The sequence below is a fragment of the Empidonax traillii genome, unplaced genomic scaffold (assembly GCF_003031625.1).
Source record: "Empidonax traillii isolate 1590-97213 ecotype Southwest subspecies unplaced genomic scaffold, ASM303162v1 scaffold292:size1342341, whole genome shotgun sequence".
Lineage (NCBI taxonomy): Eukaryota > Metazoa > Chordata > Aves > Passeriformes > Tyrannidae > Empidonax > Empidonax traillii.
In genome coordinates this window covers 554126-624513 of record NW_020955485.1, presented here as the reverse complement: position 1 = coordinate 624513, position 70388 = coordinate 554126, and the positions used below count along the sequence as shown (strand labels likewise).

General features: G+C 46.1%; 3 protein-coding genes across 10 annotated transcripts in view; 2 read left to right on the top strand and 1 right to left on the bottom strand.

Annotated features, from left to right (window-relative positions):
• ABCC5 (ATP binding cassette subfamily C member 5) overlaps window positions 1–25195 on the bottom strand; it is a 72716-nt gene extending 47521 nt beyond the window's left edge. For 3 of the 7 annotated variants that reach the window (XR_003571958.1, XM_027890567.1, XM_027890573.1), the window contains exons 1-10: window positions 25086–25195; window positions 23745–23919; window positions 11119–11279; window positions 10721–10876; window positions 9826–9973; window positions 4904–5137; window positions 4618–4791; window positions 3179–3326; window positions 2529–2677; window positions 1799–1906 (exon numbers count right to left, since the gene is read on the bottom strand). Coding sequence is in view for 6 of the 7 variants with exons in the window: in XM_027890567.1 (XP_027746368.1) it covers window positions 1799–1906; window positions 2529–2677; window positions 3179–3326; window positions 4618–4791; window positions 4904–5137; window positions 9826–9973; window positions 10721–10876; window positions 11119–11279; window positions 23745–23873 (1407 nt within the window). In the remaining variant the exon portion in view is untranslated. Of the gene's footprint in view, window positions 1–1798; window positions 1907–2528; window positions 2678–3178; window positions 3327–4617; window positions 4792–4903; window positions 5138–5601; window positions 9727–9825; window positions 9974–10720; window positions 10877–11118; window positions 11280–11455; window positions 11460–23744; window positions 23920–25085 lie in introns of those variants that run through there. The other 4 variants (XM_027890568.1, XM_027890569.1, XM_027890570.1 and 1 more) reach the window with 4 other exon arrangements.
• A 17109-nt stretch (window positions 25196–42304) lies between these two features.
• EIF2B5 (eukaryotic translation initiation factor 2B subunit epsilon) lies at window positions 42305–60982 on the top strand. Its single transcript, XM_027890632.1, has 16 exons — window positions 42305–42457; window positions 43585–43709; window positions 44100–44285; window positions 44370–44547; window positions 45779–45859; window positions 46600–46677; window positions 46758–47070; window positions 47702–47847; window positions 48150–48288; window positions 48899–49000; window positions 49630–49737; window positions 50651–50741; window positions 51498–51621; window positions 56372–56497; window positions 58022–58132; window positions 59200–60982. Exons 1-16 carry the CDS (start codon window positions 42305–42307, stop codon window positions 59263–59265), a joined length of 2127 nt encoding a protein of 708 aa, XP_027746433.1. The 3' UTR covers window positions 59266–60982.
• Window positions 60983–64462: 3480 nt separating this feature from the next.
• DVL3 (dishevelled segment polarity protein 3) overlaps window positions 64463–70388 on the top strand; it is a 34206-nt gene continuing 28280 nt past the window's right edge. For both annotated transcript variants that reach the window (XM_027890630.1, XM_027890629.1), the window contains exon 1: window positions 64463–64675. In XM_027890630.1, the coding sequence (XP_027746431.1) occupies window positions 64509–64675 (167 nt within the window). In that variant the 5' untranslated portion in view covers window positions 64463–64508. The remainder of the gene's footprint in view (window positions 64676–70388) is intronic.

Genomic DNA, 70388 nt, shown 5'->3' with positions numbered 1-70388 from the left:
AGAGGTGTAAAGATGAGACACCTGATCAAGACTGGGAGACAAGCCTACGGCACACTCACGCAGCAAAACACATCAGGCTATATAGTAGGAGGAAGCTGAAGAGCAAAAGGTAGCTCATTAGTGTAAACTAACTCCAGGTCTGCTAAGTGGCTGGGGCATTCCTGGATGTGGTGGAAGCACTCAGATACACTCAGACTTTTACAGAACTGCAATACTCTGGGGGTTTGACACGACAGGGGCTTATTCTTTTAACACTGTTTGCAACTGCAGCTCTGTAAGCTTCAGATTAAAAACACATGAGTAAAACACATGGGTTGGAGAGGAGAGGTCACTTTGAGGCAAAGTGACCAACTTGTCCTGCACACCAACTCATTAGGGAAGGAGAGGGAATGGCTTTTAACTTCAGCCTTTTCCCTTCAACTTTTCTGCTGGCAAAAAGTCATCTTGCACAAATGTAGCTGACCTACTTTGGGCTGCCCAACACTAAGAAGTAGTTTGTTAAGTCCACTGTATCATGTTTTCCACCACATCCATCAGTATTTACAATCAACAGAGGTTAGGAAGACATTTTTCACACAGTTTAATTACAAGATAAAATGTTTGCCACTTACATACTTTGTTTTGAAGTAAGAAGCCTTCTGTGACTAAAAACTTTTCAATTCCCCGCCTTATTTACTCTTGCAATTGCTATGCCCGCATCACACATTCATAAGAAAGCTTGTACTCATTTACAGAGCCAAAAAGTCACTTATATTTATACTATAATGTGAGAGTATTCCCACCTTGTGTTACATTTCCTACACAGATTAAACAGGTTACAGTCAAACTGGGAGATAATACAATTTCCCCTCTCCTTCTCTTCCCTCCCAAAAAACTCCCTCTGGTGCCTTTGGATTCAAGGAAGGCTGATTTAGGGTGACTCAGAAGATGAAACAAAATTGCTCAAAAGCAATAGGATCTCAAAATCACTCTACAGATCCTGTTCCTCTCACACAAAGGTTTGTTTTATGAATGCATTACACAGAATTCATATATCTGTCAATGCCTGGGAAAATCTCTAATTTCAAAATTGCTATTTTCTATTTTCAAAATTTCCACAATGTGCAATACAGCGTTATCTTCAAAAGAGAAGACACAATAAAGGCCTATCCTCTGAGTTCATGAAGTACACACAGAGTATTCGTCCTTCAATCCTCATGACATAAGACTGTTCATCCATTATAAACATTTTAAATTTTCTGCCACAGTTTCCGTTCTATCAGATCACAACTGCGTTTTATCCATATAGTGGAGTTTCAGTCACTTCACCTGGTCTGGAAATAAAAATCCTCAGTTTTTCATGACCACAAATAAAACCCCAGCAGTCTGGGCAAAGCTGCCTACAGAACTCACAACATTTCCAAAAAAAGAGTTTTACTAGCAAAACATGAAATATCACTGCAGACACGTTGCTCTGTCTTTTCAAGCAGATGGTCTTAAAGGGAGTTAAGAATGATTATACTCTGAGCGACCAAGTCCTGCACTCTCTCTCTCACTGTGGCCAACGTCAAAATCCTAAAATCATTACATTAGAATATTTTGCTTCTTACACTGGTATTATTCCTAAACTTCTAATATCCCTTCATTAGATTTGTATCTCTTTTGAAGAATCCAATAATCTGGAGTGGTAAGTGTAAAGAAAAAGAACTCCTCAATCATTAAAAGTCACATTAGCTCCCAAGCGTTCCCTTTGCATCTACTATACACATACAACACTCCACATTTACAGTGAAAACTTCAAGGCCGAATGATTGCTTACCTTAAATCTGTCAACAGAAACAGAGGCCTCAGAGAGAGACTTCACTGAGAACGGAGTCACTTTGAGAGCAAAAGTCATGGAGTTAAAGACAGTGACCACTGTGAATGCCTAAAAATGAGACAAGAAACAGAATCACATTTGGATGCCATAACAGTTCCAGCCTTCTAAAAGCTGAAATGTCACAGCAGCAATTCAAAGTCGTAGAAAAGGCCCAATCCAAAACTAACTGTTTAAGTATTCAACATATTCTCAAACAGCAGAAAACAACAGATCTACTCAACTCTTTCTCCAGTGCTTTGTAAAAGACCAAGACAGACATCTTTGGCATCTGTAGGTCTAACAAAAGCAGCAGCTAGCAAATTCTGCATTAACCTACTACTTGTAAAGACACAAGTTCAAATCTTGTTTTTAGAATTCGTGCTGTTTGCATCCAAGCACACTGCAAAACAAATACATCCAGGAATCCCAGTGCCCTGTCTGAACAGCAAACACAAAGGTTCGTTTACATTCACGTCAAAACCTGTTCTGAGGAAGGTCAGGACAGAAGAACACTGGGAGCTTTTTGTGAAAGATATAGAACTAGACCTGCTGGTGTCACACCCAATCAGATGTTCACTTCTGGGAGCAAGGCTACAGCCTGACCATAGGGGGACAGACAAATGGGAAACAGCTTAGCAGGAAACCTACAGAAGCAAGAATAAAGAATATTTTCAACAGTGCAGTAAATTACCTGAGCTGCTGTAAGGTCATAGCCAAGGATCATATGGACAGAAAAGGTCACCACGCTGGCAATGACTACAACTATGGGAGCCACTCCCACAGTGATGCTCTGGAAGTAGCCCGCACGCTCCAAGATTTTACGTTCCTCCTCACGAATTTCTAGAAATACAAATAGGGGCACCACACTTAAGTATGATTTGGGGGGTACATACACATACAACAGATGCTACCACAACATTATAAACAGTGAGTTAAAAGGCCTAACTCTAAATTTAGTGTTTATGACATTATAACCCTTTCAAAGACAGCACTTATAAAGAGAAAGCTATAATGGTCCGTAAATCTCCAAGAGAATACAGGCAGTTTTTTACTTTATTTAAAATGGAGCAGCCAGCACATTTATTAAGTGACAAAAGAAAAAAAAAATTTTGAAACTTAAGACGAGTGCCAAGCCACAAATATCATTATGCTAGAAGGTGAAATTTTAGAAGCAAGTCTGTTTGTCCAGCCCATTGTGCATAACCACAGGAAGCCCCAAGAAACAGCGCTGTTAATACTGCACGTCCATCAGCATCTATGGTACAAAGTCAGGATACAAGAGGATACCAAGCAATGGGGCATCTGCCCAAAAGGAAACAGTTACAGACTGTGTGAACTCACTTTGAACATTCTGAGAAAACGGTTTGACCCAGGCATACATTTTAATGAATTTAATGTAATTAAGAACTTCGTTCATCTTTTGCACACGCTCGTCTGTTGTTGCTACGCATTTTCTTCTGAAATAAGCTGTGAGGCGTGATACAAACATCTGAAACAAAAGGCAACACCACGCAACATTAATGGTGAATCAGAAAAAGCAAGTACATCTAACTTCTAATTACCAGAGAAAATTAATTTTGAATCTGAAAAAGGGATTCAGGGATAGGGCAAGGTAACTGCTGTTCTAACATAAAATGCAGGCTGGAAATATCTTCCCACCCCACCTGCACTGAGCACAAGACTCATGGCAGTAAATTTCAACAACAATATGTGAAAATAAAGGTGTGTGCTTTTACCAACACTCAAACTTTGTTGAAGTTTCTCAAGCACAAAGATTACAAATACATTAACGTAAAGACACACTAAGTTGACCCTCATTGCAAATGCACTTTAGCCAACCTTTCAACCCAGTTCTTAAGGCAAAAGAGCAAAAAGGGCTTTGCACAGCCAGATCAATTTCTACTCTCTGCCAGTGCTATGAAGGTAGTAAAACAGTTCTAACATTTTTACTACACCAATCTAAACATAAATAGTTGTTTATGTGTTTTTAAGTATCAGCTACTCTTCCATTCATCACATTCCTAGTCTGACATTAAAACCCAACGCACTACTTCAGGAAGCTTTCAGCTCCTTGCCCTTCTTCATACTCTTGCAAACCCTTCTGAAGTTCCCCCATAGAGAAGACTGTTGCAAAGAACTGAAAAACATGATCAAACTCCACTTCCTATTGCCCTCCACAATATAATTCCCATTGAGAAATCCTTACTTTAGGCCAGATATATTGGACCACAGTGAACCTCACAGTATTCAGCCTCCATGCTTTATAAAGCATGTATTATGAATAGAATGACTAATCTGCAGCAGTCTTATAGGCATTTTAAAGGCAAGAAGATTTCGGCTTGAACTAGCCTGTTCACAGCTTGGCAGAGGCAGGAGTAACTCGTCAAGAACACCCTGAGCCAGATGTGGTGCTTTTCAACGCCTTTTTGAAATCAAGAACAACATTGCTCATGCAACACTGAGCTCCTGTACATAAGCTGGAGGCCTCGTGTCTTTCCAACCTCAACCACAAGCACCTGAGCATTCTGCAGTTTAATTTAGCTATGCATAATAACCTCAGCCAAATCTACCAGCTTTCCTATCTCCATTTTCTAATTTTATCATTTCGAGCTTTCCTGTTTCCAAATCTCTGCTTCATGCACCATCTTTAGAAACACCTTCCATAACGTAGTGCCATGAACGGGCTAAATCTAGCACATTTCAGCACCTTTTGTTCAGAACTACACATATGTCTGACCCAAGAAAAAAAATGAAGCAAGTCTTAACTCTTTCCAACTCACCATTGCAGGGTAGAAAAGGATGAAGACAGCAGAGCCCAAGAAGCCTGTTGGACCCAGAATAATCACATTATAAACCATTCCCAAAATGGCCACAATAGGGCCTCCAGCCAACAAACTGCCAACTGCTGCAGCTTCAAACATCCTCTGACCGTCATTGGAACACACGTTTATGAGCTGAAAAACAGACGTAACAGATCCTTCAGATTTAAGGCACAGCTCATTCCCAAGGGAACACATTGCACATCCCTCTTCACACTGCAACTTCAAAAACCATGCTGTAGCTTACCTCTCCAAGAGACTTCTCCTTGATGTTCTTCAGCTTAAGAATTTTCTTAAATGCCATTGTCAGGACAGCTCCACGCAGTCTAACCCCCGTGCGGTAATTCAAAGCCCAGGTTAGCGCCAGGGACCAAGATCGCACAACTTCCGTCATAAAGATGCCAAAAACTAAAAACAAGCTGTACTGCAGGTTGGACTCACTCTGTTGGGTATACTCCAAAAGGTGTTTCACAACGAATGCCTACAGGAAGAAATGCAAGTTCGCATGAGCACCCCATCATCTCAGAAGACCATGCAACAACTTTATGTTAAGTTAGAAATAAGTAGGCTACTCTGCTTTCAAAAGAGCCGTTTGAAATAGAAAGCATCTTCTTTCCAGAAGTAAAAGGTGTCAATACAAGAAGTACTGTAACACAAAGCCCTGCTGAGAGCCAAGCACTGAGTCAAATTTAGTAAGTGGAGAGAGTTTAATTTGGAACCATATGCCTCGCAGCACGCTTCTAATCCTCCGTGTCTTCTAACTTAACATAAATGTGTCTGTTAGCTGAAAGCAATGCATTATCATATAGAAGAGTTTTAAAATATAGTCACTACTTATACATCTGCACACATTAAGAAACATTCCTTTACGTGACATTAAGACCTTTTTTACTTTATCTTTGGTTTGCTTCAAACGTGCTTATTTGATAAAAAGGAACAATGTACCTACAGTTGTAGAGGGGAAGAGTGAGAAGGACATTTGCAAAACATTCCTGGAAATAAACATCAGCAGTTTAATAGTATAGAAAAAAACAAGCACAAGGTACGCAATACCACAAATCATTGGGGACGGGAAGAAAAAAAAAAAAAAAAGACAAAAAATTAACCATTCAATCCCTCCCCATACCCTCTCCCCCCGCCAAAACATGAACACTTTACCTCAGGAATCACATTTCAAACATCACCTGCAAAAAGAAGATAGCCCCCAGAACCACCAATTCCCACCTTCAGCTCTTTTGTGGTCCAATGGCACAATATAACACCATACAACTCACAACCACCAGCATTAAATACTATTGACTGCAAAACAATAAGCTTTTATTTGAAATAAAGTGTCATTTTAAATGGCAACATCTCCAAAACACTGTACAACAGGTAGAGCATTGTGTAAACATACAATCTGCACATACAGAATAATAATAAAGGGCTAATATCTAACAGTCAGTCTTAGCTTTTAACATAAACTAGATTTGAAGCTACACACAGAATTAAAAAGATACAAAAATAGAACGGTATTTGTTCACTAAGTCCAAAAGAAGTCAAACTTGCAGGTACCAACAGAGGAGGCTTCTGAGGCTGCACAAATTCTGAAATCTGGTTTCAAAAGAACCCTACAGAAAGGCTTCACAGACAGCAAAAGATTTCCTAGAAAGTTTTTCAACAGACGATGTTTTAAGATATTGGTGCTTTTGATATACTAGTACAGAGCAGAGAATTACCTTTGCCCACAACAAAAAAGTAACAAAAAAATCTGAAACCAAAGAAAATATTTGAGAAGCCTTTCATATCATAGTCCGTTGAAGTCCTCTTGGCTAAACCATGTCTTGCAAGTAAGAGTTCTGTATAGTTTGAAGAGAGAGGAAAAAACCAAAACCCCACTACTGCAGCAAAGGTTTTGATAGTTACAGCCCAGCACCAAATAACAGAAAAAAATGGAGATCAAATTCATCTGTTCTGAGGAAAATAATTCTGTACATCAGAACCAAGGAAACATGCTGTAAATAATTTTGCTCTTTCTTTTTCACAGGTGCGAATTAAAGCCAGATGTCCATCAAGTTCTAGAATGGCCACTGAGAAAATTTACACACCGATCACTGAACAAATGTGAGGAGCTCACATTCACAGATCTATTGCGTTCCAGCTTTCTCCTGATTGGATTTAATTTTACATCAACTGTTTGGATCACAACTGCATACAGTTGGTTTGCAGTTACTATGGAGATTACTGAGTTCTTTTTCCAGTACTCAATCCAACATATGCAACCGAGTCACTGAGCAATTGGGGTGAAAATCCCCCTTTTTCCTCACGAGCTGTAACTCAGCATGGTCGCAGACTGTAAGCATTTTCTCACACACCACAGCATTGCTGAAAGTCTCCAAGAGAGGATGTATAAAGATAGCAGATGTTTCCTGGGGTCTCATTCCTCCCAAAACTTTAGTGCAATTTTGCAGCACTATTTTACAGACTCAGCATCTCTTGTGATGAAATTGAGACCAGCTCACATTATACCCCAATTTTTTTTTTTTTTTGTCCGGAAGAAAGAAAAGAGGAAACAGCAGATTAAAGAATTTTGAAAAGGGAGGGGAAAAACGTCACAGAAAATTAACATTTACATCTGAACAAATACCATTTGAATTTATTTTAGTTTAATGACAAGAATCCATCCAGTATAAAGTCATTCACAAAACAAAAAAGTTACAGTGTAAAACCTAAGCTAAGGTGGGGAAAGGAGCTCCTGTGACTATTACCGTAGTAGTCGGTACAAGCTGCTCGGCTGTCTTAAGCATTCCCATTGAATAAACATTACCTTACCTTTGCTCTTGGCGTTGGCTCTGCCCAGCAGGACTGCCTCATTCTGACGCAGAAAACAGCCATCCTGAAAATGCTGAAGAACAGCTTCTGTCACTGGTCCCACTGCAGCGCCGGCATCCCTGCTGCAGCCAGCGTGCGACAGCACGGGGCAGGCTGCAGCTGGAGCCAACTGGGAAACTGGAAAACTTACCTCCAAGGAGCTTACCACTCCCCCCTCCAATAACTGACCAAACTGTCAAGCTGTGCTCCACTAAACATCACAAGCTTCCCCATCTCCCAAAGGGGAAGAATAGCTCTGAACAGGTGCACACAGGTACACTGTTCAGACCTGGAGTTAAACTGATTATCTCTAGTAATCAAAAAGCTTCTTTGCTCCTCAACCAGAACTTGAAAGTTTTGGTATAAGATCAAATAGCAGCAAGTATTTAATGGAGATAAATAGTATATCACCCATACTAGTACATTCTGATGGTTATTACAAGGCAGTCTGACACATGCTGCTGACTCATCAGGTTATTGGTTTGGATTCTGTGCCAGATGCAAAATTTATCAAAACTAAAAAAGAGGAAGACCCTTGAAGGATCTATCAGATATAAAAAATAAATAAATAAATAAATAAACCCCAACAACTCACACAGGAAATCTTGAACTCCTTTCCAGTTATAACCATCACAATGCTCATTACAAAGCCATGGCTCCTTGCTGGCATTTCAAGGTCATAGACATTCAATTAAAAGTTTTGAAGCTAAATATGGTGTTTAACTCCACTTCTATAATTTTCTCCAATATATGAGATCAAGTCAAGTGCTTTTCCTGATCTCCCTTTTCACCTTTGGGTGACTGAAAGGGTATAACAATACAAGAAAGCACTGATACTTCTGAGGAGACAGCACAGGCATAACCCTGAGGCATGCCATTTTTAAAAACAGGGAGGAGGGATGGTAAAGACCTATTTTTCATGCCAAATGATGGAACCAAGTCAATTGTGCCTTATTCAGAGAAATGAATAAGGTTGTCTTTAAACAGGCAACTGTCTATAGGTAATGTGAGGTTACCCAAATTAAATATCAATAGCAGCAGTAGCCCTCAGCCTAGTCAAGTTGGTTTGTTTTTTTCTTGCCCCTCTTGCTCTTTCTCATTCAGCAGTTTGGCCGAGACAAATTGAGAAAAAGTTACACTACAGAAATTAGGGGTAACCCTGCTGCAAGTTCTTTGCTAAAGATAAAAGCAGCTCCTAAAGCCCTGTAGTGAAACAATGACAGAAGCTCTTCTTGGGAAAAACTAGTGCTGTTAAAACCTTAATCATGATTGATTGTTAATTACCAAAATATGTTCAGACATTTTATAATACAGGCTACTATAAATTATTATCAACAAAACAATAACACAAAAACATTTATTGTTATTCATATTACGTGAAACAAGGCAAACTTTAAAAAGACTTAAAAAACAGAACATTGTTTTGATAAGACATTTAAAAGCAGGAAAACATTTTAAAAAGACATTTCACCTAACAGTGCGCCCAAGTGTACTTACCCAAGAAATGAACCTTCAGCTTACCAGCACACTGAAACGTGTACTACTAGCAGTAATACTGCTCCTACTCCTCAAGGGAAATGTGTAGAGAATAAATTTAGTCAAAATTTCAACTTTAAATCTGCACAGCATGTGCAACAAACAGGTGACAAAAAATGGTGCGAATGTCAAGTCCCATGTTGTTATCTTCATTACGACCCTTAGCAACAAACAGCAGCAGTTCCTAGAGGCAATAACGTTTTCTAACACTTCTACATGAAACCTGTCTGGCCATTCTCTGTAGGATCAGTAATGCCCACAGACTTCTTGAGACCTGCTCACATTAGTTTTTAAGCAGTGCTCTCACAGAACTGGTTCGGGTCCACTTCTTGAAGACTGTTATCAATGCCAATAATTTATGATCAGCGTTTTATTAGCCTGATTTTTATTCCAAGATAAATTTACAGAATTTCAAAGAGAAGAACAATGAGAAGACCTGCACAGAGGAATCTTATGCAAAAAGGAAGTTACGCGGTTAAGCTTATGCAGTTAAGGAAGAACTTTAAACTATACTCAAAACCAAAGAGAAAAACCAAATGTGCATTTTCTCCAGGATGCCTAAACTCCCCCTCCCTTCTCCAAGAACTTGCCTGGGTATTCAGCAACTGATCCATCAGTTGTAGGAAACCTATCTTGGATTACTGAATCGCTCTGAAATTTTGCCTCAGAATTTCTAGCTAGTCAAAACATTTAAGTGATTCTGCAATGAAACCTTAAGATTTTACAGTTGGCCATGAGATGGAGCCCTCTGGGGTTGTTAAAAAAAGGATGGATATTACTTACTGGTCCACTAAAACCCGCAAGCTGCGTGATCATCAGACACACTATGGAAAGGATGAGCCTGGTGCGGCAGAAAATCCACACAACCCTCCGGAGAGAAGCATCATCAGGACCGTTTTCCTTCAGTTCTTCCTGCCACAATCTCTCCAGCCTAATAAAAACAGAAGACTCATGTCATAAATTTTTCACCATGAGAGAAGGTACAAACTCACAGGTACTTCTTTGTGAAAATTCCAAGCGCTTCCTAGCTCAGAACAACACAAAATTAATAAATATCAAGAGAAATAAATACATTGCATGATCACTGAGGTAAAGAGAAATATCTATATCTTGAAATATCTATGCTGTGTTACTTTCCTATAAGAGAGGGATGAAAAACACAATGCCTTTTGCTTTGTCTGGAGTCTTTTTTGCCATCTTAATATAATGACTTGTCACAGTCTTTCCTTGCTGATCTGACACAAGAGTTGTGGGGTCAAAACCTCAGAGAAATTCTCATTAGCCATCGAAGGTTAGACTGATCACGAGACCTGACCCATGTTCAAATCACCTTGCAACTGCCAGTATTACTTCATTATTTTAGCACAAGATTTTTTTTAATGTAGCCTCGAGAAAGAACTCTGTTTTAACAGTTTAAAGACATGCAAAATCAGAAGAACCACTGCAAGACTCTCCTGGATATATAACCCTCTAAATTCACTGAAATCAGCAAGACTACAGAAACTGTGTAGCAGGAAGAAGTGGTCTATGAAGGATAAAACTGAATTCCACCATTCTGAGAAAGTCAGAACAAAAAATCAGTGCTGCTTTTCTATATATATATATACTATACCGTTGCCTGTGAGCTAACATATAATAAGTGGAAACAAGAAAATAATAAGGAACAAGATGCCTTTACCTTCTGCAATTGACATCTGAGGACTCATGCCTTGATAAAGACCACACATCATCCATAAACAATTCCCCTTTCTTGTATGCTCTGTGGGCCAAAGGAGTGAGCCAGGAGAAAGTCATGGAGGAGAAAAGCCCAGCATTATCAACAGGGTGCTGGTGTCTAAAAGAAAAACAAAAACCACAAACAAATGAAAAAGGAAACAGAATTGTAAATCTTTGAGAACAACAAAGCCTCCTCTCACTGAAAGCACTCAGAGTACCAAATGGTCCATGCCAGCCACACTCGCTAAACAAATTCTGATGTTTCCAGTACCAGTCAGCAGACCCACATCTGCAATTGTGCTTTGTGACTGGTCTGAAAAGCAAGTGCTGTATCAGTTGTTTGGTAGCCTAAAGACGTACTTGGAAGTGGTCCGTATGGGTTTCAGTGCGTTCAGACCATGGTGGTATTTGCCCTTGTGATGCTCTTCATCCAGCATTCGCAGCTGGGAATGCACAGAGGTGTCCAGTGGCAGGCCCTCTGCCCGAGCTGCTGCTTCCAAGGCATCCTGGCATTCAATCTGCTTTTATAAGAAAGACAGCAGAGTCAGACTTCAAAACTACATTTGAAGTCCACGACTCCCAACTCCAGCAACTTTGCACCTCTTTCTTCTGTAAGTTATTGTGCAAAAACAATCACTATCACTTTAAAGGTCTTAGACCACAGGCTTCATCCTGGCAGAAAAGCCATGGAAGGCACATGTTCTAGATCTGCATTAGACTGCTGCATTTGTAGAACATAAATTAGCACCAGTATTGTGCGTGTGCATTCAAAGCATAAATGGATAGACCAGACTAACCCTGTATCCTGCCACAGGAAATACAATAGAGAAAAATTACAACATCAAGTACTTATGACATCAGCTCAGGAAATCAATGACTGACTTACGCACTGAAATTAAGACATACATTCTTGATGAATTTACACCCTCTTAGCATAATTTAGATATTCTTATCCATAGAAAATTCAAATTCTTTTCAGAATACTGCAAAAGTCCTTTCTTCAAAAGTACTTTAGATCAAAAAACCCCAAATATGCATTAAGCAGAATTGTACTTCCTTTTTATCATGTTTCCTGCTTTTTCTTTTTTCGCCCCCTAATCTAAATGGAACAAAGATGACAATTTTCTCTGCTCCCAGTCCCAGCTTCTCAATGGCTCAGCAACTTTAGTAACAACTATTTAAAAGGAAAACCTTATCTGAGGGGGGAAGAGGTTTCCACAGTGCTAGTGAAAGGCAGATTTAAGTGCTTAGCTAAGAGGAGAAAGGAAACATCAGTGATACAGAATAGTCAAAATGTTGCAGACTTCGAAAAAACCTTTTGATAAGAAGCCAGATGTGGCAGAACGACAACAGGAGATCAGCTTGTTATCTGTACTGGCAATAGGGCTCTCGACTAGTTCTAAGTTAATAGACCATTTTTTGCAGTCTTTTAAAATGGAGTTTTTAATGGAAAAAAAATAATTTCTAAGGTAAAAATCTCCCTGGCTTTTTTACAAGTAATAATACTATGACTCTACCCTCATTTGAAAACAGCAATTATAAATGCCTCCTAAAAACACAGTATCTGCAAAGCACTAAATGCATATCAATAACAAATACTCGGTTCCTAACTTTCCATTATGTAATTTTTGTTTGAAATGTCACCATTTATCATAGGCTTTGTCCGTACTGCATTCACATATAGGGCATTAAGATATCCAGCTTCCACCCACATGAAGGATGAGAACAGGAAACTGAAAAAGTCATAAATCTGTCCCTTATTTATTTAACTGAAGTATTTAAACAATGCCTAAGCACGTTGTCATCAGCGCATGCTTCTCATCTCAAAGAACTTATTTGCTAAGCTACCACCTAAAGCTATGATAACACGAGAAGATAGCCAAGCAATGAGAAAACAAAAGAACATTAAAACTTCGTGACACATGGAGTGACTCAAAAATATGCAACACTTGAAATCTGAAATAAAAGGCTTCTCACTCAATTTATATTCCATTACTGACTCACAAAAGCAACACCGCCTTACTAAATCTATCCAAATCAGCATTTAATAAGGGACCTGCCAGAAAACATCCAAAAGGAGTCAGTAGTGGAGAGGAGGTCTGCACCACTGCTTTCTGGTTACAGCAGAGGAATTGCTAATTGGTTTGCTACGTTACCCTCACAAGAGGCCCTGGTAGATCTGCCCAAACACCTTGTTGCTGATAACATGATGTTTTTTTAAGGGATGCCGTAGGCGAGTCGCAGAATCATTGTTTTTCAGAGCACACAGAAAACTGCCTATAAGTTTAAAAGAAAAGTCTTCCTAAACGGAAAACACTATGTTTATGAGCATAAAAGCAGCTTTTCAACACTTACTAACAAGAACAGCTCTTTAATAAGAAAGCACAATTGCAAGATTTTCACGCAGTCCAAAGATAATGTTCTTAAACACTCTCTGTGAAAAATAATTAAACTTTCCAGAGCTGCTCAAGAGAATTCTCTCAGCAACGGTGGAAAAGCTGCATTGATCCAGACTAGGGCACTGCCTTGGAAAGGCCTTTATAGTGCTTTGCCATAGAGGCAAGCGTGAGCACAAACCCCTAGTCGAGAATATTGCTCATCTCCACCTTGGCAAGGTTGTCAAAATCCCACGTGTAAGACTATCAAGAAAGAAATGCATCACACCACTGTACAGTAAGGATTCTAAGAATGATTCCGTGGTTCTGTGTAGTTTTTTGAAGATTAGAGAATCTTCAAAGCAGAGTTTATCATGAAGAAATGAGACTCCTAAGCAGTTCTACAATGTACTTCAGGAACAAAAGACTGAAGTAAAAAGAACCCACCACAGTTAATTTAGGTTTCTGATTAGGTTTCCTGATTGCCTGCACAGATGTAGAGTTTTCTTGGAAACCAGTGCCTTGAAGAAGTAGTTACCAGTGTGATATAACACACTCCAGCACTGCTATTGAAATAAATGTCTAATAAATCAAATACTATCAAACAGAAATCAGATAGTACTTTTTCTAATTCATCAACTTATTAATATACCAATACAAGCAATGAACCAGGTGATACAACACAGTATTGGTAATTCTAAAGAAATGCTCACAAAAACAAAACAAGCCTAAATCAGGTATCACTAACTGGAGGGGGAGGAATCATTCAGATATTCCTTGAAAAACAGCAGTTCACTACTCAGCATCAACAAAAGGTCAAAAAAAACAATGAAGAATTGTTACAAAAGACACAAAGGATAAAGCAGGAAACATATACCATACCACTTAAAACCCCCTAGAGTTTGCCTCCTTTTTGAATACCAAACTCTGTCCCCTGTCACTTCAGTTCAAAAAGGGTATTATACTTAAAATTACTTTCTGTGAGCAACGACAACAGTTGGGTTTGGAATGGCTTCCACAAAAGCATAAATTTAAGATTTTTCAGCTGCATAGAAGAAAGGAATAAAGACTCAGGTATTTCAGAGGTCCAAAAAGTCACAAATGGCATGAAGAGGAGAACTAGAGAAGGACCACCAACTGTTCTTACAACAAAAGAACAAGCCACACTTAAATTTAGAATTCTCTGTCATAGGATACCTGCACATAAGGTAATGTGAGAGTCAAAGATTACATGTTTGGCTCAAAACGTGTCATGACAGAAAGTCTGAGTGAGGTGAGGAAAATAAGTTCTTTAAGGGCAAGGGGAAACTATTTGCTCATTAAGTTAGAAACAACTGTACCAAATTCACAATCCAAGGTCATGAAAATATCAACAATTTAGGAGCCAAGCTACAAAGCTGTCAAATATACAGGATGTCAGAAGTTCTTTAGGAAGCAAGAAGGGCATGAGGAACTTTACTCAGAAAGGCAAGCAAAACTCAAAAAGTGAATCTGGATACTTCTGAAAACCTGCTCAGCCAGCAACACAGGCATTTATCTCCAAGTATGGGGAACAGGTGGAGGGAGAGGGGGCAGCTGTGATGTATACAGGAAGGAAAAATCCACCCAGTGAGATTCTAGCCTTTCACCCAGGCAATACCCTTTTTAAGGTAGCAATTTATTGGTTTGACAACTGTAACATTATATGATAACAGCAAAACCAGACAAGACTGGAGGCAATGCAAAACAGATTTTTCCATCCCTTACTCATCTTGCAGAGGAAGAATTTGATGTGTCAACATATAAACCAAACCCCACCCACCAAAAATCTCCTGTCCCTTCTTCCATAATGCAGAACACCTTTCAGGACTCAGATCACGACAGGGAAGAAGCTTCATCTCTTCTGGCCCTACCCCTACCTGACAAAAAACTAGAACAGACCTATAAATGCTTTTTATTAATCCTTGCAGCTGATACAGAATGCAAAAGCTACTGTGACTGACTTACTATTACATAAGTTAAAATTGTTTTATTTAAGTAGTAAAGAACCTTGAGTTGACAACACTGCAGAACGAGAACTCCCACCTCTTGCATTTAACAGCCAGAGCTCAGCAAGCCTCCTCACCCCTTTCTTCAAGTTGCCAGCAGGAAGAGGCAAATAGGAAACCAACAGAGCTCAGGACTAGGTGGGCATGTGATGTTGATGAGAAGGAGCATTATATGATCACCTGTTCTGCTCAGTGCCTAAAGCACTCTCCACATTACAACTCCAGGATGAACAGCAATTTTAAAATATTTAGGACTTCAATAAAGGATTGGTGTTGCAAAACAAGAGTAGTTATTAGTTGCATGGGCTGGAGAAGAATAGGATCAACTGTCCTAGTTAGCTTAAGAGTAACTAAAACAAGAGCCTAGGAAAAGATACTCTGAAATTGTAATTACATTCTTCTTCCCAGAAACTCCTCTGAGTCCAAGCATAACCCCACTTGAAAGTAGTTAGGAGCTTTATACATTGCTTTTCCAGGTAGCACAGGCAACCCTTAAAGCACTATTGTCCAGACTGCAAGATACCAAACCCAGGAGCGTCAGCAAATTAAGTAGGTTTGCAGATCCCAAATCTAGTGTTGCTTGGTGAAGCAGCAAGTGCATTATGAACTTCACAGTCCACTAAGGCAATTCTATTCTCCTTTCACTGGATTTGATGCAGTACATTATCCACAAAAATATTAACAAAGGGATTTGCGGCATTAGGCTCCCAGCCTTCTCTGTAGCTAGGATACTTTATAATACCCTGCCTGATTAAAACATGAGCCTATTTAAGACTAGTTTGGTGTATCATCCACCCATACCAGCTGTCTCCCTGTCGCTGAGGCAGCGAGGAGCAGGCACTGGGCTAGATCAGAGACAGTGGGTGTGAGGAAGGAGGCACTGATCCTTTAGAGACCTGCATATATTGATTGCAAAGTTCAGATAGCACAGCTGAATTCACACAGCACCAAGGCAAGACCACAAGATAGTTTTAGATGCCCAGAAATCACGGTTACAGCTTCCAGAACTGCTGAAATGAAACAGGACAAGAAGTTAGAGCCTCCATTTTCTTCCATCTCCTGACAAGGAGAGCATAAATGAAACCTCATGTCTCTGCTGCCTTCTCAGCTACTGCTGCAGGGAAGAACAGCACTTCACAGCACCGAACATATATTCAAATGCAAGAATAAGTACAGCTGTGCCATATTTCTCTTAAGTGAAAAGAACTGTTCAGAAGTGTGCTCTGATTTGCCGCAACAGTGGCAACAACAGCTTGAAGTTCAGTTATGCACTCTAACACAGTTACATGTGACTTCATTACACAAGATGCCTCTGCCGTTGATTTCTCGGTCTCGATTAGCAGAAGGTGTTTTAACATCTGAGTCATGGTTTCAAAGCTAGCCTGAGTTTATGCATCCTCAGATTAGAGCAGAAGTCTGAGTAGTGCTTGGCAATCGTATCAAGGTTCTGTAGCAAAACAGTATCAGAGTATGTATGCCTGTGATATATTTTAGTCACATATATTGAACACTTTTAACTGAGGCACATAAAGTCCTTGATAAGGACAGGTATATCAGCTTCTTACAGGAATACTTCTTATTTTACCTTGCCCTTGAACTCTGGCCAGCCTCAGCACTGAAGTGAGATGTTCTCAACTCTTTCCTAGCAAATCCACTTATTCCTGAAATCCAAGAAATACAGAGTTTGACATGAAGTGTTCATGTTACGATTTTACAACTGTAGCTACTGTGAATGCATCTGACTAGCAGTTGCGCACCTGCTTAGGCTTCTGGTATCCATGATCCCTGTCTTTTCTTTTGCATAAAAACTTGTATACATGATCTTGTAACTGAAGGACACAGGATTCATGCAAAACTAAGATTGTGCACTGATCATCCAGCACTGGAGCTACACAGTTTATCCACAGTAACAGCAGTCTCCTGGGGAATTGGGAATAATCAGCTTTAACTATAAGTTGCCCTATAGAAACAGCATCCTACATATCTCTGACCACAATGATGGGAAACCAACTCCTCACTAAGCAGATCAAACTAGCAGAGCACAGGCTGAGAATTTGGCTCCTGCCTTGCTGAGGTGAGTTCTGCTGTCCTGAAGTACGTGCAGACACACTGCCATACTCTGTGGGTGTTCTTCAGTAACATCCAATACTCAGGCTCTGCCTAAGTCAGGCCACAGTAAAAGCTACACAGGTGAACTCTGCAACACGGGGAGTATCAGGGGAAGCTTTGAATTTAAACTTCTATTGAGTGGAATCACCAATGAATGACAGCAGTGGCCTTAACGCTACAGCCTTTATCAAGCCTAATAACAACAATCTTTTATTTAACTCACCTTCCCGTACCAACACATGCTTCCAAAAGCAAGGGGCACCTCACTCAAGTGGTAAAGAAGCTAGTAAATTCAAACTAAACAGTTCAGGGCTCTAAACACATTGACTTTGAAATTCCTTAACCTTAGTCCTCAAAAACAACTGAAACACAGGTTTGGTTTGTAGAAAAGTCACTTTGCAGTATGAGGTTCAGACCACAACTGACTATTCCTTATCACCAGGTGTGGTGGTTTTAATCTAGGCCTTCCCTGGTTACCAGTTTGTAACGAAGGAAGGGGCAGTGTTCCCAGTATTCCATACAATTTTTACGTAAATCGTGGTATAAATAAGAGGGGAGAAGTGGCCTTCATTCTTCTTCTCTTCCGCCAGAGTTCGGGAACAGTGGGTCCCTGCGTTGGTCTCGCTTATCTAAGGCTGAGGCCTGCAGCATCCACTAACCTGTCACGTGGAAGCTTGGAGACCAGGATAAGGATGTCCAAAAACTAAAATAACTATCTCACTGTCTCAAGGCATCAGAACTCACTGCAGATGAGTTTTGACTTGTTTCAAGTTAAGTTTTCCAGTAGTTTAGGATAGATGCATTTAATACTTCTGGCAGCTCTTATAACTGTACACTGTATTTCTAAAACAGCCAAAGGGCAGAATGTCTCCAGCACATTGCACTGCACTGGAAGAGGTACTGCAAGATTTCCTTCACTGATGGCTACTCTGCTCCCTACACACTTTTGGTCATGAGCAGCCCAATTTAGAAATCTGCTTTGAACAAAGGAACAACAACCAACAGTAGGCAAAGACAATACCAGCAAGTTATTAGATCTGAGGTTTTATCATGTGGCTAACACTTAGACAGAAGATGTCTGGTGCACTAAGGAAGGCAGTCAAGTTTGAATGGAAGCTGTGAATTATCCAGAACATTAGTGTTCCTCTAGAGAATGTCTCTGCCTAGTCAAGGATTTCACCTTTTTGTTCCTAACATTAAGTGGAAGGCTTCTCTGATACCACAAACCCTCCTCCAAGTTTCAGGTAAACTTTTGATACACAATTGGCAGTGGATATGCTTCTCTCAGATAGTGTTATGTAGTGATACACACACGGAAGACAAGATAGAGATATCCCTTCTCCAATGTAGTTAAAGACTCATCCTAAAACATTCAGCAAACAAGTCCAGGGTCTTCTGTCAAATGATTCTTGACAGAATCTCTTGATTCTCTGTGATCACTCTGTCAGTGGGTGCTTTATTAGCAGAAGTTCAATGGTAAAACAACTTCACAGAACCCAATTGTAACCAATACATTCAGTTCTTTGAGGATATCATGGAATTGATGTGTCTTTAGTACCATGAGGGTTTCCTTCCGCACAGTCTAACTGTGTTCAGAGTTTTCAAAGATAACAGAACAGCTGACAAAACAGATTTTTATGTTGTGCTTTCATTAGACTTGAAAAAGTAAAAAGTTCTGTGTTTCATTGGTTATGAAAATATGCAATCTTCTGGGAAAATGCAGACATCCAGAAGCTTCAGCTACAAACAAAAGCTTATAGTTAAGCTGTCTAGGGCTGCTCTAAGCATGGAGTACAAAGGCAGCACCAAGGCTACATTCACACTCCTATTTTTGAACCTGTTGTTCAGCACAGTTGATTCAGACACTTCCAATGCTTCAGAGAGGTTGAGGCAGAATTGATCCTACTATTAAACACTCAGACAGTGATAAATCACTTCAAAGCTATCAGTGCTTGAAGGATTTACATCAACTCCAACAAGTTCTGATCACATTCCCTGCTGTCTTTGGCAAAAGATGTCAGAGACAAACCTGAAAAACAAGAGATCAAGGTGAGGACAAGGGTATTAATAGGGCTTCTGATATCTAAAGTTAGGAACACATTTTCCCTTCATGTTTGAAGCAATCTCTGCAGTTCCACACCGTCCAATGCCTTGAAATGCAGCAATTTGCACTTGAAGTTTACCACAGATGCAGTCAGTATGCTTCAGCAGCAAGAACCTAATCCTGAGCAGTACATCCAGTCAGAACCAATTACAGCTTCAAGTACAATTTGTAAATTAGTACCCTAGCATCATTAACTTATGGATTCAAATTCCAAGAATTGAGTTTTCATAAGTATTGTGTATCACAAGTACAAGCTGCTTCTACATCCTCCTCCATCATGAACATAATGGGGTAGGAAATAAAATCCTCATTTAACTGATGTTCCATCAAATAAGCACAAAATCTATATTTGAGAATTGCCTATTCCAAAACCACCTCAAGAACAAGTTATTTCTCTTCCTCATTTGTCATTTTACAGTGTATTTCATGGACACAGTGGTGTCTGCCCTCCTCAGGGCACACTGCTTCCGTAAGAAAAACTACACACAATTACTTCGGGTACAAACTGAAGGGCACATGCACATTCTGAGAACAGAAAGTTCTAAAGGTATAAGTATAAATCAATATTTCCAAACATCCCTTAATTATTATTCACTGGTCATGTAACAGCTTCTTACAGATGCAGACTACTGACTATAGCGCTACCAGGCAGCAAGGGCACCCACAAGTTACCGTCATCCAGCCATGCCCCCACATACAATAAGCCCAATTAGTATGGAACTATGCACTGGGAACATGTAGTTAAGACCCTGTTTTGTAAGCTATATTAAGGTCTCCAAAGACTTAAAAACCAATTGTTACAAGAACACACTGCAGACACTTACTCATGAGGTGAATATATGTATTCGCAAGCTGAATAATTTCTTTCTTGAATTTCAGTCCCAGAGTGCCTATTTCAGAGGTCCATATTTCTATAGCAACATTCCCATTAACCACCAGGAAATATTGGATTAGACCTACTTATATTGCAGAATAATTTCAATTATGATTCCAGGAAGCCTATTTGAAAAGCTCCTGTCTTTCAAAGAAGTGATCTTTCAAGCTGTGACCAAGCAGCATTTAAGCTTCCAAGCAAAGAATTGCAAGTTCTTTTTCATTATTGCCATGAACACGCATTACAGCATCCTTTCAGCGGGAAACAAACACCAGTATGGAGATTTCAGGACAGAAACTGCAAAGTTGAATAAAATCTTCATGCAATGCAAAGAAGAGGCTCTGGGACCTTAGTTCAGTAGTAAAACAGGTCTTTCACCTATAAAGATCTCGATCAGAAAACCAACAAGACTTGTCTGTTTCAAGTTAAGAAGGATGCAGAAAAATGCAGCAATATAGGCAACAAAAAATCCCCCAATGAATCATGTTATTGATCAGTCAAATGTACCTGTAGCCCTGCCAGAAGTGGTCATAACCACTGACCATGAACCAGAGGTCCTTGGCTAATTGTCCTCAGAGGACAGATTCTACCTCACTCTATGAGGTACCTGTGCAACATGTTAGCAAGAAGTCTACCTCATGCAGTGTAAGTCTGCTGCAAAACAGTCCCAAACCTGCATTTCACAAAGATCTGAAGTTAGTGCTGAAGTAACAGCCTTAATCTGCATGCAGCTTGTTCCTGGCAATATAGATCACAGACCAATAGCTTTGTCATTTTCTGGTCAAACTAGTTCAAATCCTGAGACAGGTTTTCTGCAAGAAATTTGAGAGTCACGACATCTCTATTGATGGCACACTGGACTCTGTTGTCCAAGTGACAGAGTTCCACTACAGCTTAAGCCCTCCATCTGAACTGCTGTGCTCCCACCCTTCCTCATGACATCAGCCCTCCGTTGTGTTCTGTCACCAGCTGTGTCAAGTAAGGCATCTAACCCAATCTAGGTTCCACAAAAGATACAGCAAAGGACAGAGTCCCTTCTCTTCCCTTGAAATACCATTTTCTTAACAGCTTCCACCCTTTTGTTACAGGCAGAGGGGAAGTGCTTAACCAAACAGACCAAGCTCAGCCTTAGGAAAGGAAGTCTTTGCTCTCCCCTGTTACCAAAAACATGAAGCATCTCAATGATAAACCAAGTATTCTACTGAAACCAGAGCTTGTTTCAACTAGAAAGGAAGGAATTCAGCCCACAAACATGAACATCTAACTTAGATAAGACGTTACGAATTCAGGTCCATTAACCTAACCTCAGTATTCTGCAAGTAAACAGGATTTAATCTCACTGACATGTAGAAACAAATTCAGAGCTGTTTGTGTTTATGGACTAGATATACAAGCTGCAAGGTCAGAAAAACAAAAAGGGTACCAATGTCTGAAGTAGAAATTAACACAACTTTGGCATACTGAACAAGATAACCAGCAAGTAAAGTGAGCAACCTGTCAGAACTAGATAAGCAAGGAAAGTTAAGTTCATTCCTGTACTCAAAAAGACCAAACCAGACAAAGCTCAAGGTAGGAACACCAGTAAGCCATTGTTTTTTGCATCAGTAAGCACAAATTTTACAGAACCTCTGCGTTTCAATCCAATTATCTGGATCTACTATCCTGTAGTCATAGGCAGCATATCAAATGGTAGAGGTAGAAGGGTAAACAAGACTACAGCAACAGAGTTGAGTTGACCTGAAGCTGCCTCAAAGATTTTCATGCCAGGCAGTACAGACATGCAGGACTTTGGTTACTTTCAGTCTTCAGAAAAAAACAAATATGCTTGTTTTGAGATTTCATTGAATTAAAAGGTTTAGAGGTAAGATAAGGATTTTTTTTTTTCCCAAAAATTAAACCCTGATTACAAGATACTGACCAACAGGGAGAGATAACATGCTGAACTCCACTGCCACTGGTCAGGAAACAGAGCTGCCCACCAATGGAATCGCTGTTGTCACCAGTAATTTGGCAGAGCAGATTTGCTACTGGACAGGGTAGGGTGGATGGCAAGCCCGTGACATCGACATAATAAATGCCATTAAATAGCTGCACCGAGACTCCAGAGGGCTCTTGGTTCTGCATCAGTGCCTGCTCTAATGCAATCAGACACCACCTTCCTCAGAACACCGTCAGCAGCAGTCTGCTGAGTCATAGAGCCTGTGGGGACACCGGAGCTGCAGGGCCTGCGAGCGCTCCCTGCACTCAAACTGCTGCAGAGCTGAGCACTCCAATCGCAGAGAACGGCAGTGCAGCACAGCCAGGCCACAAACACCTGGAAAAACCCCTCAAGCCCCAGTGAAACAAGGTAAGCCTGAGCTGAAGTACATAGTGTCTCAGCATCTTGCATAACCCAGCAAAGCTTAAGCTGTTTTAAAAGTCTTCATAATTCTTCCATACAAATACAGCGAGTTCCCCTATTTCAACCTTCTCACACCTATGTTGGCACAAGCAATCCATATGAAGTGACCAGCAACACAGCTGCAAGGATCTTGTCATGGCAAAAAAAATCAGACATAAGTAGTATTATTTGTCTTCAGAAAAATCTACAGTGTATATATCTCAATATCTATCTCTGTCTATTTATATATCTATGTATATACATATCTCTACCAGTCCTGAGAGTATTTCAGAAGAAGTTAAGAACAGGATATGCAAGAATATCAGTGCTAGCATTCAGAGCAGCTAATACCTTTAACCTTCTTCAGCTGGTACAGGTTATTAGTTTCAGACCATATCTGTCACCAGCACAGGTGTTTCCATTTATCTGAGCTTTTTTTTTTCCCTATTGCACTTGGTATATGAATTCTTTACAGTGAAAACAAGCTCTAAAAATTACAAGCTCAGAACAATGACAGGCTAGCTCTAAGCCAGTCATTATTTCAAAACCCAGTTCTCAAAATAAACTAGTATTATGACAGCACCTCACCATGTTAAATATACAGATGTACAAGACAGTGCTCAATACTAATTATTTTCATCTGAGAGAAAAAGTAAAAGTCATGCTGCTACAGCAAGCTAGACATCTGCTTTAGAAAATTAATCCCTGAGAAAACCATGGCATGATTAAGAGTTTTTTCAGCTGCCAACACCGAGTGGTACATGATTTGTGCTGAGTTCTTCACTATTCTTGCTTAGTTGCAATGATTCTGAAATGCAAAGGCTTATAAAGTTGCCTTGATTCACATCAATATCTGAACACCAGAAAAAAAAGTATATTTTATTCAAGCGTCACTGAAAAGCCACATTTAAAAGTGAGAAATGCTTAATAAGTCCTCAGATCTGTTACTAAAACAGCTATAGTACCCCTTGGAATGACCTCTTCCACACAAAAGGCAATATTCATTATTGACCTTCAATGCAGCGAATCTATATACAGCTGGCACAGCAAAAAGGCCACTGCATGTAATTTAGTAAGTATAAACACTGAAAAACAAACAATTAAAAAATAAACTGACCTTATGTTTAGAATGCTGAAAATTTGACTCTTCCTGCTCTTCGTGCTGCACCGAGTCAGCTCTCTCCCTCACACTCCTATACCCAGGACTGGGTATAATGTACTCTTTTCCTATGTCGATGTCTTTCATCTTCTGTAAACGCCAGGGTTTACACGTGTACTTTCACCTCAAATATCTGAAAAACAATTAAATTTCACTTCATTACATGCTATGCCCAACATACCGGTTCCTTTCAGTCAACTATTTTTAAGGTTTATTTTCGAAGTAAAAATCAGAAACCAATTGTAAAGGAGTTATATTACAACAGGACTGTAACAACACGACTTTGGAAGTCCACACAAGACTACCTTCTCGTGAACTAGTTTAAACATACCCTGAGGTAACCAAATAGTACCATGACCCTCAATGCACTAGAGTGCTGTCATACTTCCTCTCTTAGATCTCTGAAATACAATTATGCAATCTGACAGATTAAAGTAATAGCTACAGCATTTAGCTGAAACCCTGAGAAACTTGACTTGGAAGATTAAACCCCCAAAATCTTTTGCTTGTCTCTGAAGTTGCACATACCCAACAACTTATCAGTACAAAGTTTTGCAAAATCGATCTCTCTAGAGATATCCTTTGACAGAATTAGTCATTACACACTCTTGAAAATACCTCCCTTCTCTATAGTTTTGCTCGCTTACACCGTAGGCTGGAGCTACCATTAAGCACGGACGCGCACAGGAATGAGTCACACCTTCAGCGCTGCAGGTTTCCACTCAGTCTATCAAACTGCACTGTAAGGTCAGGAGAAGACTCAGAGCCCCGAAAACAAAAGTCACAAAAACCCACTGCGGGACTCTGTTTTATAACTCCGCTCTATTTCATTCCGCCACCTGCCTCAAGCCAAGGCGACGGGAGGCGCCTGGTTGCGCTACCCGGGTCACGCCGCACCAGCAGCTCCGCCGCCCCCAGTAGCGCAGCCCCCGGCGCGGCGGGGCCGGGCGCGTCACGGCCGGCCGAGGACGCGGCACCCGCGGGCTCCACGCCCCTCCCGGGGATGCGGGACAGCCCCCACAGCCGGACACCCCCTGCCCTGCTCCCCCAGCCCCCCGCGCCCCCGCACCGGGGTAAACACAAGAGCCCCCCACCCCGCCCAGGCACAGGTGCCCCCCGCCCGCAGCCGGGGCGGGACGGGCAGCGGCGTGAGGGGACACCGCGCAGCCCCGTCAATCGGTGGCGAGGCGAGGGGGCTGCTCGGCCGGGCTCCTGACAGGAGAGGGGACAACAAAGCCGCCCGCTCGCCGCACAAAGGGCCGCTCCCTGCCCACCCGCCCCGGTGCCGGCCGCGCTCACCTCCGCCCGCCGGCGGCCCCGCTGCGGCTCCCTCGCTCCGCGGCCGCGAACCCAAACAACGCCGCTTATAGCGGTTCCGGCGTGCCCACTGCGCCTGCGGGGGGGGCGCTGCGGCGGCCGCTCCTTCTCGGCGCCCCACGGGAGGTGTAGTCCGCGCCTCGGCCCCGGCCGCCCGCCGACCGAGGGTCGGGAACTACGCTTCCCAGCAGGCGCCGCGCGGGCCGGCTCCGTTCGGCCGCGCCCCCGTCCCGCCGCGCCCCGCCCAGCCCGGTCCCGCCGCTCCTGCCGCAGCGTGGGGGGTCTGGAACGTTCGCCGCCCGCCGGGGCACCGCATCTCACCGCATCTCACCGCACCGCTCGGCACGGCGGCAGCGCAGTGCAGAGCAGTGCAGCCCAGGGCAGCGCCGTGCCGTACCGGGCGGTACCGGGCAGTGCGGGAAGGACGGCGCCTTCCACCGTTGGGGAGGGGCGGGGTCCGCTGTGTTCGGACGCACGCAGAGCCGAGGGGCAGGCGCCGTGCTGCGGGGAGGACGAGGAGGGTCCCGGTGCCCCCGTGGCTCCGCAGGGCGCTGCCCGGTTTGCGGGGCGGAGCGGCGGCTGTGCCGGCGGGCAGAGGAGGAGCGGGGGCCGCCCCTCCCCGCCGGTCCGTGGGTTGCACCAGCCTGTCGCTCGCTATCGGTTACCGCAGCCCTCGGCCGGTGAAAGTGCGGACCTGCGCTTATCTGGGGCTTGACCTCGGCTCGGCCGGGCCCGCTGTGCCGCTCCTGTGCGCAGGCTGTGCCCCACGGCTGATGCTTCCCAACGAGCCAGGCTCGGAGCAGGACTTGATCCCCTTACCAAGCCCCTACTGTGCCCCTCTAGCTCCCAATCGGGCCAGCAAAAAGGACGGCGAACTTGTCGCAAGGCTTTCCCAGCCCGCTGAAAGGGGTGGAAGCTGCGGCTGTGTGGTGATGGCTGAGGGCCAGCAACCTTGCTTCCCCAAAACAGCGTGATACAGGGTGTTCAGCCTCAGGGGAGTCAGTGAAGGAGGAGATGGACAGAGCTGCATTACATCTCACAAAGGGCTGTAAATATCCTTAACAAACCCTGAGCTGTAGCTTCTCCCCTGCTGCGCTTAAATACCCTGTCCTCAACTGACATCTTCCTTCCACCAGCCAGATTTGGCTGATGTCTCATTTAAGTGGTTTATATAACGAGTGCCTGTTTGCACCGCAGTCCTTGCTCTCCTGTCAGGAGTGTTCATGAGAGTCAATTTAATAGAAATACTGAAATAAACTCAGGTAAAGATGAGAGATGGGAATCTGGAAATAAAACTGGACCAGAATATTCCCTCCGAGCCCACAAGCCAACAGTACAAGTAAAAGGTGTCACCATGCTAACAGTTCAAGGACACCCTTAAGGTACTAGAGAATCCCTGCTCCCTGACACATATGGTCACACATCCTACAGACCTCCAACTCCATTTCTGGAAAAAAAAATGAGAATCAGCTCCACTGCAGGTACTCTTAACATTTTGAGACAGGAGGTCTGACAGACAGGCAGACATACCTTGCCGTGGTATGGCAGCTGAGTACACAAGTAGCTGCTGCATTTTCCTGCAGTCTGTTCCCCAGGACTGGGGAACAATGCAATTTGAGATTGGTTTGACTGACATTTTATTGGGGAAGGAGCTGCAAGGTGCACTTCATGCCTTATAAATGCTATGTCCTAGAAAAAGGTGGATTTTAAGACAGAACCCAGGAGACAATTTAGAGTAAGTCTCTGAACAGTCATTTAACTGACCTTTATCTCCATTAAACACACTGGAGTGTAGGAGTGAGTAGATGTGCAATTACTGAGCCATGCAGTTAAACAGCATAAACAGAAAGGACAAAGTATGAATGATAGGTAAAATTAAACTGTGTTAAAGCTTCAAGGTGAATCACTTGTATTTTATTTTAGGGTGTTGACCTGAAAATGTTCTGAGCAGGAGCTTGTCTGGCCCCTGGGCTGTGGAAGCAACAAGAGCTGCTTTTAGGAGGTGGCTGTCTTGTGAGCTGATGACATGTTGAAGCCCAAAGGCTCTGCATCATGTGCCTGGAGAGGAAGAACATGGACTTCACTATGCCAAAGTCATTACAAAATGCGTTCGGAAAGATGAGCAGAGAGTGTTGTTTAAGCCAAGGGAGCCAGGGCCCTGCCTACGCTTGTTCTGTCCTCTATTTCTCCAGTGCTGGAGTAGATCTGAGAGTAAAAAGGAGGACATGAGTGCTAGTAGAAAGCTGCTGTTAAGTAACAATGTGTACGCTACACTCAGACTAGCTCTGGGCAATGGGCACGCAGCAGCAGCAGTGTTTTCACACCTGTGGTCCTACGAGTGTACATACTCCCTTGGTATGATGGTGGGATGAAAATGCTTATGTAGGCATAACCCACTTTTTAGTGTGTCACGAGTCTCCTCCAGCATTTGTTCTAAAGGCTATAAATGTACTGGTGCTACCAGCCAGAGGAGCTACATCTTTAGCTCCAGTGGCAGCAGCTAATGCTTTTAGTGCTGTGAGTCCCAGATTCACCCCTGAGGGATGGCAGCTGTTATATAAACAAGGCCTGTACAGTATTAAAACTTGCCCTGATTCAAGATCTGGGATTTGCCGTAATCAGCCCTGACTGCACAAGAAAAGCAGAGCCAGACCAAAGAGATAGTGGCAGTTTAAAGCCAAGGCCTGCAGACCGTGTGGATGAGGAAGCAACACCTGAAAGTTAGTTTTCTTAGAGGTGCTCCCCCCCAACCCAAAACAAACATCAGCAACAAATTTAAAGTAATGTTTGAAACAAGCTGATTTGAGCCATTAGAGCTGAAAATGGAACATCTCTGGACTGACCAGGAAAACCAAGGCTCAGTCTGTGTGAGTGTTGGTCTTTGTTTATCTATCTCTCCTACTGTATCCTTCCACATAGGATCTGAGGACCTGCTTCTGCCTTTTGGGGAAATGGAGCATGTGCTGCCTAGGTGACTCAACTGAGCTGAGCCTTGGATGGATACAGAGACAACCTTCAGGAGATGTCCCAAGTTTGAGGAGCATGGCCGCGCTCAGTGCTCAGCATTCAGGTTCTCATCACTGCAATTAAGACCAGCATCTCAGACACACAAAACCCTGTTGCACATATAACTGTGAAGCAGAGAGCTTCTTGTGTGCTGATGGGACCCAAATGCCTGGTGTGCCCAGAAGACTGGCTGCACAGGTTGGGTGAGGGATTAAGGGGGTGGTGTGGTCAGTGTTTTACTACTGGGAAAATATTGCAGTGAGGCACTGGGATAAAACAGCTTTTCTCTTTGCCCTGAAGGAAAAGCTGTCCCCCAAAGAAGCAGCACATTGTGATTGGAATAATATCCATGGAATTGTGTAGGATACCAGGAGATGCCTTGGGCTAACAAGAGTGGAGAACTGTAACACCGAACTTGCCACCTGCCCGATGCCTCCTTTCAGACCTAAGGGCTCTGCGAGCTGTCTGGGGAACACAACATGCTTTGGCCAGTGTGGATGATCCTTGAGGAGGCATCTTCCTTTGGCACAAATCTGAATACTACTGTGGAGAGCAGTTCTCCCTTTCCCAAATCCCCTTTCCTATATACTTCATAAACAGAGGACATCTTCTTACCCTTCCCCACTGGGATGCTTGGTCCCAGATGCTGAGGCTTGCATTTTCAGCATGAGTTTCCTGAGCACGTCCCTCCTGATGAGCATGCTGACAGTTGTTATGCTTGCTAGTGCTTTTTTACTCTCTCACTGATCAGAGCTCTCAGCCGTGAAGTGCAGAACTCAGAAATTAATTGGACAGCTTAAGTAAAAGTCCCATGACCAAATTTAGCCTGTAGCATTGCAAACCGTAACAAGTCCAGAAATAGAGAGGTCTGGAGAGAGTGCATTCATCAGCTTGTTCATGATTCTCTATCCCTGTGCAGGGCCCAGTCTTTTACTGATCGTGTCCAGGTCTCCCTCCCACACACAGCCTATTACTGCAGGACTTTGAGCTCTCAGAGCAGACCAGAAGATTTCCTGTTGTACTGCAGCTACTGCAAGTCATTCTTCTGGAAAGCAATAATTTAGCCTCAGCTGGGCTATGTGAGCCACCAACCTTTGTGGGCAGACTGGCAGATTGAAACAAGCGTCAGGTAGGTACAGGTTGACAACAAACTGGACAGTAAAGAGACATTGCTATTCATTTTCCCTTGTATCTTATATCAACCTTCACAGCTTAAGAGGAAATGAAAAGTATCTGTGGCAAAACCATCAACAAGATCACTGAGAGCAGTCATTTTTAATCCATCATCCTTAGGCTCCAGAGTTAACATCCCATTGAAGAGACACAGAGGAGGACAGAATTCAATGTGGTACTTAATGTAGGGCTGTCAAGAGACTGCTGTGACTTGCTCAATCTTAAATCTCACTGGCAAACAAACAATTTCGAGACAAACATGGTCTGGGTTTGTCACATGAAAACCACAGTCCAGTTTCCTGCAAACAATGACGCTAATAATCAGCAGTAACATTGCATAATAGGTCATTACTTGTTACAGCAAGAATTGGGCACAGTTGCCTTTAATTTAAGAGAAGTTATGATATCTAATGGATTTGGTCATGGCTTGCAACTGAAGAACAAGCAGAGGCACAAATACTCCCTGCATTTAGTGCTGCTGGCATACGAATCTTCCTAAATATCCTGTTGCTGTGCATCGGGGCTGGAGAGGCTCAGGAACACTGCCCTCTGAGCTGCCTGGATAGACTCAACTGTCCATGTTGTGCCAGACATCTCCCTGTTCTACTGTACCATAGATGCTTGTCCACAATATTATGCATACACCACTGTCTACCTGGCTCCATCCAAACCCATGGCATGGGGCTAATAACGTCCCCATATGGACCTGGTGCCAAAACCACCTCCCCATTGCAGTCATAGCTTCACAGACAGAGGTTAGCAGAGTCGGAGAATGAAAGACCTAATGCCATGAGCCAATCATTTCCTGGAGCTCAGCGTTTTCCATGTGGCTGCTCTGATTTTCAAGGCATGTGAGGCACAGGACCTTGTGGGATGCTCAAGACCTAAGCAACGCCCCAGGAATCCCTCACTTAACAGTATGGACACTCTCAGAGCTCTCACGTTTTCATTACTGCAGTCTCATTGTGCTTGCAGCTCTGCAAATGACTCATGCAAACTATTCAAGTCCATGTGCTTTATGTTGCTTCAGTGCTGAACAATCTGTGTTGCTGATCAGAGACTGGTGAGAGTGTAGGCCAGCTCACACAGCACAGCGAGGAGCCGTGATTTCCCCAGCCCTCCCTCAGAAGAATACAGAAGAAGGATACGATGTGTTTGGACACAGAGGAATGAGGACACTTTCCCTTTCCTCCTGACCTATTTTAGTGGGAAGAGTTCATTAATATCTTAGTATACCTGTGCATTTGGCTTTCCTGGAAGCAAACTGTACTTGCTTGATGTTTGTGCGGAGCTGTTAGCAAGTGTGGGCGTTCACACTGTGATTGTGTTTCAGAGGATGAGGCTCCTGGGCTGATCCAGGCAGAAATACCACTCCAGTGTACAGCAGTACCCCCCATCGCCTTCCCGTCAGTTCATGTGGGAGGATGAACCTTCCTGGCCAAGCTAACGGTGTTTTACTCTTGTTCTTAGCAGCTCCTACAAATAGCCGTGCTTTTGCAACAAATGCCTTTCAGTGATGTTTTGGGTTTTTTTTTCCCAGGTTTTGATCATCCTACCCTATTTCTGCATCATTTATGCTTGTCAGAGTGCAGAAGTAAAAGGTACAATGCTGTGCTCTATCACAAAGATTAAATGTGGGTTGTAATTCATCATTCAGGTCAGGAGGAGAAAGCATTGAAAAAGTAACTTATTTCATATGCTACCTTCTCTGGGTTTTGGGAGAGTGGGATACAAATAACACCCTCCCAACGCAATTAGCAGCTACTTATTAAAAAATGTTTTTTTCTTACAGAGAAAAGCAAAAAGCTTTCAAAGCTGTTGCAACGTTTAAAGTGTAATCCAGCGCAGAAAACCAGTTTAAGGCAGTTCTGTTTCTAGACTGATTGTTCAATCTTTCTTCTATAAACTTGATGATTCGGAGGACAAGATCAATTCAAGGGCAAAGCACTGCCCAGGATCCAGAAGCCGGTGCAGACCTATCGGTTGTAGCAAGTTGTGTGGTTTCCACACCTTGCACCACACCCACGGTTAATGAGTAATTGATAGAAATCAGCAGCATGGGTCACTCTGGAGCCTGCCTGCCCTCACTGGCACAGCAGACTCGAGCCTTGGCTATGCTGCGTGGTACGTCTGGTGGTTTGATGAACTTAGTGGAAAGGACAAACAAAGCTGCAATAAAAACGCTGGAGATGTGTCTGGATGAGCATTAACGGGCTGGTATTCAGCTTCACAACCTCTGGCACTGGGAGTTACATCCTTTCAGCTGTCTATCCATGCTACAGATGTGCAGCAGTGACTTTGGTTAGTCTGTAGCATTAAGTGTGGGGGGGAGAAACTCCTCCAACCCCTCTGCAAAAGCAGTAGAGGATTACCCCCAAGCCCGGGTATAAGGAAAGGAAAACAGGCATGTCAGAGTGGTGTGTTCAGTTCAGCCTGCTTTTCTGGAACCAGTTTTAGTTTGGCCAAGCAGCCATGGCCAGAGCTACGCTGGTTGAAGGCTGTGGTGGGGGAGCTGGTTCAAACCTTACAAAACCTGGAGGTGGTGGCCAGGGCATGACGCAGCACGACCTTCCTGTCGGCTCTCAGGGATACGGTCACAGCCTGCTGCCAGGGCAAGGCACACTCTGTCCACTGCTTGTCTGCCTCTGTGAAAACAAAGCTATGGGTCTACTGAGGTGAAAGTGTCACCGCTTCCAGCTGCGTGGAAACAGCAGAGCCAGGCACAGCAGCAAGGTCACTCAGCTGGCCTGTATTGGGATGATGGTTTTTTACAGCTGCCTGCTTATTTGGCTGTGCAGGGTACACTTGATAAGTGCCATCAGGATGTACTATGGAAAAATGATGTACAGATGCAGCCATGAAAGCCCTGTGCAAGAGTGCAAAGTGCTGCCTCCTGCTGCTCTCCCCACCTGCCCCTACAGTGCTGCAGCTCCTCTGAGCAGCACCTGGTTCATGAGGTGCACAACAGGCATGGACAGACATCACCTCTTTCATCTTCCAGCAGATGATGAGTTTACCAGTTGCTTGTGTCTTCCTTCCTGTTCCCCCAAACACTTCCCATTTCCTACATTCATTCTGAAGTGACCCTGCCAGCATCCATCCAAGGTCTTGTGACGCTGCATAGCAGTGACACCCAAAATCTTCCTCTGCTGCTCTCTCCTCCCCCAAGACACAGCTTGTGGGTGCCAGTAGCTCTCTGACCACCTGCTCTCATCCTCTGTGGAGATGCTTGTTGATGATAGCCCAGCTGGCCATTACATACCTCACATCTGCATCTGCCCCACTCCTGGGAACATGGGATGGTGCCTGACAGCAGGTCTGTAAGGAAGGCAATGCTGTAGGGACTTCCACTACTGCTGGAGTCAAGGTCTCCATGTCCCCCTGTGTTCTCAAGCCCCTAGGGCTTTTCCATAATGGAAATACAGCCAGGCTGTATTTGCCCCCATACTCCCAGATGTCCCTCTGAGGTGCACGGGAAGGATGAGCCAGCCTCAGCAAGCACACAGCAAGAGCCTGTGGGGAGAGGACCATTCTGTCCAACTGGAAACACCTCAAGCAGCATGAACAAAAAAGGCCTTCAAAAAAAGGAGAAAAATAATTAAAAATGCTGGGAGCCCCTGGCGGTGCCTGGAATCCCATGTGGTGGATAAAAGGTTGGCTGGGATGCCAATTTTGGAGCTCGCCAGTTTTAGAAGCAAATGAGGACAGCCAAGGTCAGAGAGTGCTGGGCCGCTGGGATTATTGCTGTGTGGCTGAAAACTGGGAAAAAGGGGAACTGCAAGTCCAACACAACTCTGTCCTTGCCTGTGCAGCTGGGTCTGGGGCTCTCCTGGGTCCTAGGGTGGTTAGGTCCCAGGGGCTGGCCCAGCTGCACACGGGTGATAGGGGCAAGAAGCTGCTTTTTGGAGAATCCTCCTTGGGGTTGCAGGGAGCACAGGCAGTTCTGTGTTCAGACAGCAAGGGAATGGGAACTCCAAGCAGCAGTGGGTAATTATCAGGGCTTGGGAGACTTGTTTTGCTCTGTCACTGCGGGAGAAAGCAGAAGCAGTTGTCTACTTCTTTCTCCTCCCAGGAAATGGTTTCCTGGGGGCTCCTGAGACAAACTCCCTGTGTGCATCTTGTTTTGATGAGCTAATTGCCTTTGCTTCCTTGGGAAGTTCTGCCTGAGCACCAGCAACCATGCTGCAATGCCACCACAGCACCCTGGTACCCACGTCCCCAGGGACCCCCACACTCCTCTCCACATATTGCTAATCCCAGCCCCCCCAGGGCTTATGTAGGACTTGCACAGTGTATGTTGAGTGAGCAAATGTGTCCCAGGAGGCTCTTGGCCCCCAAGTGACAGACTAGAGCCACTGGGGGTCTTAGTCTGGGTGACCATGGCACTTGCTCAGACTTCTCTCATTGCTTCAACCAATGGAACCATGGGGACTGCTGTTGTGGGACACCAAAAAGTTTGGGACAAAGCCTAGGCAACACCCTGGGTTAGCCAAGGCAAAGCCTCCAGTTACAGTGTACCCCAAAAGGAAATACGGATCAGTCTGAAACCTTGAGGCTGTCGGTAAGGCTACAGAAACCCCTGAAAAGGAAGGCATATGTCTGCTGTAGGTTTGCTTTGCCACACAGAGCCATGCCACGTGCCTGTCACATGCACTGCAGACAGGGACAGTCCCCTAGCTGTTTCTGAGCCATTAATAGAAAAAACCCCATGTTTAATCACGGCTTAGTCCACTCAACTGGAAACAAAGCACTCTGGCTGCTGCGTGCCGCTCTCCATCATGACGTGGGAGGACAGGAACCCCTCCAGCTGTAGCTGCAGGGATGAGACTGGTGCTCGAGGATCTAGCATCTGCAGCCTGGTTAACTGAAAGAACAGCCCCACAATGCTTAGAGTAACAAACCCAGCCTAACACTAATAACAACAAAATAGCCCAACCTCCAGACCCGCCCTGCCCTCTCCCCTGGACTGGGAGTGCAACAGATGGGAGCTGGGGAATGTAAAGACTTGGAGCATCAGGACCACAACTGCATCACATCTCCAACTCGTGGCTCAGTTCCTCCTCCTAAAAAAAGCATGACTGCTGGAATCCGTGTGACAAAGGCAAAGAATAGTTGATGTAGAAAAAGCAGAGCAAAGTCTCAAACTGCTGCTGGGCAAAAGATCCTTCCCATGAGCGAGCAGCATCTGGCTTCCTCCTAAAGACATATGATTGAACCAGTTTGAACTAATGGAAAATACTGCTCAGACCCAGCTCCTTGTCAGTTAAGCACATGTAGCATCAATCACCAGCTGCTCCTGACTTGAAAATACAGCAGCTGCTCATGTGGGTGGGAAAAATGAGCTACAGCATCGCATGGCCTTTGTGAATCCTACTGCTGCCTCCTCTGTCTTCAAAAAAGCCAGGGCATGCTCTTTGCAGTTCACTTGATGTGGCCACAGTCTGGTATGAAGTAATTCCAGCTCTCAGTGTTGGTTTGTTGCTTTTCTGTTTCCTCAGTGTGTTTGCAGTGATGCACAGAGATAGTTTAAAACATTTTACTACATGCTTTTATCAGATTAATCAGATGTCCCGTGACTGCAGGCAGAGATACAATTTAGATCATGTTTCTGGCTGAGCACCTGCGTCACCTGCAGGTAAGAGTAGGTCTGGGTGATGACTCTGCAGGGATGATCCCTTCACCATCCAGCTATGGGGGGAAGAGCTGAGTCCCTAGAGCTGCATGTTCTAGACTCTCTCCTTGCATCAGCACCGAGTTGAGTTACTGCAGCCATGGTGTCTTTGGGCTTACCTTTGCCCTGTTTTGCATGGCACATCATTGCAGACACCCCTTCAAAGTCCAAGCCAGTGCTTTACACATGCCCCTACCCAGGAGGCTGTTTGTGATTCTGCACTGCAGGGATCAGAGCAGTTGGGTTATCTCTAAGGGCCAAGGATCAAAGCTGAGTATAATGATTCTGCTAAGAGTGTTTATTCTCCTACATAGTATTGGCACTTCAGCCATGCCTGGAGTCCCTCTTTGGAATTAGTGGCCCTCTAATGGGGACAGCCAGCACCAGAGGCAATCCAGCCTGGCTCTGACAGCATGCGTGAAGCCTGGCTGGGTCAGGATGTGCCTGAGTGCCGAGGAGGGGGGTGTGTTTCTGCCCAGTGGAGCTAATAATTTCATTTAATCTCAGGTGACTGCATCAAGAAAGAAGCAATTTTGATAACTACAAGGTGGCAGGTATCAAACCTTGTGATTGGTGGTGTCACCAGTGCTTCATCTTCTGGTTGATTGCAAAAAGATGAAAAAAAGTAGAAGTAATACATCTGTTTAGGGCACCTGAGACAGTACTTGAAGGAGAGTGGTTGCAGATAAGTGGAGGCTGGGAAGCTCCCAGAGACAAAGCATCCTAACTCCCACTGATGTGACAGAAAAGCGGTGGGATCACTGTGATGAATTCCTCAGTGTATCTTCTGTACAGACCCTTCTCACATGGCTGAGCACATTGCATTATAGCATTATTCATTGCTTTGACTTGAAAGGAACAGAAAAAAAAGAACCTCTAATCCAAGAGACTTTATTTTTTCTAGTTTGCAGTATATTACCTTTTCTTTGGTATCTACTACAGCTGGAATAAGCACATCTACACTACCAGGAAAAAGGTCATTAATCAGCAACTTCCTTCAACTTTTCTGCAACCATGTGCATATTGCACTTTGAAATATATCCCTGACAAATTAAAAGAAGTGTTGGAATGAGTCCATGGAAAACATAAGTTCAGTAACCCGATCTGTAGTGTACAACATCTGTCAAGATAACATGATCTCTCAGCGGCTTTGATGTGATGGAAGGGGGCCGCTGAGTTCCCCTGAGAAAGTTTCCCTTCTCTCTCTTATTAATTAGTTCTGAAGGCAGTCCCAACACAAAGATTTTCTAAAACAAAACTCTGGGTGCATGAACAACCGAATGGGTCCTTGAAAAGGCACAGTTACTGAACATCACTCAGTTCCCAGCCATCCCTGAAAATGCAAAGCCCTTTGGGCTGAAAGTGCTAATAAATGTGCCTTTCCTGTGGAGCTCCAGGCTCGCAGGGGGAGGAGGGTTAAAACGTGCCCTCTCCTCTGAACAGGGCACTTGCAGGAAAGGCAGTGATCGGAGCACAGATAGCTGTGCCTTGATCAAAGCTCCCCCTCGCCTCTGGCAGACCAGGCGGAGGGAAACAGAGCTGCCTCCTTCCTGAAATGATGCATCTGCTGCCGGCAGCAGGGAGAAGGCAGAGGCATGGAGAACTCCTCCTCCTCCAGCATCTTCTCAAGTCAGGGCCGGGGCTGCTCCACGAGGGAATACTGCTAGAGCCCTTTTCCTCCTTTGGACAAGATGAGGGATGAGGACTTACCCTGCCCTTGTACAGGAGAGGAGCAGCCCCCTCTTGACAAGGGAGCAGGAACAGAGCAACAATTCCTGCTGGTGCCTGCTCTGTGTCAGTGCCGTAAGGCCCCAGGGTGGGAGGTAGGGAGGGATAGGCTGGAGCCAGCTAGGGAGCTGGAAATGAGGCCCTGGGTCAGAGAGTAGCCAGCCAACTTTCCAGGTATTTGCCCTGGCTGTTTAGAAATAGGGAGTTCCCTCCTTGCCCCTGGCAGCCCTGAACCCATGGCACCACGGGTTCCCTTGTTATGATACAGGTGACAGCAGGTCCTGTCCCTGTACTGCTTTGCTGTATGGCATTTCTCTGCCCATCTCCACAGTCCCAAGGCTGTGGTTACCCAGCCCCACACATTTTTCTCTCTGGCTCAGCCCACGTATTCCTTCCTAGCAGATATTGCTGAAGCCTCTCTGGGCTACCCTTACCCTATTTGAAAAGGGCTGTTCCCAGCTTCTCTTGCTACAGGAATCCACGCATAACAGAGCTGGAAATGGGTTAGCTGGGAAAACAGGAGGCAGCTCTGCTTGTGCACCACTGAACTGGGAAAAAGAATATGTTCACAGGCTGCAATCCCATTTCACATGGCTCAGTGCAGAGCCAAATGGGAGCACAAAGCTGGGGGTAAGCCCTGGACTAAGGTACGGTTTGAAGGGCAGGGACCCCAAGGAAGGAGGTGTTACCTGTGCAGTGGTGCTGCAAAAAGTTTTATGTGAATAAGGAACACAGGAAGGGTAGAGGAAGTATTACTCTGTAGACTGACAAGCCTTTCTCAGGGAGAAAGTGATCTCCTGGGTGTTCATGCTCAGCCAGTCCCTGCGTGACTGGGACTGCTGGTTCTTGTGACTGCTCCAGCACTGTCCCCGATGGGAAATGTGTTTAGCAGCTTCTGGGGTCACGGAGGGTGGCTGCCTCTAGGGACTGCCATCCCTGGGGCTGAAGCACATGCCAAGCCCAGATGGCCGCTGACTCATTTTCTACTCCTGGACAGGATGTCCTCACTGAGTTCACTGAGAAGCCTAAGCCCAAAGCCTCATCAGTCTCTGAGAGGGACCAGAGAGATGAATCAGCAAAGGATGGAGCCAGAGCATGAGCAGGGATAGCAGAAGAGCAGCACACAGGAGATCCTGCAACTGCACCATGGTTACCTGGGCGAGACCATGTCTGTTAGTTGGACATGAGCACCATCGCTCTGGGGCTGGTGTTTCTCCTCAGGTGAGAGGAGATGCTGGTGAGGGACAATGGAAGCAGCTGCCTAAGAAATCTGGAAGTTGCTGTTGCTTGCTGAGGCCATGAGATAGAGAAAAAAAAACATTGCAAGGGGGAGAAGCTGGAGCAAGGCTTGTAAAGAAAGGGCTGGAAACTCAGCTAAAATATCCAAGGCAATACAGCCTACAGCTCAGTCTGCATCTGAGAGGCCAGAGCTTTGGACCAGGAAAAGCCATAGAATGAAGTAAATTAGAGAGATGTTTACTCTGTGACTCAGCTGTGCTTTCTCTGCCTCTCCTCTAATTTCAGGTTCCTGAGCTCCGGGTAGGGCTGGTCAGTGGCAGGCAGACTGTAACATGGATGTTCCTTCTCTAGAGTAAGCAGTGGGGTATTTCTGCTGTCCCCTGTCTCTCCAGGAGACCTGTGCCACCTGTGGGGAACCTGTTCAGCTTGGCATACCTGTGGGGTACCCAGTGGCATGGGACGAGCATCCACAAGCAGCACTCTGCTCACTGTGAGTGTTCTGCTCCTTGCAAAGGGACCCCTCCACTCTACATGTTTTGGCAGCTGGGGAGGTGCTGGTACAGAACTTGTCTCATTGCACATCCCATCTGGTACAAGGGCAACACAAAAAATGGGAGGTACAGGGAGCTGTGGCAGCCCAGAGCTCAGGCAGCAGTAATACATCCTCCCTGTTAGCAGGTGAGTGATGCTGTGCCCAGCATCCCACTGGTAGAAAGGACCACCATGGAGTTCTGCAAGCAGCCCCCCAGGGCAGCTGGAAACCTGTGGGGATGAAGACAGGGTGGCCTTGTATCTTTGGCTCCCCTTCTCAAGTCTGCCAACCCAGAAGCCAAGAGCAGAGGAAGCTCAGCAGTTCATCTGGCAGGAACCTTCTGCTGAGAAGCACAGGAGAGGCCCAAATGAGCAAAGAGCAGAGGAATAGCCTGTGAGTCAGTGTCCCTGTTGTCCCGGCTTGGCCAGAGCCCAGGGCGTGGGAGGGAGGAAGGGAGACAGAAGGGTTGGGATGTAGAATCTGTCTGGCTTTCATGCTTTCTGACTTGTGTTCTGCAGTTTTCTTTTTACCTGCAGGACTTGGTTGAGTGCTCAGGTAAATCTTGTGTCAGGCACAGAGTCATTTAGGTGAGCAAGAGGGCTGGACAACGTCCATGTCCTGGCTGTTTGTTGCCTACCCCTTCTCCCAGGGCCAGGAGCTCTTCCAAGGGTGCTTGGGGCCAAAGATCCCTCTCTACACCTGGCAAGTGAGTGTCAGCTGTCCTAGGTAAGTTCAGGACAGTTCCCTAAGCCCAGACACCATGTCCCAGGGTTCATGGTCTGCCCCTGTCACCTCTGACACTGTGTGGGCATAGCTCCAACCAAACCAGGCTCTCTGTCAGCATGGAATGGGCTAAGAAGAGCTGAGTTTAGGCATTAATTTCATCCCTGACCCGGAGCTGACATGACAGAAGTCCCATAGCTCTGTTGAGACACCCAAGGATGCTCCAAGGGCATCAGAGCTGCTGGCCACCAGGCAAGACATGTGAGGGGAAATCAGCCTTGTGCTAAGCTGGTGGTTCTTCCATGTGACCTCCTGTAATTCTCCTCATTGCAAGACTCACCATCCTGGGGACCCCCAGGTCTCACTCAACCCTGATCAATGTGGAGCCCCAAAGCTGCCTAAAATAGGACCAGATCTGGAGGTACCTGCCAAGGCTTAGTGATGCCTCACGGACCATTGTCTATGCAGAGGGAAAACCCAGGGAACAACAAAATGCTCAGCGAGAACAACAAATGGAAAAGACACGAGGAATAAAAATGTAGGGAGAGAGACCACAAAGATGCCTCAGAAAGCAGAACATCCCTCCAAGGCTCATCATTCCCAGAGTTCATATATGCTGCCCCAGGATGCTTGTTCAAGGATATCCAAGGATGAGGGAGCAAGGAAAAGTCCCACAGCCTCTAGGTCTTCCCACCCCACTGCCCAACCACTGCTGGATGCTGGTTTTGATGGACCTCCGGTCTAACCCAGCTCAATCTCATTTCAATTTTCATGAGGTAATTTCAGTTTTAAAAGCTCCATGGGAATTATACTGCTTTTAGAAAACGTTTGGCCTGGGTGCTATTCGCATGCAAGTTCACAGTGAAACCAAAGGGAAATGTGTGTGCAAAGCCTGAGGAATATTTATCAAGCTGATTTTGAGTTCAGTTCATTAGTAATTACCTTGATTAGTCTTCCCCTGTACTTGCCAACTTACCAGGGCAACGTCTTGGAAACTTGCCTCACTTGGAGAGAGAACAGGATGTAATTAGCCAGATAATCCGCTGATTCCCCTGTCAACCTCTTCGTGCCGGGTCCCAACACGGCCAGTGGCTGTGCAGGCTGGATCAGACCTGATTTCTGGTGCTGCTTATGCACTTAGTGCTACATAGGCAGGAACCAAGATGCTGTCCTGCCCTCAGGCAATGACAAATCCACCTCTTGGATCACTCCACAAGCTGTAACCCCTGGGCTGAAACCATCTGGGAACATTTGTCCTGGGGTTAGCTTCTTTGCTGAGGCAACAGGATTCCCAAGTGTATACGGGTCCCTATTTTTGAAAAGGATGGGGATGATTTATTCCCCATGGGCAGCTCATTTCTATTTTCTTGCTGTGTCCATCCTTGCTGTTTTATGTCAGAACAGTAGCTAAGGTCAAGCAGCTCAGCCGCAAGGTGCGGCACAGCAAGGGCTCAGTCACAAGTCACTGGGCGCAGATGGCACCACGTAAGCGACGCCTGAACATTTTAACTGCTAAGGGAAATTTTAGGGATTGCCCAGTGCTGCAGAGTCCTTCAGGACACAGAGGAGACTTTGTTTTCTACTACGTCAGTCCTGAACCTGCAATTCAGCCGGTGGGAGGAATGCAGCATGTTGCATATCAGAGTCTTCTCCCCCTCACCAAAGATCCCTCAGCACTGCCACGGGGGCTGCGCGGGTGCCCGACACTGGGACAGTGCTGTGGGTCTGTGATTAAGTGGTGCCTCCTTAATTTCCCCTGCCACCAGGATGGAAAGTCCACACTGTGTGCCTTGGGCTGATAACCCCGTGCCACCTTCCGCCCTAGGGAGGGGCCCTGTTACGGAGGTGCAAATGTCCTGTTTTTCTCTCTTGGACTGCAATTGAATTATGTGTCAGCTGCTTGAGTCTCTGGGTGGTCACTCAGTAGCAGATGACAGCAGCAAGGACCAGAGCAGGGTGTCACAGTGGGTCAGATTCTGGGGAGAAAGTGGCAGTAAGAATCCAAGTGAGGTGGCAGAGCAGGGCTGTGACTGCCTGTCCCACGTGGAGAGGGGCAGAAGCATGACAACAGGGCAGGGCAGAGAGCACCATTTCACCTGCAGCACCCAGTGCCAGTAAGGCCCCCCCTGCTGCCATCCCATCAGGAACTCCCTGGGGAGGTCTCTCAGCCTGTTTCCCTGGTTTAGAACGCAGGCGTTATCACACAGCTTTCCCTGGGTGACAGATGAGCAGAGGGCAGCGCAGTGTGAGCTGTGCCAGGTGAGAACTGCAGCACTGCCTGGCAGCAGGGAGAGGCAGCAGAGGAGGGAATGAGCCCTCAGCACGTTCTCCGTGCCAAGGTCTGGACGCGGCTGATCTTCTGAGGGCCAGGATAGTATTGAAGCACATTAGGAGGGACAAACAGACCCGGGTGAAGGCAGAGACTGGGCTGGGGCAGGAGTGGCTGGAGGGCATCAGGATCCATGGAACGGAGCAGGGGACACAGCCGGAAACCCTCACTGCAACATCCTGAGCCAGGGTGCTTCACCGAGCTGAGGGCAAGACAAATGCCATCCCCACTCCAGAAACCACATCTTCTATCCTCCCCTTTGCTCTAGAAGGGTCTCTGAGTGGGCTCCGAGGGGCCCCTCAGGGGCTGCGGGTTTCGGAGACACCTCCTTGGTGGAAGGGTGCGAATGCTGATGTGAGACTGCTGCCGGGCTGTTCCACACCAAGGCTGTCCTTCGCAGCAGCAGCGTCTGGACACCTGGAAATGCAGCACAAATACCACACTGATAGGAAGCGTAGCGAGAAAACATCACAGCCTCCAAAACCGGGCATCACCGGGGTCGCATCAAAGGACATCCCCCGAGGCCACCGGGGGATGTCTGTGGGGACGTTCAGGCCTTCCCCTGGCGGAGTTCTCAGCTTTGCTGCTCTCCCGCCGCTCCCTCACCGGAGCACGGAGATAACACGCCCCTCCCTTGGCCGCGGAGGTGCTGCCGGGTGTGGCCAGAGGATGAGGGGTGGGGGAGAGACGAGGAGCTCCCGCCCCGCTCCCGCCGGGACGCGCCGCCCCGCGCTGTTGTGTCCCCGCCGGGCGCCCGTCGGCGCGGGCGGAAGCGGAAGCGCAGTGAGCCGCGTGCGGAGATGGCGGCCCGCGGCCCCGCGCGGCGCGGGCAGGGAGCGGGGACCGCCCGAGGGCCCGGCCCGCAGGACGAGCCCCCGCCGCCGCTCCAGGCCGTGCTGGTCGCCGACAGCTTCAACCGCCGCTTCTTCCCGATCTCCAAGGACCGGCCGCGGGTGAGGAATGCCCTCGAGGCGCTGTCACCGGTGCCGGCTGTCCCGCTGCGCGCCGTGCGCGGGCGGACGGGGCGAGCAGGGGTCCGGCGAGAGGGGAGGGCTCGCCCCTCGCTGGGTCGGGAGGAGGCGGCGAGAACGCCCCGGGCTCGGGCAGCCCTGCCGAGGTTTCTCCCGCCTCGCCCCGCGCTGCGGAAACCCCTGACAGTTGTCTATAAGGCTTTACGTGTAAGAGTCTTTAAGAGTTTTGTTAAGAATCCTTGAGAGTTTATATTCCCCGCTGCTCGCTTTTCCATATGGTACCGCGCTGCTGGCTCCTCTGTGCGCCGTGCAGGAGCGGCTGCAGGTTTGGACAGGCTCGTTTCTGGTAAAGAAACAAGATCTTGGTCCTTGTCAGCAGTGTGTGAAAGAAAATGGCAAAAAAAAAAGGATGGGAAAAGCACTTTATTGTCCAGCGCAGAGGGCTATGTGTTAAAAGAGCATAAAAACCTTCAGGAGTTTACAGGTCTGGACAATTATCTCTCCTCGTTTGCTGATTAAATGTTTGTGGGGCTCATAATTATACACGCGAGCTCAGGCCTGAAACAAAGTAGCACTAGAAATGAATTAAAGAATAGTATGAGATCACTCAGTTGTGAATCAGTAACTCAGTTTAGAAGTGTGAGTTGGATCTCAAGTCAAGAGAATACTTGCTTCACTTCAGGTTGGGGTTTTATTTCCCCTTGTTTAATTGTGGACATTCATATTCCTGTGGCTTCATCATTCATGTCTGACGGGTTTTTCTTGAAGCAGTTAAAAGCCTGAGTCAGGAAATCAGCACTCTGGGATTTATTTTTTTTTTCCAGTCTCTGTCATTTATTTGAGTCGTCTTGAAGAGTTTTCTGTGATAACCTCAATTTTTTATGCCTTCCTCTCTGAAGCGAGGATCTGCCCCCATAGGAGATCAGAAATTTATTGCTTAGATCAAGTCTAATAGATTTTTATAAAAGGTGGTGGAGCACTTACTTGTGTTATGTTTCTGATATGACTGATGATATTATATCCTGAAGTTCTAAGGGGCTGTTGCTGATGTTGGGGTAAAAGTGTTTGTTTGCCCATCTATTTGCTTTTTGGTTTTGTTTTTTTTCCAGGCTCTCTTACCTATGGCAAATGTGGCCATGATTGACTATACCTTGGAATTCCTAACAGCAACTGGAGTGGAAGAAACCTTTGTTTTCTGCTGTTGGAAGTCAGCTGAGATAAAAGAGCATTTACAGTAAGAATCTTTTCTTCTTTTTAGCCTTACCATGGAAAAGATTCTTCTGTCCTCCAGCAAGCCTCAAATGCCTCACTGATCCTTCTGAGAAAAACTGCAAGAGGTTCCCTTTCAACAGTGGTCTCCTAGCATATCTCAAAAAAGACCGTTCCTCCTGTGTAGGAGAATGGTTGTGCAGTGTATCGGGGCTGGGTGTTGTGGGACTGCCCCTCAGTTCCCCTGCTGTGAGCACAGGAGTGTCCCCGAGCCTGTGGATAGCGGGCTCGCTGTGACAGGATCCTCCTTGCCTCCTCTTACAGATGAGCCATGCACTGGGGCACTGTGTCCTAGTGTGTTCTCTGTAGGAACAGCCTCTTTGTGCCTTCATTTTTTTTTATTTTCTCCTTGCAGACAATCCAAGTGGTGCCGCCACACGTCTCCCAACACGGTGCGGTTTGTGACCTCGGACCTGTACCGCTCCCTCGGGGACGTCCTGCGGGACGTGGATGCCAAGTCCCTCGTGCGTTCCGACTTCATCCTCGTCACTGGGGATGTGGTGTCCAATTTCAATATATCCAAAGCCCTGGAGGAGCACAAGTAGGTGCTGCTTGCTTGGTGTGCTGAGGCTCTGGGCTGTAGGTCTCTGAGGAGTGATCTCAGAGTTCTGCCCTCCTTTTTCAGGTTGCGTCGTAAGATGGAGAAGAATGTTTCTGTGATGACGATGATATTTAAGGAGTCCTCCCCTGGCCACCATGCCAGGTGCAAAGAGGATGACATTGTTATTGCTATGGACAGTGCCACAAACCGCGTCCTTCACTACCAGAGAACTCAGGGGCTGAAACGATTCCGCTTCCCTATGGTGCGTCTGAACCTGACAGGTGGAAAAGGGTTGTGGTAGTGAAGCAGCCCATGCGAGGAGGAGGTCCTCCTTAAATATGGGCTGGGGAACAGTTCTTGCTACTTCTCAAGTAACAAGCTTCAACCTGTATTTAAGGCTTGGTGAAATCGTGCTGGGACACCCATGCTTGGACTCATTTCAGTTAGACAGTGGGGCAGATGTATATCTCACAGTTCAGTTTTTGTCCTTTATTTCCTTTTCACCACATAAAACAAGGGAGGAAGATGATCTGTGCTGTCACAGGGACTCATATTGGGATGCATATACCACTATGCACAGACCATTTTCACAGAATCATGTAGGTGGGAAAAGACCTGTGAGATCATCAAGGCCAGCCTTTGACTGATCACCATCTTGTCGATTAGACCATGCCACATCCAGTCGTTTCTTGAACACCTCCAGAGATGGTGACTCCACCACGTCTCTGGGCAGTCCATTCCAACCCTTTCCTTTTGAAATGTTGTTGAGCCTGACTCAGGGGGTGGAATAACAGCAGGTGGGAGGAGTGGTGCCTCCTTTTATCTCTGCCTGTTCACTTAATAATGTAGTAAATGCTCTTTAAATGTCTGCAGAGGCACTTTCTCCAGTGAGATAGATGGACTATTTTCTTTTTTCGACTTGGAACTGAGGCTGTGATTGTATAGTATTTTCATCCCCAAATCAGTAATCAGGAGGTTGTTTTATGCCTTCAAATAAAAGCACAAATCACTGTAGAAACCCTAACCAAACAATAAAACCCAAAAACCTGACCCCACCCCAAAAGCTCCCCCCACCCCCAGAACCCAACAACACAAAACCAGCTGACAATTGTAAAAAATTCACAGGGGGACTTCATAGCTGTGAGGTATGAAAATTGTATTTTGATTTATCAGGGGTTTTTTGTACATTTGTAGCTCCCAGAGACTGACATAAAGAGCCTCCTGGAGGAAAAGTGATTGTTGGAAGTACAAGCTGTTTCTTGGAGAGCTGCAGTATGTAAGGGTGAGGGCAGTGTCTGCTGACACTCAGCTCTTTGTGTGACCAGGCTCTGCCTGCTAAGCTTGGGTCTAGAGTGCAGATCGTAGATTTCTCTGATCTCCAGAACTTCAGCCACTTTAATAATTCAGTCAGTATTGCCCCTTGCTCATAGAAGGCTTTTGGGGTTTGATACTGCATGAGCCACTTGGATCATCTGAATATTTTCCTCTTTCAGAGTCTGTTCCAGAACTCTATTGAGAACGTCGAGGTGCGCCATGACTTGTTGGATTGTCACATCAGCATCTGCTCTCCGCAGGTGAGCTCTGCCCTTCCAGGGGTACAAAATTCAGTCTGCATTGCTCCCTTTGTACTACTGGTGTGCAGGAGGGCATGTGGCCTGAGTACTAGGTTTGGAAAACAGAACTCTCAGTGACTGAGCTGAGGGCCTGGGTGGTCATGTGGTGCTGCTCTGTGGAATATGGGGGTGCTCAGACTGTATCTGGCATCCACTGCTTGAGCCCAGGCAGAACTACACAGTGGATGTATCCAGAGACTGGCTGATTTGGCACGGAGTGAAACTATTCCACAAAATAAGTGATTTCATTTTGGGTATAGTAACATCTGTGGAACAGAGGAGATGGCTGTGCTGTGTAAGGTGTCAGTACCTGCAGGCTGGTACCATACTAGGGCAACATTCAGAGTTATTCCAGCCAAGCCTCACTAGCATCTCTTCCACAACGGATAAAGTTTGTCTGCACCCTTCCCTTGGGAATGAAACTACAAAGTGAGGCTGGGTGGATTGCATGGAAATGCTAAAGCAATGTTTTGCCCCTTCTGAAAACCAGAATCTGTTCATGGATTCTGGCAGAGGAGGAGGAGATGGGAAGGTCAACATTCCTAGCATAAGGAGTCAGAGCTTTATTCCAGGCAAGAGCATCACTTTCCTATATTGTATGACTTGGCTCTCCAAGAACCGCTCAATAGCCACTAATTACCAGGCTTCCCTGGCAGCATTTTCTCTAGCTATATTATTTCCTTGTATTTTATTCCTAACAGGTGGCTGAGCTGTTCACAGACAATTTTGACTACCAGACACGGGATGACTTTGTGCGTGGTCTGTTGGTGAATGAGGAGGTAAGTAGAGGGTTGTTACAAGGGAGACCTCATTACCTTGCCTTAGACAATCTCCTGACGTGCTCCTGCCTGTCTCCCAGGTCCTGGGGAACCAGATCCATATGCACGTAACGACAGAAGAGTACGGTGCTCATATATGCAACCTGCTGATGTACGAGGCTGTGTGCTCCGACATCATCCGGCGCTGGGTTTATCCTCTGACTCCGGAGATGAACTTCACTGATGACAAGAACCAGAGTTACACGCATTCCAAACACAACATTTACCGAGGGGTGGATGTCAGCCTTGGCCACGGCAGCGTCCTGGAAGAGAACGTGCTCATCGGGCAGGGAACGGTCATTGGCAGCAACTGCTCCATCACAAACAGTGTTATTGGGCAGAACTGTAGGATAGGTGAGTACAAGCATGGGGGACGTGCCAGCCTTGCCAGGCTGGGTCATAGGTTGATGGGATTTAGTTTTTAATGTGCATTTGGCACTGAGAGGGCATGATAGGTGGGTGCTGATTGACTTTTAATGGGAAGAAAGGAGAAACCCTTGTTTTTCTAGCGAGGGAAATAGATTAAAGTTTTCAGGCTACCACAATGAACCTGGAAGGTGAAAGGTACCTCATGCAAATGAGTTGTTTCAGCTGTAGACAATGCATGAACTTTACTGATCTAGAGTTACCACCCACCAAACTCATCCTGCAAATGAGGGACATCTGTTCCTATTTTTGTGAGCTGCTTGGTACTCCTTCCTTGCCTTGGCTGGATTTTCTGGGTTTTTTTGTGATTTGGCTGTATTTGTCCAAAACCGAGATGTCAGTTGTTACTCTCAACTTAAGTCTCTGTAGAGAACAAACTTGTCTTTCAGCTTTGAGTAGGAAGGGGCCGTAGGCCTCTAAGGCAAATTTTTCCCTGTCATCTGACATCCATCGCGCATCGAGGGCGTTGGGATTCAGTAAGATGCTGTCTAGTGGACTCAGCAGTGTGGGAGAGCAGACTGCCTTGGTCAACGTATTTGTACTTGGTGCTGTATAACAGGTGATAAAGTCATTTTGGACGGAGCTTTCCTGTGGGACAGAGTACACATAGCAGATAATGTGGAGATCCACCATTCTGTTGTCTGTGATGAGGCTGAAGTGAAGGAGAAAGTGAAGCTAAAGCCGCGCTGTGTCCTCTCTTCTCAGGTGAGCAGATTTATGTCTGTTCTGCTTTCTGTCTTTCTTGGCAGGTTACTAAACTTGCACTAGACCATACCAGAGTACAGGGCTGCTCCAAGGCTTTTTGTAGGGATGGTGGCTATGCTACTCTCCCATATTTTTTTTCCCTTTGTTTGGCTGGGGCAATGTGGTGTAGGATCTGGCAGTGCTGATGTCTTCAGTTATACTTGTCAGTAACAGCCTCTCTGGAGCAGCTGTTGTCCATGCTGGGGGAGGTACACGGGGGGCAGTCATGGTGTTGTTTTAAGATACTTTGTACACTCTTGCAGGTAGTAGTAGGTCCTGGCATCACTCTCTCTGAGGGCACAGTGATCTCTCTGCACCCCCCAGATGAGGAGGAAGAGGATGATGACCAGTTCAGCGATGATTCTGGTGTGAACAAGGAGGAGAGCAAAGTGAAACTGAAAGGTATGAGAGTCTCTGGCTCCATGCACCAAGGCTGTGCAAGGGCTTTGCCTTCCAAGATCTTTAAGGGACTTTCCTTCCCTCATTCAGTAGTGCCAGGCTGGAGCTTAGTGCTCCATCAGCTTGGAACCTGTGTGTTTTCATTAGGGCAAACAAAAATATTCAGCTCAAACTTGAACAGTGAGATACACCTCAGTATCCCAGTATTAAAATCTTTGGAGGCTCAGGTATATTTCATTTTCCTTCGAGTAGGAGCCCTGTAGGAGACAATAAGATCAAGTTGGAAGAGATGCTCAGTTCAAGACAGTCGCAAGATGTATGTCCTCATACCTGGACTGTGTTCAAGGGCTTTGTCCTTGTGAAGGCTGTTTCTGCAATCTGGGTTTGTCAAGGGAACTAAACATGGTCTGCTGCTGTAGGGAGGAGTAAATCGCTCACTTGTCAAGACAAGTGGAAGATAAAAGCTGAAATCTGTATGCATCTGTAGGAATCCCAGCTCCCTCTTGATGAAGAATATTTAGGGGCAGGAATCTGCAGGTTATACCAGTTTATTTCAGGTTTGCCTGTAAGCAGATCCAGTACATCTGTGCTCTGATTGCTGATTCTTTTTCAGGTTACAATAAAAAGGACGTAGGCTCAGAGGGCAGAGGATATCTCTGGAAAGCAGATGACAAGAATGAAGAGGATGAAGAAGAGCAGAGACAAAGCCTGTGGGGTGAGGAAAAGTTTAGTGTGGTCAGCTAGGGATGAACAGACAGACCTGTGTTGGGGAAACTGGCCAAGTGGGATGCTGATAATTGCGTCTAGAGCAAGACTTGAGCTTTGTGAAGCAGACTGGCTCCAGGTAACACCTATGTGTGGAGGCAAGGTGAGAGGTGAAAGCAAGTGATGGACCAGATTCTCTCAGATTGTTCGCTTAGATAAGCGACTTGCTCTAACACCCAGACCTGTTTGTGCTGTGGGTGCTGCACTATGGGATACCAGGCCCTCCCTCAGAGGGAATATGCTTTGGCTATTCCGGGTGTTGCTGGCTTTCTTCCTGCGAGTGACAGTGTCTGCTGACATTGCTCCATTGTGAGTCAGCAGCCTGCGCAAAATGCATTTGCTTCTGACCCTGTCCTTTGTTGTCTGCCTGCAGAGTCCCAGAAAATGCCATTATCCTAGTGCCAGCTGCAGCATTCCCTCTGCAGCAAATCTAATCATCTGGACCTGTAAATAGAAGCTTCCCTGCAAGGACAGATAGTTGCTGACTTGTTTGGGAAATCCCTAGGACACCTGGTTTCCCATGCATGTGATAGTTGCAGCTTTTGAGTGCTGAATGGTGCCTCTGCTCTTCTTCCTCAGGCCCAGCTGTGCATTCAGAGGAAGAGAGCGAGTCAGACAGTGACCTGAGCATGGGCTCTGAGGAGCCAGACAGTCGAGCAGCATCTCCTCAGCTGGATGACATCAAAGGTGAGAGATGGCTGGAAAGAACTGTGGTGACTCTGCAGATAATGCAATGTGTGAGATTTGTGCTGCTTTCTCTGGGTGTATTGGAAAATGTGGGCATCTATAATATGCTGTTTCCTGACCTCACTTTCTGCATTTTCTAAAGAATTCTTTAATATTCCCTGTATCCCTGCTGTGTTAACCCAAGGCAGCCAAGGATGAGAAACTAGACAAAGATCCTCCATCTTTCTCATTCCTCATCACTGGGTCTGCATGAAAGAGCTCCCTAAATTTTCTGTTTAAATGGCAGTGCCATTGTCTAAACTTAGAGACTATGGGAAGGTCCAGCAGAGTTTCCTGTGTGGACAGCTTAGCGCTGTTCTTGCTGGAGAATTAAATGTCCTTGTAGGAGCTGCATCTTTTGGCAGAGATGTTTTGTTTTTCTCTTTTGTTGTGTTAAGCTTATCTGTATTTGAAATGGGTTCAAGCCAAATTGGAAAAAAAAAACCCAAAAACAAAATCAAGTTTTCATGTTGGAATATCTCCCCTAAGGAAATTAAACCAATAAATTTTAAGTTAGAATTCAAATCTTTAGTTATGGGAAGATGAGGTTTGTCTGAATAGGAAAAGCTAGGTTGTGGAAGTATAATAGAAATTCTGCTCTAAAAGGTTACCTGTAGAGGTATATAGCTTTGTACTGGTTTCTGCAGATAGATCAATGATTTCTAGTAGGTAGATTCCTATATTTCCTATATTTGAAATATATCCCATTATTTATAAGCATAGTTGCTGTTGGTTTGTGTCAGCTTACAGAGAACAAATGGACATCATTGTCAGAGTGCTTCCTTTGTGAAGGGCATAGTTGCTTCAGTAATGAGCAGTTTGAAGAATCTGTGCTTTACCCTCACCTCTAACTGCCTGTCCTTTCTTTCATTAGTTTTCCAGAATGAGGTTCTGGGTACATTACAGAGGGGCGAAGAAGAAAACATTTCCTGTGACAACCTGGTCCTGGAAATAAACTCCCTCAAGTGAGTGTTCCCTTAGGGATGGTGTCCCTTATGCTGAATGGTCGGGTTTGACAGCAGACCTGCCATAAGAAGAGGAGAAACCATGGGAATGCTCTTGTTTGATTGTTGAACATTAATTTTATCAGTATAGAGCATGAGAAATGCAGCTTAGAGATCATGACGGAATGACAGCAGGAGTTGATGGAGAGCACCAGCTGCATCTCTAGCATCCTTGGTGGTTAGGCTTTTCCTGCCCTGGTTCTGTAAGGAGAGATTGAATTGCTGTTAAGTAACTGTGGACTGAAGAGAGCAAGCCAGTTCTTGGCACGACTGCCTGTGAGTTCAGGCAGGGTCTGCTGCTCTGTGCATTGCAGCACTCAGCCAGCTGCCTGCAGCTGGGGCTGTGCTGTGACTTGTTTTACAGCAGCAAGCCTAGAACACACAATCGGAGTGCCTCTTACCTAGTATTTCTCAAATCCAAACCTGTTTCCCTTCTTTTGTGCAAGAGCATTGCTACAGCACTCCTGTAAATGTAAGGGTGCTGTCCCTGCTTGTTCCACTGTGAGAGCAGATTTTCAGGACTTGTGGCCCTTGAGGGGCCTGATGTAATGCAAGGTGATTTTATTGCCTGAATATTTGGAAAACTAATCAACCAAGTAAAAAATCGAGTCTGGAAGATGAAAATTAGATTTTCTGCTGCTTATCTCTGTGAAAAGCCACAGTCTGCAGAGATTGATAGGGTGAAATGTTGGGGTGTTTTTGCTTTTTTCGTCGTAGATATGCATATAACATTGGCCTGAAGGAGATGATGCAGGTGCTCAGTAAAGTGATCCTGGAATTCCCGTTGCAGCAGCTGGATGCAAACCTGGACTCCCAAAGCTATTTCTCAGCGTTACTTCCTGTAAGTCCTGATCCATTTGACTCCTCTTTGGGCTTGTCTCCTAATGTGTAACCATCCCTTTGTGTGCCCCAGACAGTTCCTGACTGAAAAGTCTCTGGTTAATCCTGAAGCCACTTGAATTCCATGAGTTCATGAGCCTCTTTGTCTTCTGCAGAAGTAAAAGTGAACTGAAACTATTGTACCTTAAGCTTCACAGGCTGAGGCTATAGGTGTGGGAGCTCTACTTCAGTACCTGTGGTTTGTTTCTGTTTCCTGTGTGGGACAGGAGGGCATCACTGGTGAAAAAGAGAAAAGAAAAGGTCTGTTAGTGATGTCTTTACAGGCCTGCGTTCCAGGAACCCTGTTCCAATCTATCTTAAGCCCTGTCCCTGGGGCAGCAAGGAACACTCCTCTCCCAATGGGATCCTTTCCAAGGTCTTACTTGTCTGCATATTGTAATTGGTGCCAATTTTTTTTTTCCAGCCAAATGCAAAGGCACAATATTGTTGTCTTTGTGTGAAGATAGTTTTTCTTGGTCTCTAGAGAGATGGGTTGTATAATTGGGTGAGAATAATTTCAATTTCCTGACTTACAGAGTCAAAATAGGGTAGGATCTGTTCTAAAAAGCAAGCAGTCTTGTCTTAATGGTTTTGCTGATCCAAGCTGAAATCATTGTAGTATTTTTGTCTCTTTATAGCCCATTTATGCATTTGACTTTGCAAAATCTACAAGTTACCAAGATGCTCTTTCAGAATGAATGAGTCTGACAGACTGTCAGTGTTTGGGACAGACTGCTTTAATTTTTTTAGGACTCCTTTTATTTTTTGTAGGAGATTGATTTTAAGAGGAATACTAGACTTCCTCCTAATCCTTCCTCTGAGAAAGTGTGTGCTTTCAAGTGATGGAGAAGGGAGAAAAGCTTATTCTCCTTTCTTGAGATGAAAGCATGGTACTTAACACCTCTTGGATGTGTGGAGATGCCTTCTGCAGGAAACTTCCCTGTGAACTGATCTGTTTATCAGATGGCTTAGTGAGATTTTGCTGTTCACTCTGTTTAAATTCTTTTTTGCTTTTGTTCATTTTTCCAGACTGTTTTTTGAATATCACGTCCTGTCCTGGAAAAAGAGAATTAAAGGCGATGACTGAAGAAAATGTTGGAGCAGGTGTTAGATTCTAAGTGGAAAGCACTACATCTAGACAATAGCTTGTGTGGAATTGGTAGCTGTGTAGGATGTTGGGTTTTTTATCCCAGCTAGGATATGGCATCTCTTTCTGTCTCCCAGGTTGAGCTCCTAATCTTGCATGAGTGTGACAGGAAAGCTTCACTGCAGCACCCAGTCAGAAGAAGTTCTAAGTCTGGAATGAAAAATATAAATGCATAAAGTCTTGTGTAATTGCCCAAAACCTCTTTAGAAGCTAAAGACAGTGGAAGTACATGAAGGGCTTACCTCTGGGTAACTTTGTCCATGTATATTTCATCAAAGTAAAGCTGGTGCTCATGTTTAACAGCAGAGACAGCAAATCAACTCAGCTTCAGTGAGGTGCAATAATAATCTAAATTTAATATTCAGGGAGACCATGCCCCATGTCATGGGCAGGTGGAATTTCTCTAGACAGGGTACTGTGTTGATTTATGAAACACAAATGATTTATCCAGACATTGCTGGTTTTCCAGGGCAGCAGCTTCGTGTATTTATTCAGTGCTCTGAAGAGAGCAGTTCTTCAGGCAGGTGATGTACAGCATCTGAAATTGTGGCTTTTCTGCAACTTGTGGTTCCCTAGTTAGTAAAAAGTACACTCTGTTAATTTACTAACTGTTACACCTTGGGTATAGGTTAGTATATAATGAAAGCACGTGGTTGAAATGTGCAGCTAAAACTGCTTCAGGCAATAGTGGTACTGGGCTGAGATCTGCTCATGATGGTGCAGATATGGCAAAGTGTTATTTTATACGAGGTGGGGATACTTGCATTCTGAGAGGGATGGACATCAAAAGTCCACTGAACCTTGCAGAACTGTTTTATGTCTCTCCCACTCAACTCTGACCAAGAGATGCTGAAGGAAGATGGGTTGTGTAAAACCAATGGTAGAGCAGACCCAGACAGCTCAGGAAGGGAAATTGTGGAAATGCCATAGTTATGATGTATGGTTTGACTTGAAACCACAGCATGTGCTCTGAAGTGCTGGCCCCCAAGCATGAAGCTCTTAAGTGTTGCAGCAGTTTTAGGAAACAAGCATCTGGTAAAGGATATGCCCGTGGGTATGTTTTTCAGATGAAACTTGGAGGCTTGAGAAAGAGAGGTATCCAGTTTGATGTATGCCAGGCGTCTTGTTCAGCTCTTACACAAGGTATAAAGCAGAGACCTTTCCTAGAGCTGTAGACAGGGATTCTGTAACGCTGTGCAAGTGAACAAAACGTGGGATCGCTTATATCAGGGACTAAGTGGTTCTCTGCTTTCACCAAAGCCCTCGATGGTGATCAGCACCGAGGCTGTGGTGGTGTAACAGGTTGGAATTATAGTTTTGTCCCTCATGTTTTGCATGTACATCATGATGGTATTCTGTGCTGCGGGTAGGTGTAAAATAGTTTTGGTGTCAAGACTGTCCTTCTGACAAGAGAACTGGGTCACAAACCTCTGTGAAGTTGAAGTCGTTACAGCATCGCTGACCAGATTTGATGTAGATGAATCAACCTGTCAGAGAGATATTATTCTCCAGACTGCAGATTGTTTTGAGGTGTTACCTGGGTAGAGTCAAAGCCTAGAAAGTTATGGTATTGTCCATAGGGCGCTCTGTCAAGTATCTTTTCATGCTTTTCAGTGTTTTATCAAATCCAAAATAATTGCGAGCTTCTAATTCTCCAGTTCAGAGTTGTCATGAACTCCCCAAACAGCCTCTCTGGTCATGTAGGCTCAGAAGATGTTTTTGCTGGAGGCAGTGCTCTCCTTTCCCCAGTAGCACCAGCTACAGTGCAGTGAATGTTCTCAGCCTGAGATGGTATATTTTTTTCACCTTTCCCAGCAATAGGCACACTGGATTGAGTCCTGGGGTTGTGAGTGTTTATAGCTCTAGTTTCTTTATAAGTAATTTACTTTCAGAAACTCTATAGCTTCTGTTAACAGAAAGGTAATGCAAAATGTTGCTGAGCCTGGAAGGAACTGGATAGTGGCTTTACTGCATTTGAGGTGAAGATTCTGAAGATTAATAAAAATGCAGGAGATGGTTGCAGAGGAGGGGAAGAGTATCTAGGATTAAACATTTTGCTAAAGGCTAAAATACTTTCTGGAAATATGCCACACAACCCTCAGTTTTTTGTTGTGATACCGTTTGATTAGGATCATTCTGTGTTATTAGTGTTGTTCCTTGAGCCAGTCGATGTAGAACTATACATATCAGTTTGTTTGTACTCATCCCCTCCTTTGTTTCTGCTTGAGGCATGCGAATTCCATCCTGGTTGCATAGCAGATGTGTCTGAAGAAGTGATGGAATGTAGTACCATGGAGTAGATGAGCACTGTTTCCCAGCACAGGCTGTCTTTGGTAGTCCACACTAGCCTGGACCATCACCATAGTTTGGGTTCCAGCTCCGCTGTGTGTCCTGGAGCTCTCCTTCTGTCAGGGCTACTGCCTGTTAACAGTTGTCCTGGACAGAATAACACTGATTAATCCTGAATGTAGGTGACTCAGGGCTCCTTCATCACACCCCAAGCCCCTGTGAATTACCTGCTTCCCTGAAAAACAGACCAGATGTGTTCTGTAAGGAGACACTGCTGAAGGCACAGCAAAACAGGATCTGTGCAGATGTGCCAGGGATGTAGTTGCAGGATCATCTACTGTTGAATTACTCCATTTGAAAAGATGTGGAACTCTGATTTAATGTCCTGAAATGTTTTTGTAGAATGACCTGGTCATGATGTGGCCAGTGCAGAGTTTTTGTACCTTATCCAACTTCTGATATCTTTTAAAACTGTTATGGGCAGGGATCTAAGTATTGCCTCCTGTCCCAGATTCAGGTCAGTCTGTGCTGCTTTGCAGAGCTCCCAGCTGCTTGCAACAATTGAAAGAGCTGTGGAGGACTTGGACAGAAATATTATTTGAAGAGGCAGCACCAAAATCATGAAACTTAAAACTTCATAAAAAATGAGCCTTAGAGGAGAGAACTGAGATCAGCTAATAGTGTAACAACTTCTTGCACTTCACCCTTCCCACCCATTCCCTGCAGCAGACTCCAGGATCCAAGCAAGCTTGTAGGCACACAGCAAATGTGTGGCTTGCATTTAGGGGCTGCTCTGCTGCCTTCCTGTTTCAAGGGTAGCTGTTTTTCACTGTTCACTTCCTCTCAGCTGGTAATTATCCTGGCACTATCTTTTTCTATGTTTTCTTATTTGTTCTTCTTCTTTGAAGGAAAATTCCACTGAAATGTCAAATGCTCTGTGGGGGGAAGCTTTGAGTAGCATGTATGTATCTCTCCTTATTGGTCTGCAGTGATTTGCTTTAAATACCAGACTCCACTGAACACGTTTATCGTGATGATCTGGTATTCCATCCAGAGAGGCAAAACCAAGAAAGTTAACGGATGTCCTCAAAGCTGCTTAGTAAAACCAGGTCCTATGTGCACATGGACAGAGTGGGGTAAATACATGAAGTGGTCAGCTGAATGGTTTCTTGAAATGCTTCCCTGGGCCAGTTTCTTAGTGAGCACAGCTGAGAAACGGGGCTGAGCGCACCCATCCATCTGGGCTCAGGAGCTCTTCTGTGTTTCCCCCCTGCAGCTGTTGAAGAACTGGACCCCGTTGTTTAAGAACTACATAAAACGGGCATCAGATCACTTGAATGCCTTATGTGCCATTGAGGAATTCTTCCTGGAACATGACAGTCTCTGTGCATCGATAGCTAAAGTGAGTATCTGCTCACAAATCTGAGGACCTGTTTTTGCTGGATTCACGGTGAAATGCATCCTATTTGCATCATCAGCTTGTCTGCTTTGGAGGAGAGAATTTTGGGGTCTCAGTGGAGAGGACGTGTAGGAAATCCATCTATAACAATGTCTTTTAAGAAAAAAAAAGTTCTGTGTCTGCCTGTGTCTCTGAGGGAGCACAGCTGAGGGTGAGTATTAATTACCAGCCTGCAGCCTGCAGGGAGCTATTATTTTGCAGCTTCCAACCTCGATGCCCTTGTTGTGTGACACAGGAAGAGGCAAGGCCAGAGGCTTGCTTTAGGAAGAGCTTTACTTCATTTGTCTCTCTGTGGTCCCTGGGATCTAACTGCTAAATGGCTTATCCTGCTTTAGAGCACAAAACAAGCAAACATGGGAATAACTGAGATTTTATTTGGGCTGAGCTAGTTATAAAAGTAGGAATAAAGAGAAGCTGACATGGCTAATTACCTCTCTCCCTGTTTCTGAGAGTTTTCAGTATATGCCTTCTCACCCTCCTTCACAAATATTTTGTCCCTGCACTTTTTCTTCCCTGTCACATGGAGAGCATTTGACTTGGATTGCAAGTCATTCCTTTAGCAGGGTCTCAGGAAACCCCTGTCTTTTTTGGAAGGGCTCTCCTAGAGCCTGCTTATCTCTTGATTCCTCGAGAAAGAGTAATCCTAACTTCTGCTACCAGTGCTTCTAGCTGATGGCAAACCACTTAGAACTGGAACCAAAAGCCTTCAGTTTGGTGAGCCAAAATGTCTTTGAATTACAGCAATTGTTTGGCATGTGTCCATTGTTCTAGGGGCCTGAGTTTCCCTGGAGGCTGGGAATTGAAGTGACACTTTATGTTTGGAGTTGGCAGCCAGCTTTGTTAGTGCTCTGCTGCAAGGAGACCGACTGCAAAGTGCCTGCTCTGCCTGAGCACAAAGGCACCCTGAGAAAGCCCGATTGTGTCTCCTCCTCGCTCACGGGGCAGGGGCTTGAGCTGATGAATGACCAATTGCTTTGACACCTGCCATAAGGCACTGCTAAGAGAGAGCTGGCAGGAGGAGGGAGCCTGGGGTAGAGCTGCATAGGTTCATGCTTTTCTGCACGTGTCCCCGTTGTGTGTATGGGGGCCTGCATCAGCTGCTTGTTAGATCTGCTTTGGGGAGGGATTTGGGTTGCTTTAAAAAGAGAACTTAAATAACAACCTGAACTGACATCCTCTGTGGCCCTTTGTTGCCCGTAGCCCTCATACCTGTCATCCACAGGGCTGAAGCTGATGGGGCTTGCACTTTGACTCATTATGTGTCATAGCATTTAACTGTCAGGAACATAAGGCTTGGTAGGAGAAGCACAGTTATTTTTAACAGTAGAAGGAAAATGAAGCAGACTGAGTGCCTTCTGTTGAAGATGTGGCTGAGAGACACAGATTACGTGCAAACTTTGTACTTGGATGTGAGCTAGCCCCAAAAGAGCTTATAGAAAGCCTGTTGCTCTTTTCTAATTGGTGCAGGTGTTGATGACATTTTACCAGCTGGAAATTCTGGAAGAAGATGTAATTCTCAATTGGTTCTCTTTGCGGGACACGTCTGACAAAGGAAAGCAGCTCCGGAAAAACCAGCGGGTAAGTCCCGAAGGTGTTTGAAGAGGCCAGGGTTGGGGGACAGAGAGACAACAGCTGCTGAAAGAAACTTCGAGTGGAGTTTGGTGCCACTGTCACCTTCTGTGGAGCAGCTGCCATTACATGGTAGGCCAGGAAACACACCAGTGCACTGAACATTAAGCAACACAACTTTGTTCTCCAGAACAGACGTTTCTGTGCATTCTGCCACAGTCATCCTGTTTGGATGACGAATGGAAGTAGTAGGAGGATTGTTTTTAGTGGGCTCCCTTAGCACGAGGCCAGCACTTTCTGCAGTAGCAGCACAGCTTCTCTAAGCCAACACCCATTTGAAATGGGCTTTAGGCCAATGCCCTGTGTGCTGGCCCCATGCAATTCCTTTGAAGCTTTCATTCCTGGCTCACCAGTCCCTTCGCATATATTTCTAAGTGTTTGCTGTACTGAGTGGTTTCATTTGGCTTCTGTTGCAAGGAACATATAAACTTCCCTCCTCCATTAGGCAGAACTTTGTGCTGCAGTTTGGCTGAGCCCTGTTCCAGTCCTCCTCCCTGGATATGGAAGAGGAGCAGGGGGAAAAAAGCCATCTCTGAAGAACAGCTTTGTTTAAAACCTTTGCAAAGTCAGCTATTAGTATAGGTCAGCAGTGCTTTCAGCTGCTTGTTCAAGCCCAGTTAAAAGGTAAAATGAGCTGCCTTTTTAATAGCAGTTTCTCAGGGAGTAGTTTTTTTCCCAGCAGAGTTTTCCTAATATGTCTTAGCTAAGGTGCAGCTGTCATCTCTTTGCCCTCAAGCTCTGAAAAACTCTCAAACTTTTGTCTTTTTGCTGAATGTTGTGGGGATTGTCTGACTGGAGGAATCTCCCTCAGGAATTTTATCAGTCTGCATTTGTCTGTGGCATCCCAGTTGTTTTTCACCTAACTGTCTCTCTCTCCCTCAGTCTGTCTCAGTTTCTGTCTTCTGGAAACACTTCCTCTTTCTTGTGCATGATAGTGATGATCACTCACGCAGTGTATTTGTTGAGCATCTCTTTGGTGTCAGTTGTTGCCCAATTATGTATCATTCTTTCTGCAGCTCCAGAAGTTTATCCAGTGGCTGGAGGAGGCAGAGGAAGAGTCGTCTGATGGCGACCAAGACTGACGTGGTGGCTCAGCATGAGAAAAGGCTCTCACTGCCTTTCTGGGCCGAGTGGGCAGGGCAAGATCAATGCCAGTGCATGGTGTGTAGATGTGGGGCCTGACATCAAAGTGACTGACAATCCCATCATCAGTTCAGTTGTGTGTTCCCTACTTTGCCACTTCCCTCCCTCCCTCACTTGCACCTTATGTTGCAACCCAGTGTAAAAACCATAAGGGAAAAGCAGGAGATGGTGATACCTAAAATCCCTCTGGAACCTGGATATGATATACCATATCATATACTATCATACTATCTTTGGGGAGGTCCTTGTTACTAATACAAAGGGAACGAGGAGATGCAAATGCATATGATGTCCATTTAGATCTAACCATTGGGGTTGTGGAAGAATTGCCATACAGCTAAGGTATTTGGAGTCATTGTTGCTTCTGGAGCTAAGAGAACTCCTGCTGAAGAGACACTGGCAAGGTTGGTGAGTAAGAGCATGTGGATTAGGATCTGGAGTGCAGGACTGGGATTCAGGAGTTCCTGTGCCTGGAGAAGATGCAATTGTATGAGGATGCCCAAGGCATTTTGCAGCCTAGAAGGCACTTTTGTGATCTTTCCAAAAGGGAAAATCTCTTGCCATCTGCCATGCTAGGATCTAACACGAGGTTGCACAGTGGAGTTGGTAAAACCATGTGTTTGCTCTGCTGTAGAACCAAGGATGGTGTGTGTCAGCTCCCCTGGCGGGGTTGGTTAACAGTGGATGTGCACTGGCCAGTGAAATGCTGTGCGAGTCAACACATCTTTCATGTGATCCGTCTTCTGCACACCCCAGCTTAGCAGACATGTTTTAGAGAAGTGTCTGTTTCTTTATTTTATATATAAAAAGGGAGCAGAGGTGCCTGGCTCCTCCCGCTGCACCAACTACACTTGTGTTTTGCTCTGGGGGGCACTGACTGCACCAGCTGCTTTGAAGAGGATGCAAGTTCCTAAATTCTGCTCCAGTGTGAAAAGGAGCGAATGGTATTTCCTTCAACAGCACGTGGTCTGTGTATCCACATGATTTCAGTTATACAAGCTTGCTTACTTCATGTCCTTTTATTTATTTGAAAACTTCCCTTCCCTCAGACAGCTGGGAAAGTGCTGCAAAACCACTGTGAAGTTCTGCAGCTGCAGAGCAGCTCGGCAGGCAGCAGGGAGTGAGCGTGCCTCTGGCACTTTGTTGCCAGCACAGACAATATGTGGCAGCAGTAAGGCCTTTAAGAACAGCTTCCTTCAAGTGTCACTGTGCTGTGTTCTTCCCTGCTCTCAAAGAACAGAGCAAAATGGGCACAGCGAGCATCAGCGTGTCTTCATAATGGGTTATTTGTTGGATGTGCTGACCTTGCCTCTGCCCCTTCAGGAGGAGCATTGAATAAATCCTTTGCAGGGGGAAATGCACTGGAGCTGCCCACTCAGGATATATTTACTTGGCTGTTCCATGGTGCCACAATTGTCAGTGAGGGGACAGCATTGGATGCTGGAAACCAGGGATACTGCCTTTTAAAAGCTGATGTGCAGGCAGGGCGATCTTGTGCACTCACACTATCAGTTGCCAGGGTTGTGCATAAATTTCCTTGTTTTCTGACATTGCAAACTCAGTCTTGTAAATGTTGGGGAAATAGTTGGTATCTGAATTTTCTGTATCTGCCAATATTTAATTCAGGGAGCAAATAAAACCTATCCTGGTGTTAAAGGCTTGTTTGCTTTTTTTGCCTTGGGATGTTATGTCTCCAGTTGTGGTATGTGCCTGAGCAGGGCTTCATGTGTAAGCTAAATAACTCATTGCTGCTTTCTTCTGAAGAGATTTTAAGCACACGGTAGGCAGGTGGGAAATCAGCAGGGCATTGAATTGATGTAAGTGTTCCTTGATAACTCATGTTTACAACTAGAGAACAGTTCTGAACATAGAATCCTGAAATGGGTGAGGTTTGGTTTTGTACAGGATTATGTTGCAAAGATGAACCTTAAATCCAATGAAACTTGTTATCATTTGTTATTTTGAGAATTAGTGGGAATGGTGGCTGATAGGCACTGCATTGTACCCTCCTGATGCTGGCGAGTAGGAACTAGCAGAGAGGGGGAAGGACAGCTACAGGGCTCTTAATAAAACCATTTACAAAACAGCTGCAATACTTGGTAATTTTAAATATTTTTTCCTTTTACAATGTAAAGATAGCTTAAAAATAAATTTAATGTGTAATGCCATAATTAGCTCAGATTTGCCAGAAATTTTTGATTCTTTGTCCCAAATAACAATTCCACTTTTGGTTTTTTCCACATTCCTTTCTCATTTGCTCCAACTTATTTGTGGTGAGAGCTGCTTTCTTACTCTGGGGGAAAATGTTGCTCTATGGCCATATATCCTTATCCTTCAGGCCTCGGTGGTGTGTGTGGTGGGGTGGTCTTACCAGGTGCCAAGAACAGAGTAGAAAAAAGGAGACAAATTAGGACACTTGATACTCTCCAAGGTGGAGTTCTGGCATGGTGCAGCATCCTTATGGGCAGGTAAGTGTTGTCCTTAAAGGAGCACTGATTGCATTGCTTAAGCACAGGTGGGCTTGATGCTTTCTGTTGCTTTCAGTCAAGACTTCTCTTTAGCTGGAAGACAAGAAATGCCTTTGGGAGCAACCTTGAATGTGCAATCATTGCTACCTATCTTTTTGAGCAAAGTTAGCAGTGTTTTTATTTTTTAATAAGGCTGTAGTAGTCAACATGTCCGACTTCCCATCTGAGTTGGATGGATGTCACCTGGTTCCTGTATCAAATCCATAACTTCAGTTAACAGTAGTGGGCCTTTCAGAAGAAGATAATAGTTTTGTGTTGCTTAAAGGTGTAAGTGATGGAACTTAAGTACATCCACCTCTGCTTTGGGCTGTTCTGAGGTGCACTAAAATGTCTGGAGCCTGTCTACTCTCTGTAAAGAGAAGCAATGCTACAGTTTTTAAATTGCAAAAATAAGCCAACAGGGAGTTCAGAAACTTCCTTGTGGACCTGGAGTGCTCAGCATCATCCCCTACAGGTAATTTCTTTGGCTCTGTATTCTTAACTTTCAATCATTCAGTGAGTCAAACAGCACAAGGCATCTCTGAGCAGTTAAATCGATCTATCATTGAGTCTATTCAAAGACTTGGCCTGTTTTAAATGAAAAGGCAGCTGTAACAATGAGATTTCATCTACTACCACCCTTTAGGGGGTATGGCACCCCTCCCCTGGGCTTCATGTGCTCCCTTGGGAGGCTCAGCACTACAGAAACTTGTCCTTTTGGTAACAAAGGTGTCTAATAGGTACGATACAGGCTCCAAGGTGCATCCACAGCTGTGCTGGGAAGTGGGCAAGGGAGTATCCCTGCCGGGGGCTGACTAGGATTCTTTAACTTGTGCCTGCTTTTGGGTCAGGGAGGTGTTGTAAAACGACTTTCAGATTAGCTCTGTCAGGGTTGAGAGAGAAGGAAGAAGCACCTTAAACTAAACTTTTCCATTCTGACCTGGATTCTTTCCAGGTACACCAACTTGTACCACAGAGCTCCAGGCATGAGGAAGTGGCAATTTTCTAAGAGCTGATGTGGAAACATGGGAGAGCCTTACACCACTTACAACTCCTGCTTACCTGAGGACTTCCCTTGAATTTTTTTTTTTTTCCAGTCTAGTGTCGAGTTCTTCACCCAGTCTAGCAGTGCTGCCCAGGTAATTGCTAGCCCGCCTGTAGGAGTCTTTAGTGCAGGAGGAGACTGTTTAGCTCAGCTTGCCTGCCAGCCGGAGGAGCTTGGCTCTGTTCCCTAGAGGATCTCTCTGGCTCCTTTTCCTACTGCAGGGGAGTCTGGCGCTGAGGGCTGGTGCTCTGGTCTCATGCCTTGTGCAGGCCCATGGTGCGGTGCTTCCTCTGCATATGTTCCTTCTAATCCAGGACAGTGTGAGGCGGTTCTTGCCCTTCCTGGTGGTGGGTGTTCCCAAAGCTCCATCCAGCCCAGCTTTGCTCTCAGCCACAGCTCTGGGAAACTGCTGATGGAGACGGTTCCTCGGTGCCCCTTGGGTGCTCCAGAGGTGTCCAAAGGGGAAACCAGCCAGCCAGGGACTGCTGCAACACAGAGGCAAGTCCTGGGGGCTGGGATCACAGCGGTGATGACTGTAAGTAAGAGAGAGATGGGGTCGGGTGACAGAGAGGATAAGGAGGAAATCCCAGAGCCAAGGGGTGCACAGTTGAAGAGGCCACAGTACGTGGGAAGGAGAATGTTCATGAAGAGCAGAGGAGGGGAGCCTGCTTAGTGAGGAAGAGGGGCTGGGAAACTTGAAGGGACACTGTGGTGTCCAATGCCTGTCTACCAGGGATGGTTGTTGGATGGCGACGGGGTGTTCAGAGGGAAGCCAGCTGGAGAGGAACTGGGGTGGGAGGTAGTCCCTGTGTGTGGTGGCCATCAGAGACACAGTATGGGGAGTTCAAAGGGGTCTGGACATGGGAGGACAGGGGAGAGAAGGATATACCTCATGTTCTGTAAGCTGTACCCAAGGGGCCTGTAGCTGTGTGAGGAGCATGGGGAAGGCTGAGGTGTGTGATAAAGGACTAGGGCTGTAGAGATGGGAAGGGAAGGCTGCGGTACGGACATGAGAAGCAGCGGAAGTTGCGAAGCAGCTTCAGTGGGTGTCAAGAGGGGGTGAAAGCTGAATGGGGGTGGGGAGACCACCAGGAGGGGTATACGGGCACACGCCAGCTGGGACTGGGAATGTGGGTGCGCGGGGAGTGCCAGGCTGTGTGTGAGGGGATGTGGATGTAAAGGACGACCCCAAACGCCCCCCACACGCCAGCGGTGCGCGCTCCCGGGGCCCACGCACCCAGCCGGGGCACGGCAGGGGCAGGGGGCCAGTCCCAGCTGGGGATGGGCCTCCTATGGGTGCGGCGTCTGGCTTGGGGCAGAGTGACGGTCAGGGCCGACCCTCGCGGGGTGCCCGCTGAGCACTGTCCCGTTCCACCGCGGGCCCGGGGCCGGTTCCGGTTCCGGCGGGGCCGGGGCGGCGGGCGGGGCGGGGCCGTGGGCCGAGCCTGCGCCGTGCGGGCGGGCGGCGCTGGGCCCCGCAGAACAAGGGGCGCGGGGGGCCCGGGCGTGCGGAGGCCGCAGCCGGGCCGGGACGCGGGCGGGGGCCGCGCCAGGGCCGGGGGTCCGCGCCGGGGCGGAGGAGGAGGCGGCGGAGGCGCGGGCGGGGGCCTGGCGGCCGGGCAGGGGCGCCATGGCGGCGGCCGAGACGAAGATCATTTACCACCTGGACGAGCAGGAGACGCCGTACCTGGTGAAGCTGCCGATCCCGGCCGAGCGCGTCACCCTCGGCGACTTCAAGGGCCTCCTCAACCGCCCCAACTACAAGTTCTACTTCAAGTCCATGGACGACGACTTTGGGTGAGCGCGGGCCCGGGCTCCGGTCCCCCGGGGCCACGCGTGGAGCCCGGGCCCCGTGGGCCTCGCCGGGGGGCCGCGGGGGGACACCCGCCCCGCTCGGGGCTGCGGCGGGGCTGGCTCCCCCCTGCGGGACGGCGGGGCCGGGATCCCCGGGCTGGGGAGGTGCCCTGAGGGACTGGCGGCCCGGCTGGTGCCCGGCGTGGGGAGGGGGACCCGCATCCATCCCCCATCCCCGCTCCTTGCCTTGGAGCGGGTGGGGATGGTGCCCCCCTTGGGTTAGATCTGCGGGGGACACACCCTCCGTGCGCCCCCAGCACCTCGCCTGGGGGAGGCTGGTGGTGATACCCCCTGTGCACGTTCTCTGGGGCTGATGGTCCCTGAGTGCTGCCTCCAGGCACAGCCCCCCGCCCTCACTGCCCTCATCATCTCTGGGGACGCTGATAACTCCCCTGTGAGGGAACTGGGGTATCCCCCTTCTCTGGTGCTGCAGAGACACCTTGGAGGAGACCACTGCCCCCCATCTGAGGGTCACCCCCTCCCCGTGCTCAGGATGTTTGGCCAACACCTTGACCGAGAGGGCATCTCCCATCTTGGGAGTGTCTAGGGGTGGTGTCCCCCCCCCTTTGTGTCCTACTCGGGATTGTTATTCCCCACCTAAAGGGCCTGGGCCCCGCTGTGCCTGCCTGGGGAGGGTGCCCCTTGTTCTCTCCACCAGAGGAGTGTGGGGGCAGTGCTGCCTCCATCAGCACTCCCCAAGAAGTGGATTTGGGCACAGTTTTGTTCTCCTACCATCCATTTTGGGGAGGGTCATCCATTTTGGCAGCTTTGTCCTCTGCATCTCATCTTTGGGAAGAATAGGTAGAGGAGATGAGCTTTCTCCTCTCCTGCCTCCATGGAGAAGGAGAGCTCTTCATGTGCTGCCCATCTCTGAGCCAGCGGTGTGTGTAAGACCCACTGTGCCCACATATATGTCCCATCCTCAAGATGAGGTGTCCTGGGCTAGATCTCTGGGATGGATCTGTATGGAAGAGGGTTGCAACCTGCCTCACATCCCATCTCCTGCAGGGCAGCTCTCTTCCATCACTGGTATTTTCATTGTTTTTGTGATACCCTTTGGTTCTGCCCATCATGGGTGGCTGTTTGGAGGTGAGGAGATAAGTTCTGAACCTTGTTTAGATGTTGTACTGACTGATCTTCTGGGGAGCCCTTGCTCTCTCCTCTCTGTGTAAAGCTGATGACTGTTCTGGGGAGCAAGAACCACATGAAGCCAGCTCTCTGTAAGACCCTTTGTCTCCATTTTGTCCAGAGTCTTCATACATCTGACTCTCCTCTAGCCTTTTTGAGGACTCTGTTTCCATCTTGAGAATGTAGCTTCTCTTGCCCTCCACAATGTGTGACCCTTTACCATTCCTGGCACTTTGGTATTTGAAGGAGTTGCATGATCCTCTTCCTCTGAATTTTTTTCTCCTCTCTGAAGATTTAATGTTTACAGTAGGTCTTGTGTATGAAGCCGGGACTGCAAAGTGTTTTCAGTTTTATAGTCTTCCCAGTGTCTTCTCACTGCACCAAATACCTCCCTAGGCTGTGATTTTGGCTCGTACCCCACATTGAACAGGGCTGGGCCTGTTTGGGGCTTGGATGAGATCGGTGTGGCTGCCTCAGCAGGGGGTGCTGTCCCCTCCTCAGCCAAATTATCCCAGTGCCCAGGTTCCCGTTAGTGTGAGAGGTGCCAACTTTCAGATGAGGCTTGAAATTTGGAGTCACTCCTTTGACCACAGTCTGGGACTCTTTGCCTCCCTAAATTCTTCCTGACCCACTGGAGAGCTTTAGTCCTCAGAAGCTTCCCCATTCTCTCCTGGCAAATAGAAGTCTCCAGCTCTCATTTTCCATAAATTTCCTCAGCAATATCAGTTGTCTGTGGATCATTTCCTGTCCCTCAGCTGTTGAGTAGCGTTGGGTGCTACGAAACAGCTGCCTCTCCCGTCTCGGAGGGGACCATGTTCATTGGTGGGAGAAACGAATTCTCCATGCATGCTGTTTGTAAACAAATGCTTTTGGATCCTTTGAAATGTTGTTCTTGAAGTGAATTCAAACTTGTCTTGAATGAAACATTGCCATGTGGGTGGGAGAGTGTCTGCGTAACTATAAACAAAATTTAGTAATAAATAGCAGCGTCTCACATTGGGAAGAGGGGTCTGGTGGCAGCAAAGTTCTGTGCTATGCTTTTTCATCATCCTCTGTTTCTTTAAGGCTCCACAAGAGGAGGCAGATGGTAGATTAACGAAACTCGACGATAAAACAGCATAGGGAGTTGGTGTGGATGATAGCAGGGAAAGGGGAAAATCACTCAGGAAGACAAAGCGAGTTTACTTGTCGGAAATGCATGGGATGAGACTTTTGTTGGGACCAGTTCAGCTAATTTGTTTGGGAAGAGTGAACCTCTCTGGAAGGGAGGGTGCAGCTGAGAGGGTTTGGGGGCTGTGTGTGGGCGACCTGTTCTGTGGAGAAGTCCTGTGTGTTGAGTTGTACCGTGTGAGCAGCACGTGCAAGGCCTGGTGTTGGACAGAGGGAGAAACCCTCTCATGGTGTCACCACGGGTGCTTCATCAGGAAAGCTGTCTCTGCTCCTTTCCAGAGAGCTGAAGAATGTTCTGGTGGTTGGCTGGAGCATGGTGGGAACAACCAGAGCAGTCCAGCTGCAGCCCTGTCTCTGAGAAGCCCTGAAGCCCCAGGCACCACTCAAAATAGAATCATAGGATCATTTTGCTTTGAAAAGATCTTTAAGATCATCAAGTCCAACCAAAAAATTTCATGATCCCTGGTAGTTGATGTCCATTGGAAAGCAAGCCATGGGTCTGCAGGGACAGAAGGGCAGGAGGCACCTCAGCTGCTTGACTGTAAGTGCATGGGCATTTAGTGAAAACCAGGAGGTTAACAATGGCTGCATTCAGAAGCTGTGTGACAGGGGAGAGTGTTTCACTCTCACATGTGTGTTCCTTTCAGCCCTTTCCCTCAGGATGCCCTATGCCTGGCTTGTGCTGGCAGATTCTGACCTGGGCTGGTATTTGTCGGCTGGGCAGTGTCCAGAAGTAGAACCCAGGGCAAAGCCCCTTCATGAAAGTTGAGGTGGATCACCTTAGGGCAGCTGATCAATGAGGAGGATGCCTTCAGATCCTATGGCTCTGATTTTCATTAGCAAGTGGACCTTCTGCAGGATCCATGTGGTAGAAAAGTTCTCCTCTCATCTATTATTGGGAATGGAGGCATCTCACCTTCTAGGGCCAGCTAGAGCAAGACATGATCCAGTGTTTACATCACCTTTGTTTCCCAATCTGAATCTGTTTCTCCTTCTTCCTCCATTTTCCAGGCTGTGGATCTTCAGCTTGGCATTCCCTTCAGCTCATCCCCAAGGCAGTATTACAGCCACAGTCTTGGTGCGTGGGATTTCTCATTCTTTTGTTTATCTTGTTAATATTTGTTTGCTCTGAGAATCAGAGTGGTGGTGGAGCAACTTCAGTGTTTACATCTCCTTGAAAATGTGAACTGAGGCTCCCCTGGGTGGCTCCAAAGTTGTCAGTGCTGGGTTTCAAATTAAGAAGACCCGAGAATGGTGTCCCCTCTGGGTGGGAAGGAGGAGGAATGAGAAGATTCCATGCACCTGGTCCTGAGGAGAGGAACTGTGAGCAGCAGGAAGGCTGCAGTGTTTCATTGCATGGTTTATCCAGTGTGCAGTGGGCTACAGCTGCACATAGCAGGGTGCAGATATTTGTACCCTTCCTGGGCTCTGTGTTTTGCTAATCGCAGAACTGGAGGCATGTGAAGGAGATCAGCCAATGGATGGAGTAAGTGTGACAGTGCAAAGATGTGGCGTGCTCTTCTTGGACCTGAGATGCTTTGTGTGGATGTGTCTCACCATGAAGTGTAGAACTACCCTTGGCCTGCTAGCCTTCTCGTTAGAGAAGTAAGGTTTTTTCTTGCAGCTTCAGTCTTTTTATGAAACATTTCACAGGTAAGAGGGGTTGCTGGTTATCAGGAAGGCACCTTAGATCAATGTGGTCCTGTCACCACTTTTGAGATCCGTGTTCTCCATCAGATCACCTGCAGGTTTCTCATGGGGTTTAGAACAGACTTTTTAATTTCTGTCTTTTATTTTTTTCTAATCTGTAAGATGGAATTTCTAAGTGTGTCTTGTCTTGTCCGATTGACACTGGGGGCTTCCTGTGCAAACCCTCATCTGGATCTTACCATAACAGAGCCCTCAGTTCCATAGAGGTGCTGCAAGAACTGGACTTAAATTCTTCTGGGCACCTCTGCAGCTGGAAAGGGAACAACTATGCTGTGGTAGTTTGTAGTTTGCTGGGACATGGGCTTCAGTCATGTGTAAAATGTTATCTCCTGCCCAAGTCCATCATGAGAAATATACATGTCTCTGGGTGGCGTGGACCTTCTCACCAGCCAGGTTATGTGCTTGTTTGCCCCAGCTGAACTATAGCTTTGACTCTTCGTTTGGCCAGGTGGCTGGTACAACTGCAAGGATATTCTTAAATCAGTTGAAATATGGTTTCTTTTGACTCATTTTTTGCTTGCAATTGATGTTGCTCATTTTCTGTTGTGGAAAGGTGTTCCCACAGAGGCACACTGAGGTTTAAACTAAACTTTTCAGAGCAGTTTCAGTTCAATGAGTGCAGTTTGTGTGTCCAGGTAAATTCTTAGCACCTGGTCCGAAGTTCCATCTCATCTTTCCTTAAATTCTGGAATGCCTAAAAGTTTGAATTTCTGCACGTGGAGAAAGCAATAGGGTGATCATTTTTCTTACCTCTACTAGGCCACCTCCCCTCTTCTAGGCCAGAGAGCAGAAAGGCCATGTTGTCCTGCAAGGAGACCATCCCTCCCTCCCCATCCTATTGATTCTGCATTGCTGGGAGGACACCAGTGATCCAAGGTACAGTGGTGGGATGGTGCTGCTCCTCCTTCCACTGCTGTTTTCTCTCTTGCAGGTCTTGATTCCAATTTTAACTTCAGAGCTGTGGTGAGTGATTCCTTGGCCTCAGCTGTGAAGTGAAAATTGGTATCCAACTAAATCACTAGCCCAGTATCTTATCCAGACCTGCTTAATTATCACCTGCTCTCCAAAGCCTGGTACGAGGCAGTGATTAGGGCAATGCTCTGGAGGCAGAACAAAGCGGGCGCTGCTGGAATTCCCAGTACAGGGGTCAGATGCCCGTTGGTATTTGGCGACCTCATCCCCTGCACATGTGCATGGGGAAGCGCTTTGACGCTCACTGAAAGCTCGAGTGATTTATTTTTATTGCAAGGTCTTTTTGAAATTGATGCCAGTGGTGACTGTCCTTCTGGCTGGAAGTGCTGGGAGCTGGGGAAGGGATCCTAGATTTAATAACCACTGTCAGTCCCTAAGCAGTGGTGAGTGCTGGCGTGGTGCCCCTGCCTTTCCTGCCAGCTCTTTGAGCGTGAGTTGGGGGAGTTGTTTTATTTTGATTTTTGGGAACTTTTTTTACAATTTATTTTTAATTTTAAATTGGAAACTTTTGCTGTCTGCAGAAGACCTTTGCTTGTCCCTAGTGGGGACTGCTTCCATGTCGGCATGGATTTCACGCTGGGAGACGTTGACAAGAGGTCAGAGAGTGAAAGGGCCTACAAAACTCCCTTACATGCTTACGTCTTTTGTAGTGGTCTGAGAGGCACCACCAGCCCTG

Coding starts and splice junctions, on each gene's coding strand:
- EIF2B5 (XM_027890632.1), top strand. CDS start 42,305: ATGGCGGCCCGCGGCCCCGCGCGGCGCGGGCAGGGAGCGGGGACCGCC. Junction 49,738..50,650: donor TCAGCTGGATGACATCAAAG/GTGAGAGATGGC, acceptor TTCTTTCATTAG/TTTTCCAGAATGAGGTTCTG. Junction 58,133..59,199: donor AGCTCCGGAAAAACCAGCGG/GTAAGTCCCGAA, acceptor TTCTTTCTGCAG/CTCCAGAAGTTTATCCAGTG.